Source organism: Coenobita brevimanus, chromosome 88 (assembly GCF_032717465.1).
Source record: "Coenobita brevimanus isolate Jiangsu-jjx chromosome 88, ASM3271746v2, whole genome shotgun sequence".
Lineage (NCBI taxonomy): Eukaryota > Metazoa > Arthropoda > Malacostraca > Decapoda > Coenobitidae > Coenobita > Coenobita brevimanus.
The window spans coordinates 4,079,408-4,151,496 of record NC_137041.1 but is presented as its reverse complement, the minus strand read 5'-3'; the positions used below and the strand labels follow the sequence as shown (position 1 = coordinate 4,151,496).

Below are 72,089 nucleotides of genomic sequence, written 5' to 3'. Positions count from 1 at the left end.
TTTTGTGTCTACATCATTTTTCTAAGTTCAGAGTGCAGTAGTAGTAGTAGTAGTAATAGTAGTAGTAGTAGTAGAAGTAGTAGTAGTAGTAGTAGTAGTAGTAGTAGTAGTGGCGGTGGAGGTGACTCACATTTATTTATTTAAGTTTGTGGTACCTCTTCCTTCATTAATAAGGCAAAGAAAACGAGAATAAATAAGATGAAAGCAATTCTGACACAAGTAAAAGAAATGATACTGTCCTCATTGGCAATTCCTTTAAGATACAATTCATTCTTTAATTTTAGTGTCTATAATATTTTTCCAATGTGTCTATGAAACTTTTAATACTTCTAATACAAAAATTAATTAAAACAGTGCTTTATAACTCTGACATAAGCTGATCCTTCATTACGATAAAAGTTTATATATATATTTGTTCTCTCAGTTTCTAGACGATTTTGTTCAGGTTTATCTACGTATCTATCTGTCTATCTATCTATTTGTCTATCTGTCATTATTCCTTCACAAAATACAAGGTCCACATAAAATCCACATGCCTCTTCCACTCCAGGATTTTCACAGGCAAAACAAGTATCTAAAATTCCTCGGCCATTTATCTACCTGTCCATCGATCTATCTCTCTATTTATCTATTAACCTTTAATTATCCCTTCACAAAATACGAGGTCCTTATAAAATCCACATGCGTCTTCCACCCTGTCTGGAATTTCGCTGGCAAAACGAATTTCCCGGGCAAATTCCTCCGCCATTAAAGCGTTGCATCCTCTAATTAGAACTCCCAGATATCCAACGCTTATAAAGATACGCAACTCGTCCCGTATTCACAGCCTTTCTTGAGCTTGAGTTGAGTATGAGAATTTAGTATGACTTGTGTGGCTCAAAAGATGTGGAGTGTGTGTGTGGTACGCGGGGGAATTTCTGGGCCATGGGGAACGGACTGTTAAACCTATGCATAAAACACACACACACACACACACACACACACACACACACACACACACACACACACACACACACACACACACACACACACACACACACACACACACACACACACACTTAAGTCATTCCACAATTATCATTAGTTTTTTGTAATCCGCTGACTTTTATCGTTTTAATCAGGCAACCACTAGATGCTTTGGTTCAGCTTAAGGGGCATGTCTTATTGAGAATTGGTTAATTACGACTACATCTACCCTCTCCAGCTTCCACTACGAGGTTACATAAACATCCTTCAACTCCCTCCCTACCCCTGATGAACCTGGGGCTAAAACTATCACAACTACAGTACAAAAGATCCCAAATTCAAAAAAAACTATCCTGAGCTGAGAGGGAATTTTATGGAAGTGAAAAAAAAATGATCAGGAAGGAAGTTACAAAAAAATAAAATTACAAAACAATCTGACTTCTGATGAAGAGAAGAGTGATTTTAATTCTTATGGACACTTCCTTGATGTAAATCGTATGGAAGTGGAAAAACAGAGTAAGAAAGTTAAAACGCGAAGAAAGAAAACCCAGAAAGAAAATACCAAACAGTATGACTTCTGATAATGATTTTAATTCTTATGGACACTTTCTCAACGTAAATATTGGCTGAGCGTCTTTGTAAACATGATCCTTGCCGTCTCTCCCAGAACGCACCACTCCGTCCTGTGGGAGAACTCGGCGCTGGCTTCCCTCTCGGTTTATTTTGGTAATGGCCCCCCCTGGAACAAAGGTGCTGCCTGCTTTCTTGAATATTACTTACCTCTTTAAGGATGAAGTGTGTTTAACCAACCCACTGCGATGACGTGTTTTCATATCCGCATTCGTGAAGTGAGAATGAGGGTTACATTTTCATCGGTGTGTGTGTCGCTTTCGGTGTGTCTGTGTGTGTGTGTTTTAATCCGATTTTAATCATATTTGGTGGAGGAGTTGATGGTTAGCTAAAAGGTTGACCTAGTGTTGGTGAGAACAATGAGTCAAAACCCAAGGACATAAAACTAAGTCAACACTTGTCCTGGCACGATCCCCTCAAGTAGTTTTTATCCAATTTAAACCTAAGTTGTGAAAAGGGCTGGGGGTTAGGCAAGAGGGGAGGAATTAGATTTTGAAAACCAATCAAAGGTAAAGGTGATAGGGAAAGATCAAAGTCGACTACTGTATCTGTATGTGAAAAAAAAAAAAATACTGAAAGTTTACATCTCATTTGAACCACACACACTCATTCACTTACCCACTTGGCCTAAAATTACCATCTCTCCATTTTTTATGCTAACTTGTGGCAATAATTAAATTCGATGCTAGTCACGAGGAAGTGCGATGGAAACAAATCTTAGCTAAGAGAAGAAGATTATCGTAAGTAATATAGTGACTCTTAAGGCGTGATCACCGTCCTATTGAGTGTCCTTAGGTCCCCCGTCACCCCCTAATCAGGCTCTATTCAGGATTACCAGTCTTCATGAGAGAGAGAGAGAGAGAGAGAGAGAGAGAGAGAGAGAGAGAGAACAGACAGACAGACGGACAGACTTCCTCACGTTGAGAAGGCTTTGGTATTATCATGTAAGACATACATACAGACATACATATGAAGACTCTTAATAAGAAAACTTTGGAATGAGAGAGAGAGAGAGAGAGAGAGAGAGAGAGAGAGAGAGAGAAAGAGAGGGAGAGAGAGAGATTCAGACTTACGAGACTCACATTAACCCATTTAGTCTTAAAACGTATTCTCTACATTTTCTCCACTATCGCTACACGATTATATTAATATTAAAAGAGATTTTTCAAGCTGGAGAACTTAGATAAATGATCTTCGTCAACCACTGCACTACGAAGAATGTAGGAAAAAAAATGAAAATAAAAAAAAGGTTAGTTTCAAATATAAAGTCAATTCTAACTTATTTTCAGTCGGTCTTATTTGTGGTTATGGATCTGAAATCAGTAGACGAAGCCGAATATTTTCCTGTATTTTTTTTTAATCATCTTCATCGCCAACCATCATCCCAGCCTCTTTTCCAGCCTAGGAATGGAGTAAGTTTTTTTACACTTTATATGTGTATCAGAGCTAGCACCATTATTTAATCTGATAGTTTACTCAATTCTACGTCTATAATACTTCAGGCAATTACGTGAGTTTGTGAAAAGTGGTGGTCCAGAACCGTAGAGTTGTTGCAATTCTAGAAACAAGAGAAAACGGCTTCGGAGGAGTAACTATTGGAAAACAATGGCTTACCAGGGACAGGTAGAGAAAAGAGAATGGTTGGTGGAGGTGGGGGAGGATGGAAGGGACGGCGGAAGAGGAGGATGGAGGAAGAGGAGACGGTGAGGGAAGTGGGGAAAAATGGAGAAAGTGAGATGAAAAAGCAGTAGGTGGAGGTGGGGTAGGAAGGAAAGGACAGTGGAAAATGATGGGGGAAAATGAGAGGAAGGGAAAGGGTAGAGGAAAGTGGAGAAAAGGTAGGACGATGGAGTGGAGGGGGGAGAGCAGCTGATGGAGAAGATGGTGGGATGAGGAGGAACCTGTGAGTACGAAGGAAGGCCGATTAGGGGGGAGAGGAAAGAAAGGAAACGAGGAAGGAAAGAAAGATGGATAGGAAGGAGGCCACTGGGGATGGAAGGACGCGGAAGGGGGCGGCGGGGGAAGAAGAGGGTGGGTTTAAACGGGGTGAGGGGTGTCGATGGGGAAGGTGGAGGGGGGGGTAAGGGGAAATGAGGTCGATGGGGGGGGGAGGAGTCACTCGAGAAGAGGGGAAGTTGGCAGCTGAAAAGACAAAAAAAAAAAAAAGAATTCGTAAAGATGGTGTATGCAGTGGGTCATCATCATCATCATCATCATCATCATCATCATCATCATCATCTTTTTCTCACCTGCAAGATGGACTGAGGTAGGAGACAGAACGCCAGGAAAAGTAAAAAGAATGTGATAGTAAAAGAATTAATCAACTCCTTGCTTAATGAAATGGGCCACACACCCATTCATCCACCATTCAAGCCTCCGGAATCCTGGCTCCACTTGACAGATACATTTTCCTACAGGTTTATAATAGATTGCTTTTCTTGAGTGGAGGGTAAGCTAGTCTTCATTAATCCCTTCACTACTGGTATCATTTCCTAAGCAGAGTGAGGTGCTTGCTATACCCTTTTTACTCTACCCTGGCCTAAAACTGCCATCTCACCATCTTTCACTACTGAGTAATAACAAGAGACTGACAGTGGAGTTTTATGCTAGTCAGTAAGAAGTGCTATGGAGAGTAAGTACAGCCACAGTATTATCTAATTCTGCCACTGAGCTACGTGAAATGAACTGCAAGATGAAAATAATCTGGGCCAAATTAGAGCAAAAGATTTATAGGAGCAAGAATGGTGTATAAAAAAGTAGTCGAATATTACAACACCTGTGCCATACAATTGATTTTAGGTTTGACATTTAACTTTGCCCTGTGACCCCGACCTTCGACAGATTGTTCTCAAAATCCATATACTTCATCCTTGCCTAACTCTCAACCCTTCCATTGGGTTTGGTCCGAATCCTATCGGAACTATTTGAGAGAGAGAGAGAGAGAGAGAGAGAGAGAGAGAGAGAGAGAGAGAGAGAGAGAGAGAGAGAGCTCTACCCCACTTAATCCTCTCGTCCCATTAACCCCGTTTCATGGTCTCCGCTGTTGTCTTTCACTATCACTTTTTTCGTTTTGTTTAGTTTATTTTTGCTCCCTCTATTTTTTGAGGGGAGGTGAAAGCTTATACTGGAGAGGTTATACAGGGTAAGTCAGAAGTCTGGAATCACACGGGAAATATATTATGAGGGTGACACTGAGAATTATCCTGTGATTTGCCCTTTCCCCTATATGTGTCCAGACTTCTGGCTTACCCTGTAGTTTGTTTTAGTGAAGGGTTAGACACAGACCTTATTGATTTTCGATTATTCTCGCTATCACAAGAATACCTCATTTAAATTAGAAAAAGACATCTCAGAGAAGGGCAGTATAACAGCCATAATTGTATCATCCGTGCCAATAAATCAAGTTCTTTTCTTCTTCCGTACGCCATTCATCCACAAAACTGCAATTACTGTGGATGGTTTTCTTTAATCTACCTTCCATTCTATATACTACTTGAATCCTCCACGAAATTTGGCTGTCTACTCTTACTTCTTTGCCAAGCCTGTAAAATATTCAAAATTCTCATCCTTATCTGCTACTACACTCTTCTCTTCCAGATGTCACAGAACAAGCTATCTGATTCACACACATCCTCCTCTCTCCCCGAAGCCACTATGCGTCGCGCCCTTACACCCTCAGGATGTGACCTATTCTAGTTGGTAGCACCTCTTCCTCAGCTATTTCTTTTGTATATTACGTCCTGATATTCACTTGTTTGCTTTCCATATCGTGTCAACATGTTTTTTTCGTCAGAAACATAAGTGTTCTAAAATGTACTGTATAAAATGAATCGGTGTGCACGATCTACCCATCTATCGCCTAACGCCTCATCCTGTAGGGGGTGAGGAAGAAAGGTTAATAAATCTAAGCCAACGAGAATTGGCCCCTCAGTCTCCACTTTGCCATAGACTTTTCCTTATACCGCAGCAGGCTGATACCTCTCTGATTCCTACTTTTTGTCATGCCTCCCCCTTTTTCCTTATACATGGGCATTATAATGGCGTCCTTCCAACCCTTCTGCATCCCTTCATATGTTCAAGCTATCCTACATAACCATCAGGTTTATTCTGTTACTACGTCCTTTCCTCTTAACTTCTCTCTGCAAGCATCATTCATCCCTGGTGCCTTTCCGATGTTGAGCTGCCGGAAATTCTTACTCAAAGGGAGGAGTGGGTCTGGTTAAAAGTCAGTAACCAGTCCCACCCTTCCCTTTGATCCCGTTATTTCCAAACCTGGTATCACATAATTCCTCTCAGTCATCACATTAAGTAGTTCACTGAAATTTCTATTCCTCAAAGACTTAATGGTTAAAGGAACATAACAACGTAAGGAAGAGGATGATTGCTATAGGTTGCTTGGCAAGCACAAGGTAGTCATTGTCAAAGGGTATGATGACACTGCGAGAATAAGAAAAGGGACAGCAAAGAAGAATGATCCCCCTAATCACAAATCCTTCACTCCACTACTCTTCCTAACCATTTTCATTTTATTCCAGAACAATTTCATTATATCCCTCCACTAGCTACATTGTTACTTCCTAAACTCCTCATCGAGTCTCTCGACTGTCCTTGACCCTACTTGACTTCCTCCTCGTTTCGCCTATTCCCCATCCTCTCCTTTTATGCCTCATTCATTTTGTTTCCACTCCTTTTCTCTCCTAATTCCGCCGAGCTGTTCCCTTAATTACTTCTCTTTCCGACACCGTACATACCTCTTCAGGTAATCAAAATTCACACATATCACTTCCATAATATTTTCACCACGCCCTTTTCTGTAACCCGTTCACTGAAAGACATATACCCCGAGCTGAATAAAATCGTCTGCAGGCACTAGGAATAATGCAAATAAGGCAGAAAAGCGAGAGGAAAGAAAAATGGCCATGGAGTAGAGCAAAAGAGATCAGTAGAATGGAAGTACAGGTAACAATTAGCACTGTAAAATTTATGTTGGAAGAAGCACCACGGTGGATTTATGGGATGCTGCTTTCGGGAGGACCCTGTCCATTTGCATGGAGAAGGCAGAAGGTGCCTGAGAAATGAAATGAAATACCGCGATGTAAATGTCACTTACATGAAATACGGTACGCAATGTTATGGTGTAGTGCTAAGTGAGAGTCAGATAGACAGACCTACGTGACTTTGAGAAGGGATGAGGATGTGTTGACCAAGTATTTGTTATTTTCTTTTACACAGGAGATTTGGAACAAGAAATTGTGGACCAAGTACGAGATGGAGAGACAAACTGGGCAAGGATGGTGTCGCTGGATTTACTGCGAGAGAACAGAAATTCTCTTGGAGCATTAGAGTGTTTAAATGGATAATACCATATTTATATAAAGATAAGAAGGTAAGTCTCACATTTCAGTAATTCATCTGTCAATAACACTTTCATATACAAATTAACTCGAAACAAAAGTAATTTCAACAATTTTAGTTTAGTTGATCCTTTAGAAAGACAGGTTTTCTACGATATGCAGCGCTTTAATCAACAGATGGCAGTACTCACTCCAGTATTTGTTGTGGTGTTGGTGTCATCGAGCTTGGAGAAAAATAGAAGACAGTCAGCCTGTAATACGTGTCCATAGGTTCTTTGAACATGAATGACACCCGCCGAGAGCCAACACACTACGAGAATGTGCACAGGAGAGCAGGACACGTCATGGTGGCTTTTGATGGCCGCCTCTATGTGTGGGGTGGATATATGGTGAGTGGATTTTTTTTTTTTTTTTTTACCAGGAATTAGCTGTCTGTTTTTTTTACATATAAGAATTATTAAGAATATTAATAAGATGATCAAATCTGAATACCTGTATTATACAGTTGTGTATGCAAGACCTAAGCATCTCATACGGAACTTTTTTTTTTCTTAATCCTTTTTTTTTTTTTTTTTACTGCCATTACCTATCTCTTTTAGTACAGGTACTTAATATTGTTTCAGTACATTTGAACTACACGGAAACATGCCAAATATTAAAGTTTCATTACAGTGTTACCATAACATTCTGTGCTTGAGATTCTGGCAGTTTGCTCCAGCTTCTTTTAGTTGCCTTATTATGATATTATTGTGTGGGAAATTTGAAGGCAGTATATAATGTACCAGATGTTCATTCATTGCTGTATGCTGAGTTTATGCAGTAAGGTATATAATTAATTTCTTTTCATTTGGAGAGGGGGTATAATGGGATATATAATTAATTTATTTATATTTGCATACAAAATTATTTTCCTTTTTGTACACACCCTTTCAGCCTAACTCAGTGTAGTACAGTACTGTATTGTGATGTCTTATACTCTCCTCTAATAGAAATATGGTACATTACCTCATAGACAGATTCATATTGTCCTTCTTTTTTAGTTTTAGTAAGAATGTAGGCTATACAAATATAATTTTACATTTCAGGAGCATCCCCATTCTGAACCATACACTCTGATGACTCCAGGCAAAACCGAATACCACAGTGCCATAGATGTGTGGGTGTACGACCCACTGCTTGACACATGGTATGTTCTTGCTACAGCTACAATATTAACTTTGCATTTTAATAAATTCCAAAATAATCTTATCTTAAATTCCAAAATAGTCCCATCGTTATTCATTGTATGTGGGGGGGGGGGTGAGGCAGAGAGGGATATAATTGGTATTTGTGTGAGTTGCAAATGTAGGACTACATACCTTAATTAGTTAGCTATAGGAATTAATTTACGGTATAAGAAAACAGTTACTACTTTAAAGTAGATATGAGCAAAATATACTGGCAGGAAAGAGCTAGTCTTATTTCTCCAACCATTTGGACTACACAGAAATAATGAACCTCAGCACTATCGGCTGATGCCTTCCCACCCATTGTATCCTCATGTCTGTATCTTTTTCATGATCATAAAATGTAAGATCAAACTTGTTATTACACAAGATTGTATTACAGTACTTCCATTAAGTATGTCTGTGGAGATTGCCTGTACATCACTTATAGCATTCACTGTTTCATCATCTTTATGGACAATATTTACATTTTGTGCCAGGCATTATCACCATTTTTTTTGTTTTTTTTTAAGCCATTATTGTGTTGTGCCATTTATGCTGTTTTTGTGCTTTTGCTGCAAATAGCTATACTGTATATAGGCTTGCTGTGTATCTAAGGTTGGTTTTTACAAGATGATGCCTTTCTTAAGTTCTGTAAAATTGTTTAGTATCAACAAGAGTAAACTTATATGGATGTCACATGGAGTGTAGGGGTGAAAGGAAATTGCATAATGTTAATAAGATTTGTCATAAAACCCCATAAGTACTGTCTCACAGAATACTGTACAGTACACCAAATTCTGTTGTTTATTCCACCAAGGACCCAAAAATTCAGCCGGGGTGACATCCCACAGAAGCTGTCTGGCTCATGTGCTGCTGTCCACGACCAACACATGTATCTCTTTGGAGGTCAGTTCTGAGAGATTTCTTTCACATTGTCTTACAATGAGTCCTCTCTTTGTCACTTTTTGAACACTTCCTTGCCATCAGGTTCACAACAAATTCTTGAAAATCATCCATTTAACCTTCATTCTTACATACAAAGCTGATTTGCCATTTTCTCCCGGTTTAAAGGACCAGTTGTGTTGCGATATTATGGAACACATCCTTGACATATAGCAAGGATACTGTATGATTCAGCATAGGGGAAACCTGTTATAGTGGATGGGTAAATGAAGGCTATATCTGTCCTCACCAGTTTGAAGTCTCTTCTAAGGTGAGTAAAACTGTGTGGTGGTGGTGTAGTTAAAATTTGAAAATGGTGTCTAATGGCTGAAGGATGTTGTAGGTAAGAAATTGCAGTACACAGTAAGGTATGTTTCCACCAGTTTTTACCAAACCACCTTACCTATAAGCTTTTTTTTTTTTTTTTTTTTTTTTTTTTTTCTAGACACAGGAAGATTCCGGTGTTGCTGTTTGCTGATGATACAGTATTGTTGAGTGAAGATGAATGGGAGTTGCAGGGTTTGGAGAATGATTTTGGGACAGTGTGTAGGAAGAGGAATCTGAAAGTTAATGTAAACAAGAGTAAAGTTATGGTGTTTGAGAGGAATGAAGTCACAGAATGTACAGTGAGGTTGGATGGTGAGGATATGGAGAATGTGAGTGCATTCAAGTACTTGGGTAGTGTGATGAGTAAGGATGGAATGTTAGGGGATGAAGTGGGTGAAAGGGCACAGCAGGGAAGGAAGGTTGTTGGTTCACTGAAAACAGTGTTGAGAAATAGGAAGGTGAGTATGGAAGTTAAGAAGTCACTGCATGATAGTATTGTGATCCCTACCCTGACGTATGGAAGCGAGGCGTGGACTTTGCAGTGGAAATGAGTTACTTTAGAGGAGCATGTGGAGTGACATGGAGGGACAGGTTGACGAATGAAGAAGTGAAGGTACGTTGTAGTGTGGATGTGGATGTGGTTGAGAAGATAAAGAGGAATACACTGAGGTGGTTTGGACATGTTGAGACAATGGAGAATGAAAGACTGACTGAGAGGGTGTATGTAGGTGAGGTGGATGGAGGAAGAGGGAGGGGTAGACCAAGGATGAGGTGGAGGGATGGAGTTGAGAGGTATATGAGGGAGGGGGGAGTGAGTTGGGGGGAGGGTAGTCAAATGGTGGGTGACAGAGCAACTTGGAGGCTTTTTGTCTGCAGCCACCCATTGTGGGATTAGGGCATCAGGCTATAGATAGATATATAGATAGATAGACACAGGTGGGAAAAAGAGATGTTCTTTTCAGGGTGGACAATCATCTCGTCGGATGACATGGAAAACAATTTGAATTATTTGTGGCGTCTGCATCTACCTACACTAACATGGGAGCTCCTCGCACCTGAAGGAATTCATCCATACCCTTGTGACAAAGCAGCATGTTGGGTTCACAAAAACAGGTGCGTATACTGTATTATAGGTGCTTCTGTATTGACCAGTTTCATCTTGTTCAGTTGTAAAATGGTTTATACATCCTTGTATGTGTAGTGGTTTCTACTTGCTTATATGTGTATAATATACGATACATACAATGTGAGGATTTAAGAAGTATAAGTTTTATTGCTTTAAGTGTTCTCGACTAAGGTAACTTACCCTCAGGTCCCCATGCTTCACAAGAGTTAGCTACCAGTGGGGCTGACTTTTTAAAGTAAAATTCTGGCTGAAAGTATTTTTCTTTGTTCTTATTTTCAGATTTTATGTCTTTGGAGGTTTTGGTCCCAGCAGAAGCTTGAGTCAGATGCAGGATGCTTTGTTCAACTTCGTACGAGACAATTACTACTTCAGCGGCTGGATAGATCAATTGGTATATTATGACATAGGTAAAGTATCTATGGTTTTTGGAACCCACCCACCTCTAGTGTATTGGTTTTTGGAACCCACCCACCTGTAGTGCAGTCAGTAAATATAAGTATTGATGCTCTTTCTGGCTTTTATCTTCTTTACATTCTGAAACATAAAGAATTCTGATGAACAATGCTATATATTAAATCCTGCCTTGGTCTGTTTGCTGCTGTGAGTTTTTAGTTACTCTCAGTTAACAGGCAGTGAAACGTATGGTGAAACATTTCTCATAACCAACTTTTCCAGTCCTGTGGATTACTTTTTAACTATACATTAGAATTTGGAATAGAATGTACAGTAGAATGCATTTCTAATTGCTAGAATAAAAATTCATATGCTGCTCTGGAAGGATTTAAGCCAGATTTTTTTTTTTTTTTACATGATGGACATTTTTTGTGTGTACAATATTTATGTAACTAATGCCAGACTGCCTCCCTTTGACACTCTTACAGAGGTTGGTTGCAGCAGTCTCTTAGTCTGCTTTGTTGGTGTGCATCGTCTCATTTCAGCCATTTAACTTACGCTTACTCTTTCACATATACATTACTCATTTCGTTTCCTTGTTGATACTTGTGACGTATCTGTTAAGTATTGTTGCACATTTGAATATGTAGTTTTATATTTTTTAAATGAGTTCTGACTTAGGTAGGATTATCAGTTTTCCAGTGCAGAAATGTGGAGATGTATATTTACTATGTTTCTTTGTGAATAAGTAGATAGACAATTCCATATACAGTGTATTATATAGTGTACAGTATAACCTTTTTTTTTTTTAATACCAAATTATGGCTCTGGTGGTTTAGTGGGTAATTAAGGTGTTCCAGTTGGATTGAGCCTGGGCCAGTTTATATTCAAGGGGTGGTTGGGGATTATTGCTCACATAGTGCTACTTAGGGATGAGTGAGGCTTTTCACTCTCATCTTAAATATCAGGACCTACTTGCCTAGTCCTGGGCTCCGATGCTTCTCATGGGGCAACAAAGGATTGAATGATTGAATGTTCCCCCCCCCCTCAGCTGTATACAGCAGAGCACTGCGTATTCATATGTTCCTTAAGTACTGTATATTCTTTATTTTCTTCTTATTTTATCATGCTTTTTTTTTTTTATATATACCAGTGTGAATAAATATTTTTCTTTTAAGAGAAAGGACAGGGGACAACTTTTGCTTTTGCACCCAGGTGCATCACATCATCAGGGTGGGGATGTGTTCACATGCCTGTATGTAGGTAAATTGTCTCCATTACCCTCTTTTCTCAACTCAGGTCCCATGTCTCTTTATGTACAGCACTGGATAGATAATTTGTAAGCCAGTAATAATGAGTGAATGTGTGGTACACATTACTGTTTTGATTTTATGTATACGGCGTGTCGGGGAGAGCAGGTGGAGATTGTCAGGCGTGAAAGGATTGAACTTGCTGGTGAATCTCTTGAGTGTGTGGAAGAGTTTTGTTATTTGGGAGACATGTTGTGTGCTGGAGGTGGGGCTGGAGCTAGCTCTGTGGCTAGGGTGAGAAGTGGTTGGAAGAAGTTCAGGGAGCTCTTACCTCTTCTGACATTGAGAGGGCTCTCCCTACGTGCTAAGGGATCTTTGTACGCAGCATGTGTTAGGAGTGTAATGCTGTATGGTAGTGAGACCTGGGCAGTAAAGGAGGAAGATATTCGCCGGCTCAGACATACAGAAATGACAGTGATTAGGTGGATGTATAGTGCGTCCCTGCGTGCAAGGTACGGGGGGGGGCTGGGTTTACGATGGAAGAGTTGAGAGGTAGGATGGGACTGGAGTGTATTGGTGTTGTGATGAGGAGAGGTAGTTTGAGATGGTTTGGACATGTGGAGAGGATGGGGGATGATAATTGGGTGAGGAAGGTGAGAAGTGTTAATATTGGTGGTGGGGTTATGAGGGGTAGACCGAGAAAGACATGGGACAAGGTCATTAAGTGTGACCTCAGGGTTAAGGGACTGAACTAGGAGGCTGCAATGGATCGTGCAGCGTGGAAAGCCGCCATTAGGTGACCAAGGCCGACACATGCAAGCATGTTGGAGCCTTTAAAAATGAAACGATAATAATCCATCTTTTGTTTTTCTTTCTGTGTTTTGGATCAGACTTACCCCATTTATTAGCAGGAAATGGAATTAGGATGATAAAAATGGTGATAAAGGTATTGCATTTTAGATCATTTTGACCTCACATTAGCTATATTTTCATCATCCTTCATTGTTACCAACTTCATCACCACTGTCATTACAGTGTATTATTTATTACTGTACCATCATCATATGCATCACCACCACTGTCATTATTGCCATCATCATCATCATTGTGACGACTTTTTTTCAGATACCAATAAATGGGTGTGGCCAGTTACATCAGGCCCCAAGCCATCTCCTCGAGCCGCCCATGCCGCTGATGTCACAGGAGATAGAGTGTATATATTTGGGGGACGCTTCAGGGATGTAAGAATGAATGAACTACACTGCTTAGACTTGAATAGTTGGACCTGGAGTGGCAAGTAAGTTATCAGCCTTAGTGAAGTGATCCATCTATACTTACAAGGCATCAGTAAAATATTTATTAGAAATTAGCTAAGCTGTGCTTCTTAGACCTGAACAGTTAGACCTTTTGTAACAAATGCTTATGACTTATAGTTTTAGTCAGCAGATCCTTGTCATTTTATTTCATGGCACTGATGTTAAGTTCTGCTTGAGTCACAGTAGTACAGGCAGTCCTCCACATACATTCCTGGATGTGTGCAGGCAGAATACGGCTTCGGGTAGTGGTAATAGTAGCAGCAGCAGCAGCAGCTGCAGCAGCTGTTCCAGGTTCATCAGAATGTAAACTCAGTGGAATAGGGAATAGGGAGGGAGTTGAAGGACATTTGTGTAACCAGGCAGCAGAGCTGTTTGGCTATATTGATGCAACTGCCTGATGATGTCCCTCACTAGCATCAGTGAAACAGCTGAAAGTTAGATATGCTTTTGAGAGGTTAAAAGTTCAATAAGGAGTCACTTCAGACTCAGTGCATCATTAAGTGGAAAATTGCCTTTATATGCTCTGTGAATATTTGCTATTGAAGTGAATTACATTACCTTTTCAGCAAAATCATTTATCTCTCTCGAGTTTTAGAAGCAATCCCATTACTTATTGTAGGCTAATGTTCACATTTATCTCTTGCAGCTTGACAGAAGCAGCACTGCAGGAAGTTCCAGAAGGACGATCATGGCACACATTTAATTTTGTTTCTCACAATAAAGCCGTTGTTTATGGAGGCTTCAACACAACTCAGCAAGTACTAAGTAAGTTCTGTTTATTATCATATGCTGTAGCAGTTGATGTTCATAGTTTTTAGGTACTGCTAGAGATGGCATTTGTTGTGTATTCATACTTAAAGATACATTTTTATTTCAGTATTTTTGCCTTAAGAAATATCTGTGAAATAATTCTGCTCTTTTTTGTGGCACTGTTTTCAACACAGTCTAATTTTATGTGTTCAACAAGTGATAATTTTAATTGTGTTGAACTAGTTATTTTCAGTTCTGTATATGTTACTGATGTTGGGTTTGAGTCTTCACTAACCCAATATTATGTTAACATCAGTATGCCTGTTACCATTCTTTCCCTGCTTTAGTGTTTTTGCTCATAGCATTTTCACACTGTGATTTCTCACTAAAATGAACTTCTGTGGGTATGTAGCTTAACCCCAGTCTGTTTGGCTGAGAAGACTTGTTAATGACACCTCCCTGGCTGCATCAAAACCACTCCCATAGCCCTCCCTGTCAGAGACTGCCACGATATGAGGGGCACACAGTTCCATGCTGCAGCCTGTGCCAGTACTCAGCATGCCTGTCACTACATGACAGACACTGACAGCACACATAGGCACATAAAACAGCCACCACATAAACATTATCAAACCCTATGCAACAATATCCTACATCCAGACATTCCAGAACTAACAGCGAAAAACATACCATTACCTTTGTAATCACTTCACGTGCAAGGCAGTGCAACACCTCATTCATAACACCATACTACGAGCCCGCCTCCTGACTTCCACGTGTCTGAGGCATACCTAAATAGAGATGATTGAGTTCACTTAGTTAGCCCTAGGGCAGAGCATTACCCAACCCTTTTCAGCTACCATATTAGATTTAAGTTGGGAGGAATCACCCATCACAGCATAACACACACAATGGAGCACTGCACAGTACATGCCACACCAATATGGAGGCACAACATCATCGGTGTAGGAAACCTGTGGGACAACCCTATAGGGGCAGTTGCATACCTGCAGTTGATGGGTCTGTTTTATCAGATGGACTGGGGTTGAGCAACAGCAACAATGCCATTCCTCTGCACAAGGCATACAAAACATTCACATCCATCAGTCCAACCAGTTGCAGTGTATCTGCATGTACAGATATTTTATGCAGCAGCACACATCATCATAATCGGTTGTAGCAAGGGTAGGACATGTTCACCTGATAGCATTCCTGCTGTTTGATCTGTTCTGTATCATCTTTTTAGTAGTACCTCTTTATTTATGGTCAGTGTATACCAACTTGTCCCACTTTTTCCTGGTCAACCTCTGTTCTTCATTGACTGCTTGGCACATCTGAACCCCACTTCACTCATACCAACTACTGATCTGTGTCTGTTGAATCATTTATCTCAAGGTCATACCATATCACACCTGTAGCTTATGGGAGGTACATAAACTTGGCAGTGGTGCAACATTCGCCAGGCAACAGATGCTTGGACACCACCATGGTATGTTGCTGATAGCATTTGACAGTCAGCTTGCAATCACCTCTTGTTAGTGGATTTCTTTCATCATTATTTTCACAGTGTTTGTTGGTGTTATGTAGCACAGGTATGCCAAATTTTTTCTGTGAATGCTTTATGTGGTAAATACTCATTTATTTTGGTGTGCATTTCTCAAACTGTGAATAATTCTCATAAATTTTAAGCATAACCATATTATGGAATTTTAAGTTTCCAGTTGGTGATTGTTTGTGAAGAGCATTTGCACTACCCAAGGCTTTGATAGTAATATATGTGTTAGAGTACTTTTTACATTTGTTTCATAGTAAAGTGAGAAAATGTTGTAGGGAATATTTAATGATCCTTTGAAAGTATTGTAAACTGTGAATTGTTACAGCATTGAAAACAAACACTAACTGTTGTTTATCTAGTGCAGTTTTGGTACACTCTCAGGTATGATGTTCATTTTGAGACTATAGCATTGGCCAGTGCAGTAGGACCCTTAGTATCTTTTGTATTTCATTCAGGCAAGTACCACTCCCTCTCTTAATATTTATCATAAATATCTTTAGCGTATTAATTAATATTAGCACTGAATTTTTGCCATTCATCACTGCTCACAAGTTTACAGCTTCATTAAGATCTTACAAGATAGTTTTCTTTCACATTAGCTGTTTTTTAAATTTGTCACATTTGTCAATGCCATGGAGAAACACGAGTTTGTGTTAATGACCATCCAGCCTCTTATTATCCCATTAACTGTAATCCAGTGAAGTATTCATAGACTTATTCCTGCTGCCTTCAGACAGACTTATTCAACCTATGGTGAGAAATCAGGTTTTTAAGAAGTTAACAATCTGCCTCCTCACTATACATGGTTTCTTCAAAGTTGATAGATTTATTTGGGGGTGGAGAGGAAAGCCATCATACAGTGGCACTGATATAACCCCTTCGGCTTCCTCTCAATCCCCTGATAGGCTGATTGACTGCAGGAAAATGTCAGCTTTAGCCTGCAGTTCACTGGGCTTACATCCAGATGAGCCTGGGACAACAACAGCAACAAAATATATATGTTGTCGGATTGCGGGAGTTAAAAGTCTACATGTCTTGGGTTAGGTTGTCAAATAAGGGACTACCTGTGTGTCATCCACTTCTATATTGTCCCTTCAGGAGAACAGGGAGCCAGACCTAGGCTACAGATTTATTCAGACATGGCCATCATGAATCCTAAATTGTGTGACAGAGGACATATGGGTGCTGGATGTGAATCGAGGGAAGTGGGAGAGATCACCCAATGACCAAGCGGGTCCTGTCCTCTGGCATACCTCCGCAGTTGTCAACCCAGGCGAGATCATCTTTTACGGTGGCATAAAAAACAACCTTCTAGATCAGACACAGCCAAAGGTATGCACCAGATATATTAGTAAACTTGAGATTGTAAAGGGAAAGGCAGACCCTTAGCATATTTTTATTATTAACCCACTCATGGTCAAAACATCTCCGGTTCATTATTATATTCCAGCAAGATAATGATTACTTATTTATATATTTATGTTTATTTATTTATTTATACCATATACTATGCTGGGTGGTAACCATATAATCAAATTTTGGCGCCTGGTGATTTAGTGCGTATTTACGACACTCCAGTTGGAATGAGCCGGTGAAGGTTCATATCCAAGGGGTGGTTGGGGTTTATTGTTCACGTAATGCCACTCAGGGATGAGTGAGGCTGGTCACTGTCATCTTAAATGTCAGGACCAACTTGCTTAGCCCTGGGCTCCTACATTCCTCATGGAGCAACATAGGATTGGATGATTGATGGATTCATTCATTCATTCATTCATTTTTAGCTGAGAGAGAGTCCTAGGAGCCTGAGAGTATTAATAATGATATGATTAACCCTGTCCTTGGTGGTGCATAGTGTTCACTTTCAAGTAACACTGTGTTATTTTAGTCAACCGAGAGTAAACACAAGACTGTGAGAGTGTTAATAAGATACCTGGTACATGATGGGAACAAGAAAAACTTGGGCCTTTCTTCATCATTGCTAAGTACATTACACAAATTTGAAAGCAGTGTGTTTTTTATCCTCACAAATGTTTTGAAACTGAGAGCCACACGTAAGGGTACTTGCTTATACCTTTGCAAACTCAGTTTTATTAATATGAACCTATGTTTATTGTCAGTGACTGAATAAAAGGTAAGTTATATACAAGACTGCAAGCAGTGTTATTTTTAAGAGCTGGGATACTAATTATGTGTTTGCTTTTTGCTTACCAGTGTGCTTTTATGTTGACTGACCTGAAAGTTGCAAAAAAGAGCAGAAATATGTAGTGTTTGGTGATACAGAACAAACTGTATTGTATAGAGGAAAAGATGCTTTCTTTCCTATGAGTATGGCAGCTTAGGTTCACAGCAAGTTCTTGCTGTAAATCCTCATTTTATGCTTTTTTAAGTCCAGAGAATGTTGCAGAAAAATTATTTGTTAAAGCTCTAGTGCTGCCTGTGTGACTTGATTTATCAGTTAAGGTAACAGGTGATTGACTTTACTGTTAAATCAGTATGAGTATTATTAAATCATTTACTATGATATTTTTATGTATGGAATTTTATTCTTGTTACTTCCAGATTATTTTATTCAGCTTGGAAAAGACTTTGAACTGGGGAAGACAAGTGTAGCCTTTATTTGTCTTATCAGTACAAAGGGTCTCCCTTAAGCTGAACACAGTGATTTGGAGACTGCAAGAATAAACCAGTAAAAGATGTCATTGGATTCAGGGGGTTAATAAAAGCATTGTGCCATTGGATCTTGCTTTCACAGTGCTGTGAATTGTTTTGATGGAAGTAAATATACCTACAAATTGAAATAATTGTTAACATATAGTAGTTTTAGCCCAGTTTGAACCTTGTTCCAAGTCAGGTTGAAATAAACTCAGGATCAATATGCAGATACAACCTCCTCCACTGTGATAATGCAGATGATTGCTGGATGCTGAGGCTAGATAGTGAAGGTGAAATGGGAGGGTTGAGCTGGTCAGAGGTATCTCTTGCATATGACCATGGGCTGCCCAGGTGTTGGCATGCTGCTGCTGTAATACCAATGGGACAGCTCCACATCCACTCCGGCCTCACTCAGCCATACTACATCACGATAGTCAAGCTGATTGTAAATATCTGATTTAATCCCAATGAAGGCAATGGGTGTTTGTGTGTGTGTGTGATAAATATAAGGTTTTGTTTTTATAAAATTGCAGTACAGTGACCCCTAAGTTCCCTAACTTCATGCATTCGTGGTTTACACATTGCGGGTTTATGTTGCTCTCATAATCATGACCCTATCCTCCCGTACACAGTCATTGAACACTATTAGCGCAGTTCATCATCCTCTCGTTTGCATTAATTTAAAGTGTTGTAACCCATACTTGTGTTTTCATCCAAAGTGAGGATCCAACATTGTCATAGATCATATTACACAACTCATATCTCTTTTTTCCCCAAAATTCCCTGTAACCATTGGCAAGTTGCTGCATTGGCACTAGGTTTACCTGTAACTTCCAGTCCATAAAAAACATCAGCTATTCCTTTGCTAAGAGGGATCATGGCATCAGTTAACTGATTAATGCATATTATTAGATATGAGCTACTGTAAGTGGTGTATAGAAATACCTAATACTTAGCTGTAGTAAAGTTAAATATTGTTCTTTCATCCTGTAATTTTCTGGTGCGTTGATGACTGATCTACCTCCCAAATTAGTGAAATTATCCTCCTGGTTGTATATTTATGTTTCTTAGTGTAAATGTGCAGTACTAAACTGTACTAATGATGCTGATTAGTTTGTAGCTAATAATTAATTAACAGTACTATGCTGGGTGATAACCATATACTGTATGCCACTCAGGGATGAGTGAGGTTGGTCACTCTCATCTTAAATGTCAGGACCAGTTTGCGTAGCCCTGGGCTGCTATGCTCCTCTGGGGCAATACTGGATTAGATGATGAATGAAGGAAAGAAACAGTGCTCTTCAAGTGTAATAGAATACAGTACTTGGTGTTGCTTACTTAGAAAATTACACAACTTGTGTTAGGTACAAGCCACTGTTTCTCATTGTACCCACACACAGCTGTAACAGAGGACACAAAGTTGAATGAATGTATGAGAGAGTGCCCATTTGAGTGTTTATGGAAAGGGAGATGAAGTTGAATGGGTCTGAAACTGTTAGGATTTAATTATGAGAGGTGGTTGAAATTTATCACACACAAAATGCTACTCAGGTGTTTGACCAATTACTTTTGCCATATATGTCTTGAAGGAGTAATATGATAGGCTCCTGATGGAGCAGTAAATGATTTGGTAATGGATGGATGGACGGGATCGGATAATGAAACTAGTAAACCAAATAAGAGTTGCTGAGAAGGTTTGGAAGGTGGTTGAAGGTGACTGAAAATTTATGAGATGCATTTTGATTTATGTCCAGTAGGTTTCAATTAGATACTGTTTAACAGTCAAGCAACTAAAAATAAAAAATAAAAACTCAGGGAAAAAGCGAGAACTTTGTTTTTGTATGGTTGTTGTTGTGGCGTCAGGTTCATTTGAATGTGAATCCAGTGAATTACAGGCTGAAGCTTACACATCTGTAATCTACCATCATCATCTTGGGGATAGGGATAGAGTTAATGGGCATTTGTATTGAGCAGTGAATCTGCCCAGTTGCTTTGATTTCACCACATGAAAGTGTCACTCTCCAGCATCTGTTTTGTGGAGTTGGAGGTGGCTCTATTGTTAAAAGATATTGTACACAAGATTGTATGTTAGAATGGATGGTTTAATCATTGAAGGTGTGCTTGTAGTGTATGAGATGTGCTACTTCAGTGTTGTGATTAGTGTTGAGGATTGTGCTGAAACTAGTGCAGTTTTAGGGTCAGCAGGTTTCTGAAGGAAACTAAAGAAGGTTGTTGCCATTGTTAACAGTAAAGGGGCTCTCTCCATCCTAATTTAGGACCACATGAATATGATAAGCATGCAGTTCACTACCATCACCATGGTACCAACAAGAATACAGTTCATATATTATCCTTTATCCCAGTGTTTCTTAACCTGGGGTGCTGAAATCAATTTTAGGGGGTGCTGAAGAATGCTGCATCATTGTTTTTTTTTCCATACTGGTGTTGTTTAGTACTGGCATCCTTGATTTTTTTTTCTTTTTGAGAATGTACAGTATAAAACGAACTGTTAGGCAGTACTTCATCTTACTTTAACCCTGCAGTAGTGTAGCAGCTGTACTCCCAGTAACTAGATGTAACTGGGTGCTGGCTGGACTGAGACCTTATTACAGGTGGTGCTGAGATCGGAAAAGGTTAAGAAACGCTGCTTTATCCCCTCGACATCCCCCCCACCCCCATGCTTTTTATTACTACTACTATTTCTACTAAAGCTACTGCTGCTGCCATTATTATTACAATTATTTATTTATTTTTTTTATGCTGCCACATTCACCACAGTTCACTTATTCACCATACTCGCTTCATTCATACAACACAAATACTCTTTCAGGGAAATCTCTGCAAAAGATCTCTAGGAACACCATGCTGAAGGGCAGGAAATCATTAGTACATCAGGTTCACAGCAACAGTAATTAAGGATGACAATATTGACAACAGAGTTTACCACATTTTATTTTGTAAAGAACTTTGTAAAGTACTATAGTATGTTATTTAATAATCAACTTTCCTTGGTATGCAGTAATATGCCGTACCTCTAAATTTGAATTTCCTCAAGTGTAATGCATATTGAGTATACAGTACATGTATGTGTTATAGTGGCAAGATAATGCAACAGAGTTCCAAATCATTATTAGTCCATTACTGTTTCTAAAAATCCTATCTAGACATATAATAATAATATAATAATAATAATAATACTGTATTATTATTATTATTATTATTACAGTATTATTATTATTATTATTATTATTATTACAGTATTATTATTATTATTATTATTATTATTATTGTTGTTGTTATTGTTATTATTATAATAATATTATTCCTTTATTGTTACAGGACCATGCCGAGGAAATGTTGACACTCATTTTCACTCCTCCCACCTTGCAGAGGTAAATTGTAGTTTTAGTGGCTGTTGGAAAATTAACAGTACTGAAAGGTGACCTGTATTTATTTTAGAACATAGGTTGTTTTTTAGCACGGTATTCCGTAAACCATCATTTCATTTGCTTGGGATAAATGGGACAGAAAGCTTGCCATGTATTCTTTGCATGTTTTAAATGACAGCTAACTTGAAATTCATCCCCCCCCCCCTCCCTTTCGTATACATTAGTGGCATTACATTGTAGCAGTGTTACCTTTCATTCTGCGGCAGAGTCATAGCTCAGGAAAGAAGGGAGGTAAATGAATGAACTTCTGTCTATCTATCTATCTATTGCCAGACGCCTCAATCCCGTTTGGGGTGGCCACAAACAAATTGCCTCCAAGTCGCCCTGTCCCCCGCCATTTCACTGCCCTGCTCCCAACTCACACACCCCTCTCTCATATACCTCTCCACCCCATCCCTCCATCTCATCCTCAGCCTCCCCCTCCCTCTTCCCCCCTCCAGCTCACTCACATACACTTTCTTCGTCAGTCTTTCACCCTCCGTCCTCTCCACATGGCCAAACCACCTCAGTGTGTTCCTCATAACGCTTCCTATCACATCCACATCAACACCACAACGCTCCTTTATATCCTCATTCGTCAGCCTGTCTCTCCACGTGACTCCACAGGCTCCTCTTAAATAATTCATTTCCACTGCTCTCACTCTTGACTTGTGTCCTTCCAACAATGTCCAAGCTTCACTTCCGTACGTTAGAGTTGGTATCACAATACTGTCATGAATGAACTTTCTTCACCAAATTTTGTTGCAAATTGCATCAGAAAGCTGTACCATAAATCTCTATGTTTTATGTAGAAATCTAAATTACTGTAGTGTCCTGATCAAGGTATTCATGAAAATATAGTAAATTTTGTATCACTGACCTCTCCCTTTACTCACAGGCAGTAATACTGTACTATACTACCTCAACACAGCACTCTAATTTTGTTTCAACAGTGTAGGTTATTTTAGGCACAAATTTAGAAGGGGTGTGGGAGGTATAACCCCCCTTATTTTCAGCAGACCAGTGATTACTTACCATAAAAGAATAATGTTATTTACCAAAATATATACCATAAATATCTCGTTGCACTTGCATTTGTCTACATCATTGTAGTGCCATGATTAGTAGAAGTAAAATAAAAATGCATTTTGGTTTTTTTGATTGCATGAATACATTAAGTGGTAATTCTGCTAAGAATTACAATCCCCCTTTTCCAGAGTGCTGGATTCAGTCCTGTAGTTGGCCTAACTTTGAATGAAAGGTGTCATTTATCTCTCCATCTGTCCTCTTTGTCAGTGAGTAATGTAATTGTTTGAAACTTGAAACCCCTGCAAATAAAAGTTTAATTACTTGGATGGAGTCTTAAGAAGGATGTTTTATTTATATATTCCAGACTGGCCGTAGAAATATGCTGCAAATACAGCTCATCTCTACGTCAACACTGGCATGTCCTACCACACACACTACAATGCATTCTGGAAGTACGGTCAACAAGCAGCAGCAGCAACAGTTAGCAGAGGGCAGCACCTTCCACCAGTCAGGCTACCGTCTGTCAGAATACCACTGTATTCAGCCAGGCTTCACTCTTCGATCGGAAACCTGGCCCTTCTTTACCCTGTCCGTGTTCTTTTAACAAATCATCACTTCACTCATTCAGTTTGCCAGTGCCTCATACTCCAGATATGTATTATATAATCCCGTTTCTTATCATCATTATAATCACACTCAACTTACTAATGATACTTTTATCACAACTAGGTTCACAGTAATCATCAGAGGTGTGGAATGTTTCTGAGATGTCATAGCTTCATAATGTACAGGTATGTTTGTTTATTTTTTTTATTTTATTTTTATTTTATTTTATTTTTTTTTTAAATGTCTGCAAGTGTTATTCTTAAGCAGTTTTCCTTATTTATTTATTAAAGAAATCATGTTCTACAGTGTTTTGGCTCTTGAATGAATGTTATTGTTAGTTCTTGCTGCTGCTGTGTGCATGTGGTGCTGACATTTCGTAGCTCTGAAAGAATTTTTCTGTACCATATCATGTTAGGAAGTTCATGGTAAATTCATCATGTTTCAGTGCAAACACATCTGTACAAAGTCAGTTTTACTGTATGCCTCATTCTGCAGTACAGATGTAGTAGTGGCATTTACTATTTCGATCAAAAGTTTGCTGACACTTCCCTACTGGCTTTGCCAATAGAAGGTGTTACTGTGCTTGATGTATCTATATGATAGTCTGAAGCACACAACAAAAAAGTACTGAGTTTTTTTTTTTTTTTTTTTTTTTTTTTTTTTTTTTTTGTAAAAATTTTATGAAGTGCACACCAAAAGAATATGAAATGAAGGATAATCTTTGACATTCAGGGAGGAACAAGAAATATGGAAGGCAGGACACAAAGCCGAAAGGGGAATGCTGGCAAAACTGTGCTCGTGATAGTACAGGAATGGGAACATTTCACCATGACATTTAGTTCAGGTTGTAGTTATATAAAGGTAGCTATATTCATGTAGTTATGTAAAGTATGTATCTTAGTAGTAGTTCTGAATCCTCCTCAGTACAATAATCCTGGACATTAGGTCAAAATTAAACCCATTTGCACATAAGTTCTTATATAGATCTTTGCTACTTTTAGCATTATTTCTTCAGTTCATGATTTACTTTTTGAATGCGAGGAGTCCCCATTGAGCTGAATAAGATCATTTGGGGCTGACCTGCTTTAAAACAAAATAGCAATATAGTTGCAGTGGTTAACCCTTTCACTGTAGTTGTCATTTGTATTTTGTTCTTACTGATTTCAGGCAATTTTGTTCAGCATATGAGAGAGTTTTTTAAACTGGCTGGGTTAGATACTGACTTTTGTAACTACCTTATGCAAGGTCTTTCTTACATTAAATAGAATTACCCAGAGGTAGCAAAAAGAAATTAAAAAGTATATAATGAGACTGAAGAGGTAAATATTGGGCTTGGACAGCTAATTTTTGGCACATAATTTTGCTTTTATGTTATCATACTGTAGGTTTAAATTAAACTGTAACTGCATGAATCCAATTAACATCCTTTTTAGTGTATTCTTGCTCTCTCCAGCCATATGATCCAGCTTAGGAGTGTAAGTAACCCCTCAGGTTAAAAAAATCTCTTATTATGAATAAAATTGTCAGGAAATGGCATGAAGGAAATGAAACAGATACACGTGGGTTCATTGAATTAACCCTTTCAGTATGGTAGTGTTTTATTTAAGTTTATTTGTGATGCTACCAGACTGCTTTATTCAGTTTTGCAGAACTTCCATGTAGAGATGATGTCATGAAGGTTATTCTTAAGCCCTCCTGTTTGAAAAGTGTATCCTAAGCTGAATCATATTATCTTAGGCTAACAAAAAAAATAAAAATTAAATTAAATACATCACCATAATCATCATATTGATAGAGTCTGTGCTGTTTTTTCATTAATTTGTAATGGAACAGGATAGAACTAACCCCCTCCACTACAATGACATAGTGTTTATTTTATTCTTACATTCTCCTGATGGTGCTGGAAAGCAGTACCTTCATGCATTGATAGCAGTTTAATACCAGCTGATTTAGGTGGCTCCTCTTCCTGGTTATAAACACACATCCTTTGACTCCCTTCCTGTCCTCTGAAAGAAGGATGGTTGATTACAGGATAAGAGCAACTTCAACTGGGTTCATTTTCCGGTGAACCTGGGGCTGCAACAATATTAAAATTCTCCAAACAGTATTATTTGATTTTTGAACTGAAGGTGGAAGATATAGCCTTGGTTAACCAATTCGCTATTGTTTGTGTAAGCCAAATAAAGTCATTTGGTAGCAGCAGCAATTGTGTAAAAAGATACTTGCCATAGGTTGAATGAGTTAAAGATAATTTTGATGACACATGGTGAATATAACAGCGGAAGGCTAATTGCAAAAGTAATCTCAAGAGAAAGAGGGAGATAAGGAAAGAGAAACAGAAGTAGCTGGCTTCACTTTCTCCTACTTAATTTGATTTTATGCCAAGTTATGGTGATTCTCATGTGCTCAAATGATTATTAAATATATTAACCCTTTCATGGCTTCAGTGTCTGGGAGGTGAACAGTGTATACTCTGTACAGTACAGGAATGTCTCGTTATACATGACCCTCGTCTTCATAACCATGCATACACACACAAACACATGGCTTTTTGCAACCCGTTTTGTTATCCACAATGGCTACCCTGCTTATGCACAAACACAGAAACAGTTGCAGATGGAAAATTTCACACAATGTGCCACAACTGCAGTGAACATTATAGCACTCCACTGCAACAGATTGTGTTCAAAAGCAGTGGGGTATTCTTCCAGCTCACAAACCTTGTCCCTCTTGCTCCATTTGTACTTGTTTTGTGTAATCTTGCGGCTGTTCATTTGTAGTATTTCCAGGTTTGTATCCAAGGGATGGTAGGGGTTAATTGCTCACATAATGCCACTCGGGCATGAATGAGGCTGGTCACTCTCATCTTAAATGTCAGGTCCAACTTTCCTAGCCCCGGGCTCCTACGCTCCTCATGGAGCAACACAGGATTGAATGATGATGATGAGTACTTCCCAAGCCCCCAGCGTTGAAATCCCCTGCAGCAGTTGTGAAGATATTTCACATTTCAAGCTCATTGAAGTTGAAATTGTGTTCATGAAAGCACTGTGAATGTGGAGAAGAAACAATTGAAATTGGACACGTGCATGGCCAGGCACCTCTGACAGTACACACCATTCTGAAAAGCAGAACCAAATCAGTTAGATGGCTGGCCCTGCCCAGTTATCATCAGCTTTGAAAGGTGACATGGTTCCAGGACACCACAATGGAGAGGTTGGAGCAGATGCTGCTTGCTTAGGTAAGGAGCCAGACTCAGCATAGCATGACTGTCTGAAGTCATCTCTGAGAAGACATTGAGGCAGGGTGGCTCAGTGGTAGAGCTTCAGACTCAGGACCTGGGGGTTGTAAGTTCAAGCCATGCCCGGCAGCTTCCATGCTGGGAGGGGTAGCACCCTCCTGTCACCTAGCAGGGCTATATGATCTAATAAGGTCAAGCTCAGGGGGACATTTCCCTTTCCCTTTCTGAGAAGACATATGCACCTCAGGCAAGATCTTCACAAACTTGAGGCTGGTAATCTGGGGTTTTCTGCCAGAGGAAAGTGTGTTGTAAAAACTGGCAGCCATGCCAATATCCCACCCTGTTCATACAAACATAGGAGGTGAAATTTGACCGCCCTGTCCAGATCACCCATATTTCTGTTATTTTGTGAGAATTATTGCCACATTATACACAGAACTGCTAATCGCAGCTTTTTGAGCCTTTATTCCTGCAAAACTGGGATACTGTTGTACTCTAAATTTGGGGTTGTGATATGCTCAGTTTAGGAAGCTCTCTTTGTGCTTCTCTCTTACTAGTGTTTTCTGCATATGAAAAATATGTTTTTGCAGTTTATGGCTGTTTTGATAAGATGGGCAGTAGAATGTTGAGGAGTTAAATGCCCAACTGAATCATAATATAAATATGGATATCTTTTGTGGGAGAGTAATGCAAGACCTAATGTCATAATGTATGATGGTTTAGGTACCCACTCCACTACATGAAGTCTTACCTAGGCTAGGTAAAGAAGTCTGGTGATAGCTAGACAGTAATAAAGATATCCTAATACTGCAAGGGTTAATGTGCACAGCTTCTAATGCATGCAATACAGTAAGATCTTGCTGTCACAATAGTAAAAAATTTTTGTGGTGATGAAGGTGGTGGTGGTGATGATGCTTCTGTGCTGAAGAGGAATAACTCTTTCACTCTGAAGATTTTTTTTTCTCTCTCTCTCTCCGCCCTCTATCTGCCAATTTTATTCTGGTCGGGAAAGAATTTTAACCCGCCCCATCCCAACATTTTCTGGGCAGTGGTACGCCCCAGTCCCGACATTTTTGGACTTTTTTTTTTTTTTTTTTTTTTTTTTTTTTCCTCAAACCTCCGCTTTTGGTGAGAAACATCGAAAATTCATAGAGAAATCGCTCATCTGAGGTTTAAAATACTCGATCCAGGTAGGAGTACCTTCTTACCTTACAGGGTTTTCTATCAGGCTGGCTGCAAAGAAAACGAGTTCTGTGGGTGGATAACTATTCTACACCACTCATAAACGGTATTTATTTAATTATTTGGTACGAATTTATATGTCGTACGAGAGTATATTGGTTTTCAAACGGTAATATAGGCATTATAAGCATTGTTTCACTCACTAACTCATCACCATTCCTGACCTTTTTTTGCCACATTACCTGATCATCATTTCTGACTGTTTCTTCCCCAAATGTTTGTCCTCCACATTGTCATCAATTGAGGAATCACTCTGGCCCTGAATTTCATACCGTGGCATGACATGGCTTTACTGGCCAGGTCACTGATAACAGGTGAATTGCTGAAAAAAGGTCATGCAGGGGGGGGAGGAGGAGGTCATGCTGGGTAAGGCATTGCCCCTGCCTGGCATCTTGTAGAGGAAGGTGTCCCGTGTATATGTGCCAAAAATCACTCTTGAAAATTGAAAATTGTGCAAATTAGGGACCTTGCAATGTTGCCGCGTTAATTTACGTCTCCGGGATATGAGTGCACATCATGTGAGGACGTGAATTCACGTCTCCGGGACATGGCGGGTTAAAGATGAAAGGGTTAGATGTAACCTTCATTATCCATCTTTTTAGTACAAAAAAGCTTCCCAAGTGTAATAGAAATATGGAGGTGCAGTATCAAGACTAAACTAAACAAATACATCAGTGTTGTAAAGAGATTAAGGGAGTCAGCATTGTCACTGAATCCATTCATGGTAATGGTGGGTGGTGGTGATAGTCATAAATCAAATACGGTACCAGCAAGTCTTTGTTTGTCACCCATTTTATATTCATTGTTGTATAGGTCCACAGTCAGTTACTGAAATGTTCCCAATTAAAGTTCCATTGCTACCTATGTAGCTGATTTACCAGTTCCTTCAGTTTACATCCCCAGCATATACTGAGAACTTTCTGTATCTCAAGTTTGCAACAGAAATTTGAAAACTGCATTGTGGAATAGTGTGTGTAATATTTCACAACATCATATGGGGTTGAGCAGTGCAAGAATTGAGTGCTATGTGAGGCATGATGCATAAACTGAAACTTGCGAGAAACAGACACATCAGTGATCAGTAGTTCAGTTAGCGGAATGTTAAGGCATATCATTTCAAAGCACAGAACAGTAATTAATTTAGCCAAGTGCTGTATCTGTTTATCTATAATCAGACACCTTGATCTCGGAGGGGATGACCATGAACATATCGCCTCTGTATCGCCCTGTCCTGTGCCGTCAAGCTGCCTTCATTACAACTTGCACCACCCACATTCAAATACCTCTCCACTCCATCCCTCCATGTCATTCTTGGTTTCCCCCTCCCCCTCCGCATCGGTTACATGCCTTCTCCATGTCAACGAAAGTATTTTTTAGTGAGTAATTAAGGCGCTTCAAGCGGATGGAGCTGGTGCAGACTTATATCCAAGGGATGGTTGGGGTTTATTGCTCACGTAACGCCACTCAGGGATGAGTGAGGTAGGTCACTCTCATCTTAAATGTCAGGACCAACTTGCCTATCCCCGGGTTCCTACGCTCCTCATGGGGCAGCATAGGATTAGATGATGGATGGATGGATGGAGTGCATTTCTTGTGTTTTAGCATCTACTGTATTATTATTACTACAGCATGCAACATAGTAGTCAAGAAGATAATACTGTATTGTATAAATAATGAATTCCAGACTGTACCTCACTTTCAATCCCTTCATTGCAGTGACATACCCGTAGTAGTTTTTTTTTTTTTCCCCAATATATTTAACTTAGGAAAGACTTCATCTATTGGGAGGGGTTAATGAAGGCTATATGCAGTTATTTAAGTTTTTAAAATTACCCCTAATAAAAAACCATGTGGAGACAATAAGACTACAATGTACAAGATATCTTCAGGCTGCAGGGGTTAAGGACATTATTTTTTTTCTAATTACTGGACAGTACAGTACAGTACCCTGTGTTACTGTATAGTTGATAATATTTGAATACTTGTAAACAGCCTCACGATTCTTTTCTTTTCCAGTGATGCTTTCAGAGTACTTTTTTTTTTTTTTTTTTTTTTTCAGTGTTTTTAGATTGTTTTTTAGTGGTGGTGGCACTCACCATCTGCTCACTCAATGTAGTGCTGTTCTCAGGTGGCCTGCCCTTTCCTCTCTTCCTTCCTTCCTTATTTCCATCCTTCTTCTTCCATCTTTCCTTCCTTCATTCTTTTCTTTTCCTTCTGTTTACGGGTGACTCTACACTGAGTGATGAGCCAAATCGTTTCCCGTACACCAGGAAACCATACTACCCTGGGTGGTAACCATATAACCAGATTATGGTGCCTGGTGGTTTAGTGGGTAATTAAGGCACTCCAGTTGAATGGAGCCTGTGTAGGTTTATATCCAAGGGGTGGTTGGGGTTTATTGCTCACATAATGCCACTCAGGGATGAGTGAGGCTGGTCACTCTCACCTTAAATATCAGGATCAACTTGTCTAACCCCAGGCTCCTATGCACCTTATGGGGTGACAGTGGATTAGATTTATTGTTTGATTTAGAATCGTTTCACAATTACTTAAATTTCAGCTGGCATAATCTAACTCCATGGCTGAATCACAAGGAACAAGTCTTAAATGAGGAAGTTTCAGTTATGTGCAGTACAGTTAATTCCCTACATTCATGCAGATACTGTTTGGTTGTGGACATCATATGTGAAAGTGGTTAATCATAAATGTTCTGTGATTAATGTATGTGTAAATAAGGGTATTTGGTTTTGCGCTTTAGGTCAAGTGGGCATTTTTACCACAGTTTCCCTCATTTACCCTTTCCTCCTCGAACTTGACGGACATACCACGTGAACATAAACATAAAACTTTCTCACATTGCTTCTTACAAGCACTTTACAAGTACTATGCGATTTAGAAAACACTGCATACACTCTTATGCTCACAATACTGTCTAGGCAGTCAGGCCCACAAAAACAGCAGGCAGTGTGTTCAAAGAAGTGAAATGCTTTCAGTAGTTTGCATTTCATATGAGTACTGTGTATGCTGTAGTATTTTTAAGGAAAATAAAGAAATTATAATTTCTTATGGATTTTATTCCTATATATCCATATCTGCATTTAGATAACTAGTAACAACCAGCCAGAATAAGCATTTGGAGGCAGGGTAAGAAGTGAGTTGATTCTTCTTGGCTTAGGAGTTTCAAAACTTCTGTCCATTAGTGATAATACTATATTTGCAAATTGCACCTTAACTTCTTGCATGTTACTATTGTAAATTATGTTGATGTTAAGCATAAACAGTATGCAAGAGAGTATTAAAGAGAGTGGTAATGTGCACTATAAAGTTTCCTATGGCAACTAGAATTTGGCTTTGAAATAAGATATTTTATGTAAGCTTTGTGTTTGAAATTTTACTTAATTTGCTTCATAAATCCATGCAAAATTCAAATATTATATCTGTTAACACACAGATAGAGGGCAACTGATAGGGAAAAGCAAAAGGAGAAGAGGGACCTGTATGCTTAACGTAATTTTCTTCTTATAACCAATCTGTGTCTCCTCTAGTATTTTGAAGGAAATGAGTATCCGTGCATTTGTACTACTAATCATTGTGGTAGGTGGGGGCATTCACCATTCACTCACTCGATGTAGTACTGCTTTGGGTGTCTACCCTTTCCTTTCTTCCATCCTTTTTCTGTCTTTCCTTCACTCTTTCCTCTTTCTTCTGCCTACGGGTGACGTTACACTCCTTCTTCTATCTTTCTTTCCTTCATTCCTTCCTCTTCCTTCTGCCTATGGGTAACTCTACACTGAGTGACAAGCCAAATGGTTTCCTGTACACTAAGAAACCATTGGCTATGGTGGGTGGTAACCATACTGTATAACCAAATTATGTCACCTGGTGGTTTAGTGGGTAAGTAAGCTGCTCCAATCAGGATGAGCCTGTGTAAGCTTATATCTAAGGGGTGGCTCACGTAATGCCACTCAGGGATGAGTGAGGCCGGTCACTCTCATCTTAAATATCAGGACCAACTTGCCTAGCCCTGGGCTCTTACGCCCCTCATGGGGCAACATAGGATTGGATGATGGATGGATGGATGAATACTTTGTTAACAGTCCACAGCAAGAGTAATTATTTAACCCCTTAACTCTAGGTAATATCCCATTTTAGTTCATTCTTGCCACTACTAAACTGTTTTTTCAACCTAGGAAAGAGCTTCTTGTGCTGAAAATGTTTTTTATGCTTTATGTAAATTCTCCACTTAAAAATTACCGTACAGTATATCCGAAACTGAACAAAATTATCAGGAGATTGTAAGAATAAAGTGAAAAAGACATGCCAGGCTCTGAGTTTTTAGGTGGAGTAAGTGTTGATCTGAAATTGGCTTTTGTCAGCATTGGAACTTTGTGAATTTTTATTTCATTTACAGTACTTTATACAGCAATCTCCCACAGAGTTCAATACACATGTCTGTAAATACATAAACAGAAAAATAATTGAGAGAACCGTTACAGTACACTAGTAATGCTTAAACATTAAGCCTTCATTTTACATTGAAATGGTTTGCAATGGATTATGTATGTAGTATATGGATAGTTGGCATTATGGATTGTGGTAGGTGATGACCATCATCCACTCACCTGATGCAGTGCCGCCTACTTCCTTCACCTTTATCATTCTTTTTTTGTGTCTGCCTTCCTCTCCCTCTATTCCTACCATCTTTCATGTCACATTTTATTACTTTTCTTTCCTTTTCAGGTGGCTTTACATTGAATGACAAGCCTAATGGATTCCAGTAAGCCAGGTAATCATTTACATCACTAGGTGGTAACCATATAACCAATGTACACGTGTTCCCTACATGTCATCAAGTGGGTTGGCGGAGGGTTAGTGCCCCTCCCTGTAAAACAACTAACTCGAAGACAAGTAGTCACCCTTCTTGGGATTATGGCATATGCTTATAGACAGAGTTCAGCATGATGTCAAAGTAAATGCTTTGGAAATGGGAGTGAGGTTGGTGATGAATGGTGCAAGGTGTAATATTTCAAGTACAGACATCCTTGTTTTAAGTACAGTTTGGAATGAGTTCTGAAATACCATAACTTTTTCCATACAACTGGTACTATAAACGGGGGGAAGCTGGCAAATCCATGTTATAGATACTGATGGAACTTCAGTAATCAGTTCTCTAATTAACTGTGAGCCTTATAACAAAAAACTGTAAAATATCTTGTTTTACATAAATTCTGTTTATGCACATCACATCCTTATGCAGCTGCCTGATTTCTGCCTTTTTCTTCTTTACTTGAACAGGATCCAGCCTTATGTGAGAAAACTGGGAAAATGATGAGATGTAGCTTCAAAAACTCTTTTATTTTGGTTTGTAATTCAGTGGTTTAATGCATTGCTTTGTTAGTCATTTACTTTATACAACACAGTATTAATATTAGTAGTAATAGGAGTGGGAGTACTTGTTCTTGTATTATTATTATTAGTAGTAGTAGTTGTTGTTGTTATTGCTGTAGTAGTTGTGTGATACTAGTAGTTGTAGTAGTAGTAGTAGTAGTAGTAGTACTGTTGTAGCAGCACTAGTAGTTGTAGTATGGTACTAGTAGTTTTTGTTGTTGTAGTATGGTGCTAGTTGTTATCACTAGTTGTTGTAGTAGTAGTAGTATGGTTCTAGTTGTTGTTATTGTAGTTGTTGTAGTAGTAGTAAAGTAGGAGTGGTAGTAATCCCGGGCGTATCTGGACATGAACTCAATAGACTGGAGGAAACTGGCTACTTAAGCCTGGTATTCCCAGATCTCTTTTGTTGAGGTTATGTTAAAGAGTTGCCCATGTTGCAATAGTAGGTGCATATGATAAATGAGCACACTTTTATGTGGGGAGCTGCACTTAAGTCAGTACATTGTGGCTTGTTTGGAAGTTATGTTTTAGTTTGAACTGAAACAGCAAAGGCATCTTAGTCTGGCTAAGATGTACAGTACAGTACAGGGTATACAGGTACAGTAGTAATCATAACTGTCATATGTAAGTGTACTGTTTGTGTACTAGCCCTAATATTTCCTAATAGGATCAGTGTGGTGCTGGGGAGGAATGCATTCATACAGTAATGCCATTATGACCATGTCAGTCAGCAGTCCATTGGGTTCACAGTGAGTTGAGTCTTAGGCCACAGTAACTGCAACAACAAAATAACACTTTTTTTTTGTGTGGGCTGCTGTTTCTATTTCCATTTGCTTGATATTATTTCTAGCTAGTTTAAAACATAGTTAATATATGCTAAGCCCATTCATATACCGTAAAACTGTCATGTCTAAATATACAGTATTGCATGTGTGTTAATCCTAATTGTTCCTTTCAGGGACAGCATTATTTGTTTATATTTACATCATTCTTAGTTCCTGTTGTCTTTTCCTTATGCATGATATTGTTTTTAGTATGCTATAATCAATTAAATGTGCTTATTCCATTTGTGTAAAATTTATCATGTGTAAATGAATGTGTCCTAAGCCAAAGAATTTCATAGGTACCAACATCCTGTAGTTTTTGTTACATTTTTATGCAATATTTTTTTGCTGGTATTTCTTTTCCTTTGTGTTTTATATTATTTCTAGCCAGCTTACATTATATTAAAGTGGGCTAATCCACTGGCATAAATTTGTGATGTTTAATTTTGTCGTGTTTAATGCTTGTTTCCTTACAGGGCCGATCTTATTTGTTAATTTTTATCATCCATTGTTGCTATTACCTTTCTTAATATTGTTTCTGTCATGCATAAAGTACAGTTTAAAGTGTGCTAAATCTTTGATACAATATAAAAGTTGGTTGAGGAGTAAGTTCAGATGGGGTATAAATGTCAAGCTCTATAGTAGGACTCGCGCACGTTTGCGGCTGTGGTGTGGCCCGCACCTGTGTACAATGGTGCCACGTTTCCCCAACTTGCGATGTGAAACGGAAGCTATTTATGTACAAGGCATCACAAATTCGATAAATTCAGATGAATAAAACCTACACTTGTGTATTTTGATGGATGAATCAACAGTAATCTTATTATGCATAAAATATTTATACAGTAACACAGAAACATGGCATACATATTGTACAGTGTTGCTAAAAGAAATTGTAGTCACTTTTAATGGTTTTTAGCGTAGTTTTAGGGTGGGTAATAATATCACAGTTATAGATATAAGATAATGAGCCTGAAGAAAGAAGAAATATGCCAATATCCAAAGTAAAAGAAATAATTCATGTAATTCTTGTGAGTGGCAACACTTACACACCCACTCTGGCCTAAGGTAAAGTACGTACCTCCGTGGACCCAAGCATAGCTTGTACAGGTGTTGCTAGGGAAAAATGCTCACATTTACCAGCTTTTACCATAATTTTAAGGACGAGGAATAATCACATTTATAATCATAAGCTAATATGTAGGACAAAATAGTAGGCATATGCCAATACTGAAGTAAAAAAAAAAAAAAAAAAACATTATTCACTCGCGAGCGGCAACACTTCCACACCCAGTCGGTGCGAGAGAGAGAGAGAGAGAGGGGCATGCATTGAATGCATTGTCGGCATCACTAAATATAACAAAACCAAATTAACAAATGAAAGCACAATTATAAATAACTTATAAAAGAATCAAAAGTACTCAGGGTGGCTCACATTTCCCGCCAGGAGAGAGAGAGAGAGAGAGAGAGAGATAACGGTATAGAAAACGTGGCAACACTGTACACAGGTGCGGGCCACACCACAGCCGCAAACATAGGCGAGTCCTACTATAGTGGCAACTCTTGTCTGAAAAGTTGATTGGAGGGTGGGTTTGGATGGGGTATAGTTGTCAAAGTTTTGGACGGATAGGTTCCATAACAAATTTTTCCATGTGAAGTTCAGTTTGTCTTACATGAAATGTATCGATGTGTGTCTTTTTCTGTGGTTCCAAGAGGAAGTACTGTATGGTTGCAGTGTGTATGCAGATATTGATGATCTGCTTACTGATAGTGAACAGGATCTTTACTGAATGTTTCAGAGTTATGTGAATGTTTGAGTGACAAGGTCTGAGAGTAAATATTGTTTAGACTCATTTCGTGTCGCTCGTTTCGGTCATAAAAACTTCAACATACTTGCATGTGTCAGCCTTGGTCACCTAATGGCAACTCTCACCACTGCTCAGTCTCAAGCAGCTTCTCTATTCAGTCTCTTATTCCTGAGGTCACATTCTATGACATTTTACCATGTCTTTTTTTTATCTGTCTATAGCAACTCAACCTTCAGTGTTCACACCTCCCACTGTCCACACCCATTTGTCATCCTCTATTCTCTCCACATGTTCAAACCATCTCAGTCTACCCCTTCTCATCACAAATTAGATTCAAATAATGTAATGGTTACTGAATGAGAATGAGGTTTCCAGTGTCTTATACAAGGGGTTGGGACCCAAAGATAGGTATCAGTAATCCAAAATGTTTAAGGGTACAGGCATCAGTAATCCAGAATGTTTAAGGGTAGGTGCTGTTCTGTGACTGTGGTGGCATTAGATGTAGACACTATGACTGTGGTGGCATTAGATGTTTTAAACACCTCCAGCCACATCTTTGAGATGTGAAGTTGTGCACAACTCTTGTCTGTCACTTCAGCTGCTGCTGTAGACCTACAGAAGTCATTAATAAAACTGTATACTTTATATCAAGGGCAGGACTTCTTGATTTCTTTGAGATACGAATCTAAATGAGAATGAGGGTTCAACAAGGAATCTCTCTCACCCTTCCATGCAGTGTAGGAGTTTGCATACACTTACTGTGGAAATGAGGGAATTAATTCACATTCAGCCAAAGTCTGCATGCAAGATGCCACAATTTAGCTGTACTTGTGAAATTTATTGTGAATGTCTCCCAGTATTTTGGAAACCCCATTGAAAATTGTTTTGTTAGTGTGCAAATAACAAGATCTTTACACCATGCTTGGTAACTGACCTTTCCTGAACCTCATTCTAGTATATTGAGTGTGCCAACATCACCACACTAGGGTGAACCCAGTGGAGGAAGATCATCTCATTTCCATTCAGATTCCTAAGAAGAAAAGTGTGGGCTGCTTGCTGTTTGGAGTTATCTTACAAACCTTAAAAAGAAAGAAAGAAAAAAAAAGCGGATGAATACTGTTCCATTCGTGGATTGCTTCCCAGTGGGTTTTATATATTTGTACAGTAAGACCTAGATGTAACGGACTTCAGTAGACTGGAATTCGTTTTTATCAGAACCGAGGAGCTACCAGACTAAATTCTTATATGTCGGAAAAAGTGCGACAAAGCCAGAAGCGGTCTGGACTTCCTTACCACTTCAGCTATGTTCACCACAGTCAGTAAGGTAAATAAAAGACATGTTTATCAGTGTACAGTACAAGATTATTATATATATTATACCATTTGATTATTGTAGTGATTGCATAATACAGTACAGTACTGCAGTGGTAGTGAAAACAGTTGAAAAACCGTTGATGCGATCCGGACTAATGTCTGATATATCGGAAAAAATTCGGGTTAGCAAGGGGAAGTCCGGATGTCACTTTTATTGGAATTTCGATTTTTCGGAATGGCTTGGACCCCAATTAGTCTGTCATAGTGAGGTTTTACTGTATATATATATATATATATACATTGTGTATGGCTTAGTGGGTTAGATTGCTGCATTCTGACCGAAGGGTCAGTGGTTCGAGTCCACCCAAGGTCATTGGCAGACATCAGGAAGGTCATCCAGTTATAAGGTGCTACACACTCCAAACCAAAAAGTCCTCTACCCAGGAGCAATGCCTTAGCTGTTATTGAAAAAGGGGACATGGCGTAAAACTCCAAAAAATATGTATACTATATATAAAAACTGGGTGCCCTACATACTTTCTGTTGACTTGTATAGCTGGAAGAAGGGGTCCAGTGGAAAAAAAACATGCCGAAAGAAACTTTTCCTTGAACTTTAGCTTACCTCATTGTCTGCCTTTCTATGAAGCCCTTCTCATCCGTTTCTCTCATGACAAAAGCATTCTCTTCATAATGTTTTACTGAGGGAAGTGAAAACTTGGACTTTCTGATAAACTAGCTGGTACCTGTAACAAGGTGAAATTTTGGAGGAGGTGAGGTTAGGGAATGGACATTGATTAGACTTTATTTAGGAGAACTTGATACAAGGTTCATCAAGTATTGTGGATCATGTAATCACAGATTGATAAGTTTGTACAGCAGTTGCATGGAAAGATATGATGTTCCTGGCAGTTTTGTGAGACATTATGTCTTATGGCAGTACACTGGATAGACCACCACTGACCTTTTTATTGTTGAACATGTATAGAGTTATAAGTGAATGGTTTGGGCAGACAGAAGGGGTCTACCCCTGTGAATCCCATCTCATTACTTTGTGTTGCCTGTATTTCCAGCACAGGATGATGCTTATGAATACTTCATCTACAGCAAATTTTAGGATATGGGGAGAATGGTGGCTTGTGGCAAATTCCCCACTGTTTAGGCCTGTAGCTACTGAGGATGAGCACCTTCTCAAGGACACTGGTGACCTCTGAGGGTGGTTTTTAATTTTTACCATAAGAAACATTGCCATCAGTTGTAGTGATCTTTCCTGTGTTCCCTTGCAAGGCGAGTCTAAAATTGTGTTCATGCACAGTGTGGCTGGCTGCTGACATTTTAACTTTTTGTACATATCTCAAAGAAAATTCACTACTAATTCTGCACTGATGGTCATGATCTATACAATATCTCCCTTGAAATCTTTGAATGTGTGCCTACACTATCAAATAGAGTCCATAAGTTTGGGGTCTGAATCCAGAAACTGACTGCAGTTTCTTCTGACCCTATGCTCTCTACAATAACCCAGATTAAAAATTCGAAACAGTAAGGCAAAGGACTATATGCTCTTCATTTGAAGTGGTAGGTCACAAACTACTGCCATTCTCACAAAATGTAATCGCATTATCATTTGCAGTCTACATTCATCTGTTTTGACTTATCATTTGCAGTCTACATTCATCTGTTTTGACTTATCATTTGCAGTCTACATTCATCTGTTTTGACTTATCATTTGCAGTCTACATTCATCTGTTTTGACTTCTCTTGAATGCGTTTTCTGCACAGAGTTGATCACTTTTTTCCTAACGACTCTTGACATGTTTGCATCTTGTCTCAAATGCTTCCTGTTTGCTTTCATTAGTCTGTTTTATATATAACTCCCAAAACACTGACCAAAATGGCTTACGAACTTTACTTCATCAATACGGGTAACTGTCCACTTTATTTGGCCGATTTTTCTCTGCCTTCTCATCATGAATGCTCAGAATTATTATTCTGTTCTCCTAACAAAACACCCGAACACTACTTTTCAGAGACTTAAAGACTTATTCTTTGAGAGGGCACTTTTACCTCTGCATGTCTCTTCGTGAGTGCATCTTTTTCTTTAATATAACTACTGTACTGTGTTCTTATAAAAATCCAGATGACACATCCTCACAAACATAACATTTTTATCTTTGACTGAGTGCTTACCTCCTCTTTCATTTCATCAGTGCACCCTTTGCACTAATATAGCATATATGTTCAAGTAACAAAATTTGAAAGGCTGTGCATTATTTCTTCATGACCTTTCCATTTCTGTCTCTGACAGGCTGTGTTTGTCTCAACTTCTTTTCATGTATGCATCCTTTTTGCATTACAATAATGAAATTTAAGGTGTGTGTTCTAATGCAACTCAGAGACACGCTTTTGTCTATTTTTAATGACTACTTCCTTTCTGTTCTATTACAAGGAGTGTATTGTAATAGCATTTGGCCCACTTTCATCTTGTTTTCAATAATGCTTTCTTGTTGCACTGATGTTAGAATTGTGTTCTGGTAAAACAAGGACACATTCTTTTGTCAGCTCTTCAGCAATGTTTTCTTTTAACACAATCATAACCAATGTTTTCTAATAATGCTTAGAGAAGCTGTGTTTTCTACTATGCTTAGATATTTTATCTTTGGCTGATTTCTTTCCTCTCATATACCCTTTCCAAACAAACTTTTCACAGAGTAGACACGAAACAGCACAGGTCATTGCAAACCCCAGGAGAAGGATGGGGGTCGTGACAACACTAAACTCGATAGGAGAGAACTCTAGGTCATTGCAGGTTGCCGGTTCAGGTGACCATTCATCATGCCACTTCTCCATCAGGCCCGTTGCCTTCATCCGCAAGATTCTGAATAATAAGAGATGAAATATGAAAAAAGCCTTCCCACCATGCTATAAAAACTAAGAGGTGAAGGTATATGCATAGCCCCATATTCTGACAATACAGTAAACCCTCGCTTTACTGTGCCCTGCTAGACCTGATATCAGGTATCAGATTTAATGAACACTTTTAGGGTCCCTGGACAAATTGTCATGCATATCAGATACATTCATTCATTCATTCATTGCCAGACGCCATGTATCCCAGACGGGGTGGCCAAGGGCTTAGAGTTAATTGTTTTACAGGGAGGGGCACTAATCCTCCACCAACCCCACTTGACATGTAGGGATGCCAACAGCATCTGGTGTTCCCAGGCGGTCACCCATCCAAGTACTAACCAGACCCAACGTTGCTTACCATCCAGTAAAAAGGAAAAACCACTTGAACCTACCAGACAACTCTGTGCCAGCCGGACACTTTTTTGCATTTAACGTATACAGTATTATCCGTTACATGGGGAATATTTATGCAGGCCTACCAGACTGCATCCCACACATGGTGAGTCAAAACACAGTTACCAACACTGGTGGTGGTGGTGGTTTTTCCCACTTGCTTGGGCTAGTCATGAAGCAGTGCGATTACAATGGTGGTAAATTTTGGGCAAAGTTATTGTAAAATAGGTATACTGTAGTATTTGTTTTAGTACTAGAATACAAGTATGTTTTTTTGATAATTTAATTTCCATTATGTGCTTGAAATCCCACTTCAGTGGGGAACCATGGGACTTACCAGATTATCGGCTTTATTAGATTGGGTTTCCCCCCAATTGATGTGGTATGGAGAGGGTCTACTGAAATTTTTGAAACCTGCAATTTGATTTTTTTTTTTTTTTTTCCCTCAGTAGATTAGCAAGTCTTCCATGAGGCCTAACAGCACCTCTTAGGTTCAACTAGACTTCACATCACCATTGATGCTAATACCTACCACACCTAGGCTGTTGCATACATGTGTACACTAACTCATTCAAGACAGTAATGGTAGTAACAGTGTTTTTTTTTATTATTATTTTTTATGACATGTCAGCAGGTCTTGTGGAAAATCAGTAAAGTTTGTCTTTAACAAAATTCCGTTCATCAAACTGTTCTCTGGCTCAGCATGAAACCGAACTTGCATCCTTTTGGACAATCTGTTGTTTTGCTAACCGCTTGACCGCCACCTCCTCAGCCTTGCTGCTGAATGCAGTCTGAAACATGTCATGTTAACTATGCATGTTTGATTTTTACATTGCCCATGTATGATCATTGGAAAATGGAGTTGTGCGTAAAACCTTGTCATCTTAGTTTGAAGACTACAGCTGTTATCCCCTTCAGTAAAACATCTTCATTTTTTGTGGCTTTGCCCTGATGGTTTTCCTTGGCTCAGGAGAGACCATTCCTAGCAAAACGGTTAGAAGGTATCTCCAATAATCCTCTCAGTACTGTTTTTCCTGTCTACTTTTCACACTTCACTTACATTCTACAATGGGGGGCGCGGTAGCACAGTGGTAGTGCGCTGGACTTGTGATCGGGGGATTGCAAGTTCGAACCACGCCCGGGCTGCCGTGCCGGGAGGGGTAGCTCCCTCCTGTAACCCTAGCGGGGCTATATAGTCCAATACAGGGCTTAGCTCGGGGGAACTCCATTTCTCCCATTTTTACGTTCTACAACAGTTTTCTTGCCATACCAAAGTTTCATACCCATACATTAATGCGAGCATTAACACACTCTCATGCAGTCCGTTTGCAGCCTTCATACTCAGACCTCTGTGTCATATTGTCCCACTTTTAAAAGAACATTAACTACATATGTATATATTTAACACTGGGTAAACAAAGATCCCTTCCTGATGCCAATGGGACTCCTAGATGGAAAATTATGCATAAGACAGCTAGAAGTGTGACATTTGTGAAACTGAAAGCAATAATTTTTATACGTGTTCTCTTTCTGTTAGACTTACATTTTATTTAACACAGGGATATATGGAGATCCTTTCTTGATGGCAAAGGCACTCATAGATTGAAAGTTAGGTGTAGGGAGGATAAAGTAGCGACAGTCCCTCCCATAGTTCTTGTTCAGGTAGTGCCCAGCTGCCAGGAAGACATAGGGTTGTTGTAGGACCCTCATCATGCCCTCCTCCCGGCTTCCCACCAGGTTGTCTTTCTTCATGGTCCGCCAAATCTCTTGATGGTCTCTGTTCTGAGATGTCTGAGGGTAGGGGAGTAGGAGAGCTAGTGGCAATGAGAGTAGGAGAGTTAGTGGCATTGGGAAATAGTGAGAGTTCATATGAGAGTGAGGCTTGGGATAAGTCTGAGTGATGAAAGAATGGCAAATACAGTTTGAATGGTATGTATGAGGGTTAGTGGGAGTGAGTGATGTAAGTGGAAGCGATAATTGTAACAGAGAGAGACAAAAGACTAATGTACAACCCTTGTCATACCTTCCTTGCTGCTTGTCAATAGTCCACCAGATTTCTTGGTGGCCTGCATTCCAGGATTCTGTGAATGGTGGAGTGGGAGGTTTAGTGTTAGAGGAAGTGGAGGTTGGAGTGGATGTCTACTGATGAGTCACATTTAACAGTCTCTGTGCTTAGAATGAATGGTTATGTGAGATGGGAATGGGAGTAGAAGAGCAGGTGGAGGTGGTAGTAGTGAGATGTATTGGTATGTTTGTAAGGTATTAAGGTTTGGAGAAGAGTGAATGATAAGTGATATTGGTGAGTATGCAAGTGGCATTTGCGAAGATTAGTGTGAATGGGAGAGTTAGTGGTGAGTGGGAGAATAAGTGAGGATGAATGGAAGGAAAGAAGTCAGGGTAAAGGGTTAAAATAAGCATGAGTGGTGAGTGTAACAGGTACTGTATGTACGAGTGTAAGGGTATATACTGTACAAGGGATAGTGTGGGTAGTGGATAGAATGGGAAGTTAGTGGATGTGGACAAGTTAATGTCTGGACAAGTGAGATTGGTAGTGAGAGAGAGAGAGAGAGAGAGAGAGAGAGAGAGAGAGACCCCAGATAGGAGAAGAGTGAGCTTATGTAAGAACCCTGAATTATTCACTACCTTGAAGTATTGATTGAGAGAGGAATTTTTGTTGTCCCATGTTACCAGTGATAGAGGAGTCCTAAATTATTCCAGTAGCTTAGTCAGCAACACAGTGGCTCTCAGTTATTCCTCCTTTAAGTATTCAGTGACATACAAACCTCCCAGTTATGCCTCATCAGTGTACCCAGTGATCTAGGGGGTCTCTCATCTTTGAGTCTGTAAAGTACATGGTGACTGCCCTTGATTATATCTTACCTCAAATTACCCAGTGACAGGGGGAGCACTTAGCTATTCTCTCATGAAGTATTCAGTGACATAGGTGCTTTTTTAAGTATTACTCCCCCCTGCAGGAACTCCACGTGTTCCTGTTCACCCACCAGTACACGTGAATACCTGACTATAGCATGGACCATTAAGGGTCATACTCAACAGAACATCGGGATGTAGTAGAAACTGCCTTTATGACCTGACTGTAGCCCACCAATCTGTCAGTAAAGTCAGTGAATGTACAGTGAGGTTGGATGAGGAGGAAATGGAAAATGTGAGTGTGTTGAAGTACTTGGGTAATGTGATGGGTAAGGATGGAAGTTTAGAGGGTGAAGTGCTTGAACAGGTACAACAAGGAAGAAAGGTTGCTGATTCCTCAAAAGCAGTGATAAGAAACGGGGAAGTGAGCATGGAAGTGAAAAAGTTCCTACATAATAGAATTATGATACCAACTCCTAATGTATGGAAGTGAAGTTTGCATCTTGTTGGAGGGACAGAAGTCAAGAGTGAAAGCAATTGAAATGAGTTATTTGAGAGGAGCCTGTGGAGTCACATGGAGAGACAGACTGACAAATGTGGAAATGAAAGAGCATTGTGGTGTGGATGTGGATGTGATAGGAAGCGTTAGGAGAAACACACTGAGTTGGTTTGGCCATGTGGAGAGGATGGAGAGTGAGAGACTGATGAGAAGAGTGTATGTGAGTGAAGTGGAGGGGGGGGAGAGGGAGGGGGAGGCCAAGGATGAGATGGAGGGATGGAGTGGAGAGGTATATTGGCGGTGGCTCAATCGGTAGAGAGGTGGCCTGCAATCCTGCCGGACCCAGGTTCAAATCCCTGCTGGGGCAGGGAACAGTTTAAGGATTTGAATTTCATTAAATCAGGCTCTACTGATCTACCAGAAGACCTGCCGACATGTCGTAAAAATACCCTCACTAATACCAATACACCAGTCCTGTATGAGACAGCCCTAGCATGTATTCAATATGGACGGTGGGTGTTAGGGCCGAAGTGGTGGCATGTAGAGGTGTATGGAATGTAGGAGGACTACTGGGCCTTGGGAGCAGGCCATAAAGCCTATGCCCAGAGTCAGACACATACAAAAAATATATCTATGAGAGAGGGGGATTTGAGCTGGGAGCAGGGCAATGAAATGGCGAGGGAAATGGCGATTTGTTTATGGCCACCCCTTACAGGATTAAGGTGTCTGGCAATGGATAGAGATTGATACAAGTTTCTGTTATCTGAGCAGTCCTCCATTGACATATCCCACTCATAATGGGACCCACCTGAATTTTAGTTAGAGGGGTGCTTATGTTATTATTAGTCTTCCTGTCGAGTTACACCTTCAAGGAGTCAGTGGTACCAAGTACCTCAATACTTTCTGCAGTGTAGGCCCCGTATACTCATTCCCAAACTAAAGAATCATTTATGCCTTCGCTTTTCTTGTCAAAGTAGGCTATTTTTACTTCCAACCTTGAGGTGCACATTTCTCGGTCCTGTGGTTCAGTTGCTCATCAGGACCCTTAATGGACAGCAACAACTTGAATGGTAGAGTGCCATGCTCATGTCAGGGGCAAATTACAATACATACGTTGAGATACCTATTGGCACTGGGTTCATAAAGTACTCAGTGAAGGGGAGGTCTTTTGATTACTGTACCGTACTCCCTACCTTAAAGTACTCAGTGACAGAAGAGCCTTTAATGAAGCCCATCTTGAGTGTGGGGTGCCTCTTGACGTCACTGATGGTGGAGATTTGAGGCAGTGGTGGCCCCACAGCCATGGCAGACACAAGCTGGCTGGTGTAGTGCGCCAGCACTAGCACCTGCAGCACCATCACTGTCAGGAACACCAAACGGCTTCCCATTGCTTGGAACTCATAGGTGCAGCCTGCCAGGGAAGACCAGTGCAGGAATGACAATGCAGATACACATGCAGGATTTTGTCCTCATCTAAATATAAATATACAGTCAGTCCTGTATTATTCCTTCAGGGACCCCAGAGGGCCCATGTTATAGGAGTGTCTGAGCCTGGGTTACCATAGTCCAGATCATTTGAGCTGCATAAGACCACCCAATGTCTCTGGCAGCATTTGAATGACAGAAAATGCAGAGGCCACCTTTTGGATTCAATCCCTGATGTGTTAACACACACTTTCCTCTAACTTGAGATCTATGTCAACTTTACCACCAAGGCATCTTCATCTTCTTATATATAATTTTACTCGTATAATTTGTAAGCAGTGTTTTAGTCATCTCCAAGGTTCTGGCCAACACCTATTGACTTGCATCCAAGTTCCACAGTTTTACAGCATAATGGACAGGGATTAGGAGGAAACAAACTTTGGCTAATGGTCTGACAAGCCTGGGAATCAACCCCAAATTCTTATTGCTACCTGTTTGTGTTAACCGTTGCAGCCACAACCCCCCCCCCCCCACGGTCGACCATTTCTGTCTAGCTTCTGAGCTGCATGCCTTACAGCACTAGGGTTTGAAATCTTGTTTAAGTAGCTGGTGCCACTTGATTCAGCCGTCCTTCCACCCTTTGTAGGTTGACACATAAAATGAATACCTAGGATAACACCAAGGGCAGGTGGCTGCGGTAACCTGGATGATCCAGTGGCATTGTATCACAGGGTATTTGGTGAATAATTGTTCACAGGCTCAAAAACCTGGGTTACGGAGATAATCACTGCACCACTTCTATGAGCAGCTACCACTTTTATCTTATTTTTACGTAAATGACAAATTATCTCTGGATAGGTGTAGTTCGTTTACCTTAACTAGGCAGAGATAATTGCCCTTCAGCGTACGGGGTTTTTCTAACAGCTCAGTGATAGAACAAGATAATAATGGCTCTACACCCTTTATATAGAAATTCCTCGTGACAAGCATCATATTTTAGCATTAATCCATTGTTATAGCCCAACATTAAAGAAACATATATTAGTTTTATACCAAGTTTGAGCCAAAAGAGTATAGTCACCTTGACCACAAAGTCCTCCCAACACAATGGTGACCGATTCGCTGAGTGTCAGGGTGTCCTCGTGGGGGGAGAGTGTGGCCAGGCAGAGGGAAGCTATTAAAACCAACACCGTCAGAGCCAGAACCTCCCACACACCCCGATCGAACTCGGAAGTGAAGGTGCGCCACTTACGGTCATCGTTTGTTGGACGCTTCATAACTAGTCTGTAACTGTGGGAGCAGGAATGGAATGAGAAGTTATTCCTATTGTCATCATTGGTATCATAATTATTGTTACTGTCGGCATCATTGTTGTCATTTTAATCTTTGTTATTGTCATCATCATCATCGTTAATGTTGGCGTTGTCACATTCATTATCATCATCATCATCATCATCAGAGTCATGCACTCACACACCGCAGAGTCAGGGGTGAAGATTTGCCACTTAGGATCGTCAATAGAGGCACTTCATGATATGCCTTTAGCCATAAATGTGTGTGTCTTGTAACAATTTTTTTTTTTTGGGGGGGGGAGGGGGGACAAGAGACCATGGAAAGATTTTGCACTTTTTTTCCTTTTTCTGCACAATACATCCTAAGAACAGCAGGGGACTTCAGTATACTATGTAGCATAAGTTTGTTTGCAAATTAATATCATACATCTCGTATTGCATTATATAAGACAAAAGAAAAAATAAAGTAGGTGAAGTACATAGAGAGACAGACAAATGAGGAAGTAAAGGAGTATTGTGATGATGATGTAGATAGATGTGATTGAAAGTGTTACGAGAAATAATCTGAGATGGTTTGACCATGTGGAGAGGATGGAGAATGAGACTGACCAGAAGAATGCACGTGAGGTGGAGGGGAAAAGGAAGAAGGGGAGACCAAGAATAAGATAAAGGGAGGAGTGGAGAGATATATGAGAGAAGGGTGTCTGAGGGGGAAGGCAGACAAATGGCAGAGGACAGCGACGTGGAGGCAGTTTGTGGCCACCCCTTGTGGGATTAAGGCGTCTTACAATAGCTAGATAGAAATGAACTCACTCAGTTCTGACAATGACCATGAGGAAGTCAACGACCGAGCTGCGCTGTTCGGTGATATCAAGCGAGGCGAGGGCGATGTCAGCCTCCCCCCTCACGATGTCACCAATCATGCCCGTCCACTGCCCCTCCACCTCTGCTCCCCATTGCCCGTCTTTTGTAGCCTTGCACGTGGATCTGATGGTATGCTGCTGGTCAGGCACGTGTTTTTAAGATACTCCGAACTTAAGGCTTCCCTGCCTTTAAGTCTCATATCAGCATGAGCTAGGATAATATTGTGCTTGGTTTTAGGACGAAAGGAAGGAAGAAGGAAGTGCCATTTCTATCTAGATATCTTTCCTCCCCATTTATCAATGGAGCTATGAAGTTCCTTACAGCTAGATATTGGTATAGCCATGTTTCAACACCAAGAATTGTTGACACGAAATTTACGTTTGTTCTTAACTCAGGCCTCAGTAAAAGAAAACGAAAACACAAAACTTTATCATGACAAAGCAAAACAGCAGTACCATTTTTTTTTTTTTTTTATTCTGTCCATTCCACCACCAGGTGATTTTACTCAGCTTGGGAGACGTTTAAGCGGAGAGCTAATACGAGTGTATAGCCGCCTTCATTATCCCCATCATTACAAGATGACCTTTCATCTGGATGTAGCAAAACAAAAAGGTTCACAAACGCGCGGCCACACAACAGTAGAATTTAATCTTACGTAAAGTTAGCCATCTCCATCAAATGCTTGAAGGCACTGCCCAGGATGCCTTTCACTTCCACGTTGCCTCGTTCCGTAGGCGTCAGTATCGTGCGTGGGGGTGACTGTTGGGAGGGAGGATTGGGGAGACATTAGCCTGACGTCAATAGCGCTGGTATACAAAAATTCTGGGGCTTTGTTTGCGGTATTGGTCCACATTCCAAAAGGCACAATGCCAAAACAACGTAATTTATCAGAAGAGAGTAATGGAATGCCTGATCTGTCTTTTCAGGTTTGGTTTCTTGCTATACCCTCGGACGAGCCTGTGTTTTTAAGGGAGTGTTTGTGCAGCGCCCTGGCCTTATTCAGATTTCAGACCTTCTGGCCAATCACCAACCATGCCATACACCTGGGACTTACTTAAAGGCAAGTATTCCGTTCTGAGTGTTGTACAAGCTTATGCGTATTTTGCAGTCAGGTATACAGTATCACAATCTGACTCTCTAGGGGATCATACACACACACACACACACACACACACACACACACACACACACACGTCTATCTTTCTGTGTATACGTCAGATAGATAATTTTAGCCTTATGTGCTAAAACTAAGTGCAAGAGACTAGCACCAACAGAGCTACCCTTCAGTTTTATAGAAGTTAGTCATAGAAATAATGGATCAGGGAAGCTGTGGAATAGGCCAGTAGGGAACCATTGGACAAATGTTGGAGCCTTTGCTACAAGGCTTCTATTTGTCACCACCATTTTTTTTTTTTTTTTTTTTTTTTTTTTTTTTGGTGGTGGTGGCCAACGCATACACGCCACGGTATATGAGCACAGCCAGAAAAATGATCTATGTTCCGAAAGCCAAAAATAATCATATGGGGGATATAGTACTACGAACAAAATAATAATAATAATAATAAGTACCCTGTTTGATCCCATCTAACACGGCAGTATCCTTTTATCGTGGCCCCAGAATGTACCATATCTCGAAAGGCAAAAATAATCATCTGAGTTGGAAGGGCGAGGAGAAAGGCACATAAAGAGCGCCTTGTTTGACTTCAGCCAACGCAACAATATTATCCCGACTTTTGAGCTGTTCGATTAAGTATGAGCGTGGGAAAGTGTGAGAAAGGTGTATCGAGGTGTAGTTTTATTGCCTTTGAGTTTATTGATGTGGCGTGACAGGCTAAGTGTATTGGGAAGATGGGGGAGGGTGGGATTGTATTTTGAATGTGTTAGAATGTTTTTTTTTAGAATGGTACTGTATTCTCTCTCTCTCTCTCTCTCTCTCTCTCTCTCTCTCTCTCTCTCTCTCTCTCTCTCTCTCTCTCTCTCTCCATAAAGTGTGTGTGTGTGTGTGTGTGTGTGTGTGTGTGTGTGTGTGTGTGTGTGTGTGTGTGTGTGTGTGTGTGTGTGTACCCGTTTTAGCACCCGCAAACAGGAGAAAGCAAACCCATTCACTCAACTTTCCACGTATATCGTCTCGCACCAAAACCCGCTTGAAATCACACTAATTCCTCGCTGATTGATCTATAGTTTACCCCGATCGCTTCATCCCTCACACCCAGACAGAACCAGACAGAACCTAACAGCACGGAGCGAGACATACCCTAACTGCCGAAAGAAACAGTCATAACCTAACTGCACGGAGCGAGACATAACCTAACTGTAGAAGGAAGCAGACATAACCTTGCCACGTAACTAACCTGAATTGTGGTACAGCGAAGATTGACCCCGGACAGGTCTTCCCGTCTGAGGATTGGGTCGCCCTCCAGCAACTCCATGTGCCCGTATTTTAAGTCTCTTTGCAGAACGTTCTGAGATGAATCCAACCTAGTCTTGAAGTCGTCCCAGTTGAGCTCCTTCGGCTGTTCATTTATGTCGTCAGCTTCCCACCGTCGTATGTGCGAGGATGAGGTGAGCTGCCAGGCACCGGAGAGCTGGAGGATGAGTTTGTGCCGTGGAGTTACTTGGTAGGGCTGGACTAGAGGTATACTGTGGCTGTCCTCAGAGTACGCGGCGACCGTCAGCTGTAAATATAGTATAAGCAAAGACAGACTAATTAGCTGGGACGCTAATGTGAGGGGATATCCAATGAAGAGAGCGCTGGATGCGAGAGGGATGTCTGTTGAACAAGGAAGAGTGGCTGTGCGTGACAGAAATAAATGGAGAGAAATTGTGAGTGAATAAGTGATGACGCAGCCCTGAGGGGATATTCTCCCGCATTTGGTCTGATCAGCTAGTCAGGTCAAGTGCAGTTAAGGGGATGGGTGTGTTATGATGTGGCAAGGGTAAACCAGCTCAGCTGTCGGGCCCTGCTGCGGATGTCACTGATTGCATTGCGCAGTTGACCCTTGTGTGGTGTGGTGCGGTGAGGATCTGTCCCTTCTCCCCTTTGGGGCTAAGATGCGAATGAATGTGTTTGAATGGATGAGTAAATGGGGAGTGTGTCGTCCTGTCTCGGCTACCTCCCTTTCCTTGGGGGAAGCAGATAAGGTATGTAGATAGATAGATAAAAAAGTGAAACTAATTAAAATCGTCTGGCGGTAACTGGAAATAGCTTATTAAGGAAGACATCATGGATGATGGCCGTTAGCTGTAGTTGTTGTTCTTGTTATTACTTAACTTCGGTCAGTGGCCGAGTAAACCTGTCGACCACATGTAAGCAACTGATACTGCGGGTTCGTCCTACAGGTACAGTACAGTACGAGTACATACACCGCGCAGGGATCCGGGACCCCCTTGTGTTAGATAGTGCAGGTGATGGCTGTCATAACACGTAATGGCCTGGGATCTTATACAATGACCACTTCTTACTATAGGCAAGGCTTCGCAATAGTTAACAATGATCTTATCGGCTTTCGTATTTTCCTTACTTCAATAATCCCTCTTATTTGATTGCTAAGTGTTTGCTAGCCGTATTAGCGAAGACAGATATGAATACAAACAAACTATTCACATCTTCATCCTTGGAGACTATAGGTCATGCGGCCCCAGGATTTTAACAGATAGTTACTCTTCCATACATGGAAGATAGGGTGTACATTACGCTGGCATCCTGTTCTGAATAAAACACGAACGAGGAGTGACGCCATACATAATTACTTACATACTGGTATGAACAATTTATCATCATCATCATCATCCCAACCTGTTTTCCCACCTAAGAATGGGGACAAAAGTTCACTTCACCTCTTTTTTTTTTTTTTTCTCCCTTTTTTCCGCTGGCTAATATTCCTAAGGTGAGAGAGGCTTGGTGTGTATATTGAAACCACGCAGATACCTTACCCTATTTTGAAGCGGTAGGTAGATGGATGAGAGACGGGTGGAGAGGAGTGAGGCTGGTGTCACTAGGAGCCACCGGACGTCAGGGGCTGCTGCGGGGAATACCTGGGTCAGTAGAAAGACAGCGATCAGGGGCTGTATTCTATTTGGCTGAAAGGAATTTTCGTAACACCTCTTCATCAATGGTTTATTTTGTACATGTGGTAGGCGAGGGCGCTCATCTTCCACTCACTCATGCGTCGTATGGTAGTGCTTCTTTAAGTGACTGTCCACTGAGTGATTTGCCAGATTGCTTCCTATGACTCAAGATACCTTATGTTACGTCGAGTGGTTACCATGGATTCCTAGTGGTGCAGTGAGTTTAGGTGCTTCAGCTGAACTTTCCCCCTAAGGGTTGATATCCAAGAAGAGGTTGGGGTTTATTAGCCTACTCGCACAGTGCTAGCCGAGGGAAAATAGCTGGTCACTAACGCCTTATATGTCTGGACTGAGCAGCATAGCCCATAGCCTCTTTGCTCCTGATGAGGCAATGAAGGGTCAAGCACTAGACAGAAGGAGTACAAGCCAGTCTCCTCACCTTGGCGAAAATATGAGCATCGTCTTGCGTCCTAAGGTGAAACACAAAGATTCCCTCTCCACACGGTACGCTGTCACTGCTGCTATTGTTACTGTTACTTCCACTGTCTCCTGCGCCTAAACCATGACCCGTGCCGCCGTCGAGGTTCAAGTGGAAGATGTGGTTGAGTTGCGGCGGAGTGAGCACCTGTAGGTAGGCGTGACGGAACAGGGAAGTCCTTACCACCGTTTGTTCCGTCCAGGCATCACGCGGGTCTAGTGAGAGAAATGACGATGTGAGATTAACGATGATGATGTTAGTGATGATGACGATGATGATGATGGATACAGATGGTGATGAGTAAGATGATAATGATCGTGATAATGGTGGTTATGGTGGTGGGGGTGATAATGGTGATAAATAGATAGATAAATAGATAGACAACGTTGGGGATGAACAGAATCCAAGAAAAGGAAATGTATGGCATAAAAATACAAGAATTACCATCAAATAACCCAGTGAATTGAGCCATACATCCATTCATCCATACATTCATCATACGCTTACGTCAGTTCAGTTGTATTGATTCATTCTGGCCTGTCGCTAATCTAATTTGCTATTCAAGTGGAGGGAATGGAGAATGGGACCGATTAGAGAGAGAGAAAAAAAAATAACTGATTGTGTGTGTGTGTGTGTGTGTGTGTGTGTGTGTGTGTGTGTGTGTGTGTGTGTGTGTGTGTGTGTGTGACGCCACCTCACCTTTCTCCCTTCCCCTCCACTCATCTTTCCTCCTCTCATTTCACTTCCTCACCCTCTCCCTGCTTCCTGCCTCCCTCTCCCTTCAGCCCCTCCCTTACCCATTTCACCTCTCCATTCTCCTCCCCCCCCTCATTTCTTCCATCCTTCGCTGTCTTTCCCTCCATACTTTCTAATTTTCTCTTCTTCCACTTCTAACCTTCCTCCCCACTCACCTGCACACTCTCTCCCCTCTTTCCCTCCTCCTTCTCCTCTATCCTTTCTCTCAGCAGTCCACTCTCCCTCCCACCTTCCTCTTCCCTCTTTCCCTCCGTCCTTCCCACCTTCTTCTCTTTTTCCCCCATCCCTTCCACCTTCCTCTTCCCTCTTTCCCTTCATCCTTCTCACCTTCCCCTTCCCTCCTTCCCACCTTCCTCCTCACCTCTTTCCCTCCATCCCTCCCACCCTCCTCTTCCCTATTTCCCCCAGTCCTTCCCACCCTCCTCTCACCTTCCTCTCCCCTCTTCCCTCCATCCTTCCCACCTTCCTGTCCCCTCTTCCCTCCATCCTTCCCACCTTCCTCTCCCCTCATTCCCTTATCCTTCCCACCTTCCTCTCCCCTCCATCCTTCCCACCTTCCTCTCCCCTCCATCCTTCCCACCTTCCTCTCCCCTCCATCCTTCCCACCTTCCTCTCCCCTCTTCTATCATACACAAATACTTCCCATATCCACAATTGCTATAATCAGGATGCCCATAGCCTGAATTATAGATCGTATCCCTGAGGTTTAGAGGACGAATTTAGGGGAACTGTGTTGTTTTGGGCAAGCTGTATTGATGTATTATGCACTGTACGATGAGGGGAATGTGTGTGTGTGTGTGTGTGTGTGTGTGTGTGTGTGTGTGTGTGTGTGTGTGTGTGTGTGTGAAGCTAATGCGTAAGTTCTTTGGAATGTTTATGTGGCACTAATTTAGGAAGGTTCCGGTGTGTGTGTGTGTGTGTGTGTGTGTGTGTGTGTGTTCTTGGAAGTGTTAATAGTAATTCAAAAAGGTGCTTTATCAACTATTAAAGCATCTTCCATTCTTGCCTCTCTCTCTCTCTCTCTCTCTCTCTCTCTCTCTCTCTCTCTCTCTCTCTCTCTCTTTACTGTCTTCGTCTGTTCTTCTGTCCTACCTCTCTTCTTGATATTTGCTTATTTCTTCAGGTCTTTATTTCTCTCTACTCCTACCGCGCCGTGTTATGGCTTGGTGCTAATCCTTCGTTATTCCATCCATCCATCCATCCATCCACTCATCTGTCTATTTATGTCCATCTGTCCATCCATCCATCCATCCATCCATCCATCCATGTTCATCTGTCCATCTATCCATCCATCCATCCATCTTTCCATCCATCCATCCATCCATCCATCCATCCATGTTCATCTATCCATCCATCCATCCATCCATCCATCCATCCATCCGTCAGTCCATCCATCCACCCATCTATCTATCTATGTTCATCTGTCCATCCATTCACTGATCCATCCATCTGTCTATCTTTCTATGTTTATCTGTCCATCCATCCACTGATCCATCCATCCATCCATCCATCCATCTATCTATCTATCTTTCTGTCTGTCTATCTATCTGTCTATCTATCCATCCATCCACCCCCCCCCCAGTACTCACCCGGCCTGAGGAAACACACAGTACGATCCCCATAAAATAGCAAGTAGTCAGCCAACATGAAGGAAGCGCGATAGAGGCCGAGGGAGTCTCCTAGGTCCACGTCCCCATCGGCGCATTCAACCACTACCCCACCCCCCACGCAGAGTAGGTACAGGAAGGCCGTTGCGGACGTGAGGATAGCCATTTTGTCGATTTGTTGGTTCACTCCTTCAGTACGAGGATTTGCCTGGATTAATGTGGTCTTGTTGGCAGAAGGAAATAGGAAAAGTTGGATTAAGCGGTTATTATTATCGTTACTGTCGTCTTCATTATTATTATCATCATCATCATCATCATCATCATCATCACTGCTTATCCCCCTCCTCCTCATCCTCCTCCTCCTCATCATCATCATCATCATCATCATCATCATCATCATCATCATCATCATGGTAAGAATAAATAAAAGAAGGAATCGCGTTGAGGGCTAAATCGTCTGGCAATATTAACACTGAAATTTAAAAGTAAAAAGCAAATTACCTGATATTTAGGTAATTAACATACGTTTCTGACTCATGTAATGCGAGAGGTCTTTTTGTAATGCTAAGAGAGAGAGAGAGAGAAAGAGAATATTAGAGATGGCAATATGTAGTGTATGACGTCATCTTGTTAAACCCTCAGATAGGCGAATACGTAACTCTCTCTCTCTCTCTCTCTCTCTCTCTCTCTCTCTCTCTCTCTCTCTCTCTCCAAAGAACCCACTCACCCCTTTTTTTCTCCCATTGATTTACCACTAATTGTGCCGTTATCTATGCAGTTCTTGAGATAACTCTTTGTTGTGGAGGGGGTGATGATGATAATGATGATAATGATGATGATGGAAGAGCAGGGGGAAGAGGAGGAGGAGGAGGGGGGGAGGGGAAGCAGGAGCGTATGATGATGATGATAATGGAAGAGCAAGGGGGAGAGGAAGAGGAGAGGAGATGGAGGAACACACGATGATGATGGTGCTGATGGTGATGATGATGATGGTGCTGATGATGATGAGGAAGAAGAGGTGAATGACGATGATGATGATGAGGAGGAGGAAAAATAAAAAAAGGAAGAGCAGTGATGATGATGATGATGGTGATGATTTTGATGGTGATGATAATGACACAGAGGAGGAGGAGCATTCAGTGAAGAGAAAAAATAGTGATCCATTTCTCAGGCATCCACTGTGTAACTGTTTCACAACCTGACACAGAGCAGAAACAAGCCTCATAACTCTCTCTCTCTCTCTCTCTCTCTCTCTCTCTCTCTCTCTCTCTCTCTCTCTCTCTCTCTCTCTCTCCTATTCACTGGATCCATACTTATCACTTTCACAGCAGCCCTCACTAGCAGACAGTTTTATCTTTAGTTTTTATTTATTGGTTTATTTTATTTTTTTTAACCCATCCTTCGAAGGGAGAGATTCAAGGCTTGACACCTCTACAGTAGGCAGGGTTATCGTTACTCCATCCTTTTCGTTACCTGGAATTGAATTAGTGACCTGGATTTCTAAGTTGACGGTTGCGTGTCTGATTCTGGGGGGTGTTTGTGTGCTATCCTTGTCATTCACTTGCACTCGATACCTTTGGGGAGGATCTTTATTTTTCTTTTGTCTCTTCGTTGCCTAGCACTGAAATAGGGACTTGGACGTGTAAAATGATGGTTGCGTGTCGTATTCTGGGGATTATGTAGGTGTTTTCCTTGTCAGCTACACACGCAAAATTTCGTGCACTCAGTCTTCAGTATGTGTTCCATTAAATCTCACCTTTTTCCATACGCCTATTCTTCGTTCATTTTAGCTTTCCACAGATTTTCGTCCCTTTGCAGCTTATTTCCTGTAGCAGTGGCAGAAAAAGACACTACTACTCAACACCCATTCCATTGCACTTCTTCGTGACTAGCATTTTATTCTGGTGTTAATCTTTCGTCTCAGAGTAGCGTTTAAGAGATGGCAATTTTACACCTGAAAGTGAAGAGAGTATAGTGCTTCAGATTTACTCCTGCTGCTATCAGATTGTTTTATTTATCTATTTATCTCTGTCTATCCATCTATTTATCTTTCTGCCTATGTCATCCTCATCATCTTCAAACTCAGCCCACACTACGATGGGATGAGGTAGGGTCCACAGGGAGAGAGAGAGAGAGAGAGAGAGAGAGAGAGAGAGAGAGAGAGAGAGATTGTCCGAAGAAACAAAAAATTACACAAAAATACCCCCTCGTGGTGAACAGCTCAAATTCAGAAAAGGACTTTCGTAGTAAATGAGTTAATAAATGACATTGATTTCGTTTCGTGTGTGTTAGTACGTGGCGATATATCAAGCGGTACATTAAAAGGAGGGCTGGGTTGAGAGAGAGAGAGAGAGAGAGAGGATATATATCAAGCTGAGGAGGGATGGGTTGGCGGGGTGTGATTTGTGGATTGTCTCGCTGTCATTAAGTGCTATATGTCACTGCTAGGAGCATTTCTCTCTCTCTCTCTCTCTCTCTCTCTCTCTCTCTCTCTCTCTCTCTCTCTGGCGTATGAATGCATGGGCACATTTAGAAGCAATCTGTATTTATGCCTTCAAGTTCAATGGCGTCCTTGTGTGTGTGTGTGTGTGTGTGTGTGTGTGTGTTTGTGTTCTCAATCCTGCTAATATTAAGCAATTTTTTCTGCCTGCCTTGCTAGTGTAGTAACTGCTAATTTTCACTGCTAAGAATAACGTCTCATTTAACTACCTTCCCTCACTTTTGCCGATATATATGACCTTCTTCGCCTGACACATGACATATTTTTCTCTTTCCTCGTCAGTTAAGGCAACAGAGTGAATCCAAAGGCGACTGTGAATCCAACTATTGAATTCAGTGCTAATGCCTTCACGAGAGGTACCCTTACCCCTGCAGTCAATGAAGGTGAGCCTGGATGATAAGTTTTTGAATTCAGGGTGTAAAAGAAGCCAGAGCGTTATTATCTACGCGTTCGATGAAAATGATAAGAGTTTAAATGTGATGTAGTGGACAAAGTGAATTTTATGACAGCAGATAAACGATATTATTCATTGTGACATAGTGGACAAAGATATAATTATCACCCACAAATGAATGATATTGTTGAATGTGACATAGTGGACAAATGTGTAATTATCACCCACATATGCATGATATTATTGAATGTGACGTAGTGGACACAGATGTATCACTCACCGATGAAACTATGCACCTCAGTCCACTACGTCACATTAAACGTCCATGAATCCAGCAGTCCCTTTTCTATCGTTACTTCAATAGTCACCGCTCTTCTGAACTTTCTGCTTGCATCAGTCCCTCATTACTGCGGGCGCGTAGCACCCGTGTAGCAGCAAACTCTAATCCCTTTTCTGTCCAACTCTTAACTCTCTAAGCCAAGATTTAACCGATGCTCCCAGTTCTTCATATATGGAACCCGTCAACTGTGGTACTGTCTTTCGCTGCCTATATTTCCCTCTGTTTATGACCACCAGTCTTTTAAACGCAGTGTGTCCAGGAATCTCGAAATGAACGGATCTTGAATTTGCCCCCCCCCCCACCTTTTTTTTCTCTGGAGGAAGCAGTCATGCGGGCTTCCAGCTTTTGGTTCCTTCTTCTTTGCATAAAAAAAAAGGAGAGGGGAGCGGACTTTTGTATATGACTACAATACCCTTAATTCAGAGCGTACAAACAATAACCCCTTCATGGTCGCGTCTACTCTTGTATTTTATTCGGGTTTCAGCTTATGCTATGCGGTATTATTCAGCTGAGAGTGAGTCACGGGAGCTTGGGACTCTTAGACATGAGAATGACATTACATTTTAGGTTGTCTTTTTTCCTCCCTTTCATTTGTCTTTTTTTTCCCTATTTATTTTACATTTTTTTATTCTCCATTTTCATTGTTTTTTCCCTTTTCCTTTTCTGTTCCTTTTTCTTTTCTTTTCCCATTTCTATTCGTTTCTTTTTTCTTTCATCTCCTTTTTTTTTTTCGCTTTAAATAGAGGGAATAAGCCACCTCCTCTTCCTGGTTATCATTCCTTCCGCTATTATTCATTTTCCCGGAAGTATGAAAATTGCTTCTCTTTATTTTTGTTTTTTTGTAAAGGGTTCATAAATTTTCTCCCCACCACACCCCAAAAAAATGCCATGAATCAGAGTTTAGATGCACTTACGTAATTGCAGTCTCTCTCTCTCTCTCTCTCTCTCTCTCTCTCTCTCTCTCTCTCTCTCTCATACGTCGTCTACTTTCTCTGCTGCATCAAATTATCTGTTACACTGACGGGCTTACGGTGGACCAGAACCGACGACATGACTTTTGTGGGCGACTGTACGCGTCTTGGTTCTGAAGGGATTAAATATACAACAGAGACGTATGCGTACCGAGGTGAAATTAGTTCTGCAAGAGTATGGACCTTCTTTTTTTTTACTTTTTTTTGTACTTTTCTGTCCTAACTCGGCGAATTTAATTCAGTAGAAAAATAAGCCTCCAATCAGAAAATGAGGTTAACAGGTAATCTCACATTCAATCACGCTGACTTTTTCTGTTTATATTATTTTTTTAGCATCGAAGTCGCCATCACATTTGCTAACATCATATATATATTTCATTTACCATAGAAGTCCCCTATTGCCATCACATTCTATATCACTAACTTTACATATATTTAATTCATCAGAGACGTCACGTATTGCTGTCACATTCTATCGCTAACTTTATATATATTTCATTTGCCGTAGAAGTCCCCTACTGCCATCACATTCTATATCGCTAACTTTATATTTAATTTACCGTAGAAGTCCCCTGTTACTATCACATTTTATGACTCTCGCTCTCTTTATTATTTAGCAAAGAGATCCCTTACCAGTACCACATTCTGTCACGCTCTGTTACGCAATTAGTACACTGATGTCAATGGTGGCGTGGTAACCAATACACGGGAAATGTACTGTATACTGTTTACTTGGATTATACTCGGTTTACTTTCATCAGAAGGAACTGGGCTACTCCCATAGCTTTGATAATAAACTTTTGTTAATATTAAATTCATTGAACCTTAGCTGTGTGGCAGAAAAGAGTCTCCTTGGTTACGAATCATATCCAGCCTTCAATCTGACTACACTTGGCCATCAATTGAGCTGAAAAAGGCAAGGGATCTTTGTCAAATAAATAAATAAACTGACTATAGGATTAAAACTGCCATCTCTATACCGTGAACAGTGAACTATAACAAGAGATTGACGCTAGAATATGGTGATAGTCACGAAGAAGTTCTGCAATAGGGAGAGGATGTTGAGCCACAGTATTAACTTATTTTGCAATTGAAGTAGAGGAAATTAGCTGTAAAAGGACGACAGTTTCCGCTTACTTAAAATTAATGTACAGTATTGTAGAACTAAGGTGATTTTGGATTTATTGTTTATCTCTTATTTTTATTTACTGTTTGATTGTATCGTGTTCTAGAGGAGGGTTTGGACTCAGCATAAATTGTCTGCTTAATGCTCGTGCGATTGATAGGTGTAAATCTACTCTCTCTCTCTCTCTCTCTCTCTCTCTCTCTCTCTGCCTAAATGACCCTTGTGGTTCTGAAGGGTGGCACCTTCACATGGTGGCACTGATAGAACTGACCCTGCTGGAGGTTAGGGGACGTTTGCCTAACCAGTAGTTGTAGTAGAAGTAGTAGTAGTAGCTGTTGTTGTAGTAGTAGTAATAATAATAATAATAATAATAATAATAGCCAAGAAAAATAATGATGTATTAACCCAGTAAGCCCGAGGACTTTTTTTTTTTTTTTTTTTTTTGCTGATCCCAGACCATTTTTATTGGATTTTTTTTTTTTTTTTTTCGAATTGCAGGTGATAGGTATAGTCTTCATTAATTCTTTCAGCACCAAATAAGTCCCCAAAAAAATAGTATGAAGTTAGCGAAAAAAAAAAAATGGAATTGACGTCATGAGCGAAGGATTGAGGGAATGCATATACCGTTAAACAGAGAGAGAGCGGTAATGAAAAAATAATTGCCTACCTGAAGTGGGAATAATTAAAGGTGACGAAATTTCTCTGTCTTAAAAATCCATCAGAATCTTACACTACCAGGTAATACGTCCACTTTTACTCCCACAAATACCATACTCCTTTTACCGTAACTTGGTCCAGATTTTCGTCCTTTTGCAGCTTATTTTACGGAGGTTAGTGGCGGAAATGAGACAGTGCTATGACTCTACATCCTTTCCACCGCACTTCTTCGTGACAAGCATCCTAGTGTTAATCTCTTGTCACTGCTCAGCATTCAGGATGGACGGAGGTCAATTTTAGACCAAGTTAGAGTGAAAAGAGTATAGCTTCCTCTTCTTAACATTGTCTTAATTTTAACCGTGCATTACTAATTTAGGAATGTATTGATGATTTTGCCGTTTTTTCTAGTAGTTAATATTTCGGCTAATTAAACTGTTCTGATCTACTCACCATGTCTTTAAAATCGTGTCAATAGTCAGTCCTAGTAAGGGATTGATGATTTACACTCTTGATGGATTTCTGTGAGTTTAATTGAATCGTTCTCTTCTAAGCACGCTGTAATCACCTGACTTTTGCCGAAATAAAATGTTAAGTACGTAATTCACCGCCAAATACTCATATTCTTGTCGGTTAAGGAGGTCCCTAGCACCTCTTCCTTGGCGATTTATTTTTGGATACTCTTGCTTAATGTCCTTTTGCTCGTTATCTTTGCTGAGTACGACGATATTCGAATGACTTATGTAACATGGAGATGGACAGTAATAACAGGCAGTATAAGTTGCTTAGGAAAAGGTGTAAGGGAACTTCCTTTGCGGATAAGACTACGGGTCAAAGTGTTAAACATGTGTCACAGCCCAAGGTCGTTCTGCTCACGGAAAAGACGAAAAATGTCACCTTGAAGTGCACAGTATCCTCGCGCCGGAGCAAGTGACCTTCATTTCTCACCCTGCCCTACTGATGAGCGTTGTTTGTGCATGCGTGGTGGTGTGGTGGTGGGGGTGTGGTGGTGGTGGTAGTAGTAGTGGTGAAGGCAGTGGTGGTGGTGTGGTAGTGGTAATGACAGTGCAGTAGTAATGGTAGTGGGAGGTAGTGGTATCGATGGTGTATAGTGATGATGGTGTCGTAGAGGTGATATTATAATGGTGGTGTGGCAGTTGTGGTAAAGGCAGTGGTAGTGGTAGTAGTAGTTATTGTGAGAGTAATGAGTATGAATATGGAATTACTTTTATAGATAACAAAACAAACCAATCTCCATCCCATCTTTATCTCATTAGCCGATTATATTCACTCATAGAGCCTTTGTTTACCCCTGTGGCGGATGTGATCGAAGGGGAGAGGAAGGTGGCAGAATTTTCCCTCCTTAAATCTTATCTTCCTCAATATTGTGTGTGTGTGTGTGTGTGTGTGTGTGTGTGTGTGTGTGTGTGTGTGTGTGTGTGTGTGTGTGTTTAGTAGGCTTTTTTTTTTTTAAGTAACTGAAGGATGTCTCTGGATTAAGGATGATTGATTTGGGGTCTCGTAATTTACTCTCTCTCTCTCTCTCTCTCTCTCTCTCTCTCTCTCTCTCTCTGTTGAATATAATATCACAAGCGGCGATGATGATAGCCATTTTTCCGCCTTTGTGTGTGTGTGTGTGTGTGTGTGTGTGTGTGTGTGTGTGTGTTGCGTAATATGACTAATTTCACATCGTCATTTTCTTATGTCCGTATCCTGGTTGACTTAGGAGACTGCCAAACACCTTTTCACTAGCGATTTATTCTACCTTTTATTCTGCCTATTACACGTGAACCTTTTCAATATGATGGCGTAATTTTTCTATAGATTTTTGCTTCCCTCAGACGATTTTATTCAGGTTAGGTGTCTCGTACTGAAGGGGTTGATATAGGCTGTGTCTAACCCTCCAGTTCAATCTCTCTCTCTCTCTCTCTCTCTCTCTCTCTCTCTCTCTCTCTCAAGCTGAGTAAAATCGTCCGGAGATAGCAGGAATGAAAAGGACGTCATCGGAGTGAAGCAGCCAATATTTTGTTGTATATTTGAACCCAAGAAACTGTCACGCTGGTTGGTAACCATATAACCAAATGATGCCTGGTGATCTAGTGGGTTACGGCGTTCCAGTCAGATGAAGCCCACAAGGGTTTACAGTACATCTAAGCATTTTTTTTTTTCGTACATAATGCCACTCAGGGATGATTGAGGCTGGTCACCCTCGCCTTAAATATCAGAACTGATTTAGCATGTCTTAATGGTGTCGTGCCCTTGGTTTATTTTTTTTCCAATTTCTTATTTTCTTGTTATTTTCTGCCATTTCTTCTTCATCGTCTGTAAATTAGATTCTTCTTAAAGTCATATTGTCTTTAATGGCTGGCGTGAAGAACCCTTTTTTCAATTGATTTTCACCGGATTTATTCTACAGAGCCTAATGTCACTTCCCATGGTGGTTGACAGAGCTATATGTAGTGTTGATGTGTGGACAGACTTCTATGTACTACTCATGTATGGACAAAGCTCTGTGTAGTATTGATGTATTATTGACTGACCCGTAATTCTAATCATTAGTCTTGCCATACAACAGACGAGACACCCTATGTTTAGTGATTTTGTTGCTAGATATACTATAGAGTTATATGTGTTACAGGGAATTTGTGTAACCGGTGAGTTCATGAAATCCCTTAGGAATTTGTGAAATGAGTTTAAATCAGGGTGGGTTAATTAAGGTTAGGTTAATTTGGGTTGCGGTTAGGTTAGGCTGGGATAATCTAGGATAAGTTTAGGGTAGATTAGGTTAGGTTAGGTTACTTTATATGAACGCTAAGTTATGTTAAGCGTTCATGTGAATTAACCTAACCAACATAGCTTAACCTAACCTAAACTTAACCTTGTTTATCCCAGCTTAACCTAACCTCAACCTGAATTAACCTAACCTTGATAAACCCATCGTAAACTTATTTCTCGAATTCCCTAGGGATTTCATGAAATCACTGGTTACACAAATTCCCTGTAACATACGTGACAAAGAACAATGTCAGCGAACTCTTGCGCATACCCTTACCCTAAGATTGAAAGCCGCCTCCGTAAATCAAAGAGAATAATGCCCATCAGCGGTAAAGCAAAAGAATCCATTTATGTTCTCCCTTCCCAAATCATTTTTCGGAACGTCACTGCATAGCACAGGGCACAGAGTCGTATCCTTGAAGTTATGTCCCCTCACTATTCTGCCAAGCCCGCCAAAACAAGCACGAAAAACAAAAAAAGTAAAAATAATAATGGCCACACAGTTATCGTATCCAGAAAAATATGTCCAGTACCATACCAGTCCCACCAAAACGCGAGAAAAAAAAAAAAAAAAAAGAATAAGAATAAGAATGGCGTTACACATCACAGTTATCATATCCAGAAAAATATATTCAGTAACATACCAATCCCACAAAACCACGAAGGGAGAAAAAAAGAAAAATAACAGTAGCATTACATCACAGCACACACAAAAAAATCCTGGAAAATATGTCCCCTCATTATCCTATCAAGCTGTTCCAAAATCAAACAGAATTATTCACCAGATAAAAACTAATACCACAGATCCTGTCCATTCTCCTACCACAACTCCTGTCCATCCTTCTACCACAAATATTGTCCATTCTTCTACCACAAATTCTGTCCATTCTTTTGCCACAAATGCTATCCATTCTCCTACTACAAATTCTGTCCATTCTCCTACCACAAATTCTGTCCATTCTCCTACCACAAATTCTGTCCATTCTCTTATCGACCCCGTTCCTGGAAGCCATCTGTAATTCGGCTCCAGAAAAGAAAAAGAAAAAAAATCAAGTCTTCGTTCCCGCGGACTTCAGGGCTGGCCGTGGGAAGTGACTTTGTGGAATCGAGACAAAGACGGAATGTCAATGGTGCCGAAATACTGGCGCGTAATGTTGTTGGTTTATTTTGGTGCTTTCGTAACACCATATCAGTAACGATTTATTCCTCGGATGTGTTACTAAAACCACATATCACTCCTTAGCTTAATCAAATCGTCTTGCGTCATTCAAAAGATTATATAATGTATTTATTCGGCCTGAAGGGGTTAAAAGATATAAATAACGTGCAAGACCATATTAATATGTAACAAAATAAATCGCTTAGTTAGAGGTGTTACGAAGACAAATGAAAATACACCTTAATCTCTTCACCACGATGACTTCTTTAATCTTATCTAATGACGATTTTTTTTTTTTCATTTTTGGAGACTTTTCGAACTGGATGGGTAAGAGAGAGCCTACATTAAGCCCTAAACACACACACACACACACACACACACACACACACACACACACACACACACACACACAGTTGGTAGTTCAATTAACCAATGAATCTTCCAGTTCTTCAAGTCACTATCTGTGTAATTGCATTAGCTGTTACTTGTACACGATATAAGGCGTGTGTGTGTGGGGGGGGGTTCTTTTCCAATTAATATTAGTTACTTTTTTTTTAAGTATTGTACAGTATACATTGATTGTCTATTCAATACTATATTATCAATTGGAAGACAACGTTTGCAGCCAATATCGTATTTAGCCTACGCCTTGGAGGTGAAGGGCATGACCAGAAGACCAACCCATCTTCATCTTCTTCGTCTTCGTCTCCTCCTCCTCCTCCTCCTCCTCCTCCTCCTCCTCCTCCTCCTCCACCTCCTCCTTTTGTTACCCTACGTCTCTGAATACTGTATGATGTCGTTTTCATGTATTTTTCAGCCATAGTCGCCAGCCATACTGAGATATATCGAGACACATCACTTACTATGGGTGTCAGAATTTTCTTTTACTCAGAATGAACATAAGTATTGGTTACTCAGAATTAAGAGTATTTTTAGTTACTCAGAAGTAGGAGAAAATTTGGTAACTTAGATTCAGCAGAATTTTTTGGTTATTTAGAATTAGCACATTTTAGTTACTCTGAACTGAAGGGATTTTAGTTATTCAGAATTGGCTTTTTTTTTTTTTTTTTTTTTTTGATTACTCTGAACTAACAGAATTTCAGTTACTCAGCATTAATAGAATTTTCAGTTACCCTGAACTAACAGAATTTTAATTTATCTGGATTTTTATTTACTCAAAATTAATAGAATTTTCTGTTATTGTGAGATAACAGAATTTTAGTTACCCAGAATTAACAGATTTTTTATTTACTTTTAGCTAATACAATTATAGCCACTTACGAATAATATTTTTTTCGTTACTCTGAATTTTAGTCACTCAGAATTTATAGAATCTTCGTTACTCCGAGCAAAAATTTAGTTACGCAGAATTAACAGGATTTTTATTTACTCTGAACGAACAAAATTTTAGTGAGCCATATGGAAGATCAATACAAATTAATGTTATAATGAAATTCAAATCCGCAAACTGTTCTTCAAATCCTTAAGCTGCCTATTTCCAACCCTTTCCCCTCATCCACCAATCAACCCCCACAAAGATGTCTAAATTTCTTGTACCCTTTCTGCTAGTCTTTGTTCCCTTCTTCCTGACCTTAGATTTGTCTTTGTCTGGCCAGGCAGGACAAAGAAATGTAAACAGAGAGAGAGAGAGAGAGAGAGAGAGAGAGAAAGAGAGAGGAAAATGGAAGGTTGTACGAGTATTATCGGTAGAAACGATACTGGCTTGTAAGTGCATCTGGTGATTGAACGTATAGCCAACTACAAAAATTAGTTCTCCTCCACCGCCCCTCATCATCGTCATCATCATCCTGACTGGAGTTATGTATGCTTAAGTGAGACGTAGCGGATAAAAGTGCATAATTATCACCCACAGATGGGTGATATGTTATTCACCCCAGTCCATTACGTTACAGTCAAGACTCGATGAATCCAGCAGTGAAATAGTGGTAAGGGAGACACATAAATTTTTGCATTTGACTGTACGTGAAGTAAGAGGGAGGAGGAGGAGGAGGAGGAGGAGGAACAAGAACAAGAAGAGGAAGAGGAGGAGGAGTAGGGGGAGCAGACTGGGAGCAAGGTGAATGGGCTAGGTGGTGGAGTACATTAGGAAACTGAATTGGACAAGTGATGAATTGACTATACTCTTTTCACTTTAACCTGGCCTAAAATTGCCATCTCTTTACCTCGAATACTGACTTGTAACAATAGATTTAATGCTAGGTTATGAAGCTAATCACGTTGACGTGCTGTGGGAAAGGATGCAGTACCACAGCATGCTTATTCTGCCACTGAGTTACGTGAAATAAGTTGCAAAAGGACAAAAAACTGAGCCAAGTTAAGGTAAAAGGACATGAGGTGGAGTGCATTGGAAATTTTAATGAGAAAATGACAGATTGACTAGGAAGGTGGATGAATGTTTAATATTTGGAAAAAGATGAGAAGCAGACTCGGATCTAGGCAGACAGAGATAATGGTGGAATGTATGACGGATTTGGAGAGTGAGAGACCAATGGAGTAGCTGTGACAAGACGAGGAGATAGGCCAAGAATCGTGTGCATTTACAAGGCAGTGAAATGTATGAGTGGCTTGCAAAGTGAGAGACTGAGTATATGGGCGTGAGACGAAAATTACCATTGGGGTATGTGAACGATCAGGCGAGCTGGAAAGAATGACAATAGAACGGCTAATTACAGCGAGGAAAGATGTAGTGAGTGTCCATTTACCAGTATTAAATTACCAGGTTCTGCGCTGCTTCGGTTTCACAGTGCTGTAATGGTTGGTGGAATGGAGGAGAAAAAGAGGGATTGATTTGAACTCTTTATTTACCATCGCACATTGCAGGCATTAGCAAACTGTAGCACGACCGGGTTCGAATGCGATTAAGGACTGTAGGTGCTTTACTGGAGACAGACAGACAGACTGAGAGGGGGGGGGGACTTTATCCCTAAGACTTCGAAATGTTTTTCGTTAATGAGTAAAACTGTCTAGCTTTAGCTAAATCTATATAGATAAGGTGTTAGACGAGTTTCAAAACTGAATCGAGGTTTCTTTTGCATTCCTATATATATATATATATATATATATATATATATATATATATATATATATATATATGTGTGTGTGTGTGTGTGTGTGTGTGTGTGTGTGTGGTGTGTGTGTGTGTGTGTGTGTGTGTGTGTGTGTGTGTGTATGTGTGTGTGTGTGTGTGTGTGTGTGTGTGTGTGTGTGTGTGTGTGTGTGTGTGTGTGTGTGTGTGTGTGTGTGTGTGTGTGTATAATATGACTGGAATTAAATGTCTTTTGTTGAGAACTATGAGAAGTATTAAGTCAGTGAATTATTAGGAGGACTTTATCATCATCATCATTATCATCGTTATTCCAGGCCTCCTATTTGTTATAAACAGGTTAGGTAGGATTCAGAAACAGGGATGAAAAACGCACTAAAGTAGAAGAAACTGTGGTCAGAGTGGCCAGTCAGATGAGCCACACTTCCATTCACGCAGCATTCAAGACTTCGAAATTCGATTACCCTCTCAGCCTGGATGGGTTATTTATTTATTTATTTATTTATTTATCTTTAGCGTACGGGATATCTCTCTTGTGAAGTGGTTAATGAGAACTCTATCAAACCTCTCAAGTTCGAAATATCTCAACCTGATTATGATGACCACGAAGAAAACAAGAATACATAATGTGACGTCGTTGGGCTGAATGGGGTAATCAAAATAAAAGTAATGTAGGGAGATAATCAGTTAAAAACTATTATATATTTGTTTGGCACTTACCACTAATGCGAGAAAAAGACAAGTTAACGAAATATATTAATAAGACGTGCATAATATTTTGATAAAGCACATAGACCTATTTTTATATATTACTCTTGTTTTACTCTGGGTAGTGTGTCGTGGGAGGAAGGGTCGTTGCTGAGTAGGGACAGAAATGCCGTGTGATCTTATAAAGCAGTCAGATCCATTTTTCTCTCTCTCTATATCTATTGCCAGACACCTTAATCTTGTCAGGGGTGGCCGCAAGCAAATCACCTCCATGTCGCCCTGTCACCTGCCATTTCGCTGTCCTTCCTCTAACTTACACCCCCCTCTCTCATATACCTCTTTACTCCATCCCTCCATCTCATCGTCAGTCTCCCCCCTCCCTGTCCTACCATCCACCTCACTCACGTACTGTACACTCTCCTAGTTAGTCAATCCCTCTCCAATTCTATACATTGTTATGTTCTGAGTATTGTGTCGTGGGAGGAAGGACAAAATATACTTGTATATGCCCAAAGAGAACCTTTTTCTCTAGGCCACACCCTCACAAGATGGGGCGTCCGGCAATATATGAAGCTCTATTAAACTGTACATATATGATTACTCTGAACCACTGCATCCGGCAAATATTTTCTATCACTTATTTACACATATGAAGAAGGGCGGCTGGGATTGGCAGAGGGGACGAAGATGGATGGTGGCTGAGGAGCTAGGATGCATTTCTGTCTTGACCTTGCTGGATCAACTCTGGGATTAGCACTCTGCCGTATCACAAGAGTCCTCCTCGGTGCTAAAGATGCCGTGGATGCTCATATCGTGGCTCCGAGCGGCCTCCTGAAGCACCTGTGGAGACGTGAAGGTGATGAGAGGTGTAGAGTGAGGTAAAGAGAGGCGTGAGAGGTGTAGAGAGAGGTAAAGAGAGGCGGGAGGGGTGTAGAGAGAGGTAAAGAGAGGCGTGAGAGATGTAGAGAGAGGTAAGCAGAGGCGGGAGAGATGTAGAGAGAGGTAAAGAGAGGCGTGAGAGGTGTAGAGAAAGGTAAAGAGAGGCGGGAAGGGTGTAGAGAGAGGTAAAGAGAGGCGTGAGAGGTGTAGAGAGAGGTAAAGAGAGACGTGAAGGTTATGAGAGGTGAAGAGAGAGGTAAAGAGCGGCGTGAGAGGTGTCGAGAGAGGCGTGAGAGGTGTAAAGAGAGGTAAAGAGAGGCGTGAGAGGTGTCGAGAGAGGTAAAGAGAGGCGTGAGAGGTGTCGAGAGAGGTAAAGAGAGGCGTGAGAGGTGTCGAGAGAGGTAGAGAGAGGCGTAAGGGTAATGGGGGGTGCAGAGAGAGGCAAAGAAAGACTAGGGGAAAGACAGATTCATTTTATACATAGATTAATTCATTTATATTGACGTACAATGAGGTGTCGGTCCATATCAGAGAGCGCCTCATTGATAAGCGTGACGGTGGAGTTGGAGGTGGAGTATCGAGTGTGCCATGCCAGGAGTGTGAGAGTGAGCACCAGGGCAGAACATCGGGCCTCCAGCAAGCGAGGGTCCAGGGGCGGGTACATAGCTCTGGCCACGGCGTCAATGCGGGGGGACAATCGACGGGTTACCTGCGGAGGAGCATGATATTTTGAAACGTATTTGTGTGTGTGTGTGGGTGCGGGTGCGGGTGTGTGTGGGTGGGGGTGGGGGTGTGGGTGAGGGTGTGGATGGGTGGGTGGGTGTGTTTCCTTCCACTTCTCTTGTTAAACTTAAAACTCGTATTAACTCTCCAGCACCTCCTCCCAACCATTTTATCTTCTTATGTCACACGTTATTTTTTTCTCTGGACCGTATTTTTTTATTCACATTTTTTTTTCATTCCTCTGTTCATCTTCTGTTCAAAAAAAAAAAAAAAATGTAGGACCTCCCCAGTACCTATTTCGAACCAGTTTATTTCTGCTCGTCACACGCTGATATGTTTTTATGTATTTTATTCGTACAATTTATGTCGATGTTAAAATGACCAGAAATTCTCCTAAACTAACGAGATGAGATTTTTACTATCATAACCTTGACTGAACCACCGACCTTGACCCTCTTATACTGACCTCTGACGACCTGGAACCCTCAAATCATACCTTGAGACCTAACAAGACCTAAACTGAACACTTTTATTTAGAGCAGGTGATCTTGGCCTTTTAACCCCGAACGACGGACCACAACAGACCCACTAGACCTGACAGCTCCTAATATTAACCTCTGAACCCTCAACTGTGACCCTGAACCCCCAAACTCTGACCTTTGACCCTTCCTGACCTCAATGATGTGGTGGAGTCTGTCCCTGTGTATGGGGGTCATGGTGGTGGCCACGAGGCGCTCCGTCATCTGGTGGCAAAGCTTCAGGATGGCCAGGCAGTGGGGGATCAGACCTAAGGGTGATAGATGGATGAACAGATAGATAGACTTAATAGATAGATGAACAGACATATACTAATTTGTTGATAGAGATAGATAAATAGACAGGAGGACTGACAGAGTTACTTAGGATTTTTCATTTCCTTGTTTCTTTGGACCTATACCTTACCCTATACTTAAAGGAGAATCTGTACACCTATATATCTATCGCTGTCCATCTATCTATCAGTCCATCTATCCATCTCACCAGTAGCATCGTCGACCCACTGCGTATCGTTGAGTATCTTGTCTATCTGAGGTGCTACTTTCACGTTGTCTAGCTCCAGTTCGCTCCACACCTCTCCGCTATTCATCAAAACCTCGGGCCTAAAAAAATAAAAAAATGAATTGGCAGTGGAATTAGGAAGAGAGGCAGTGTCGGAATGTATTGTATTATCTTTTTATCATTGTTACGATTATCATTTTCATTGTTGTCGTTGTCGTATCTCAGTAATCGTTATCATTATCGTTACTGTCTTTTCGTCATGGCGTTACTTAGCTCAAACCAGCGTCTTCATATTCAGAGTGTTCTGTTGACTAAGTTACGTTATGTTGTAAGGTTTATTGAGGTAAGGTTAGGTTAAGTTAGATCAGGTTCGCTTAGGTTTTGGTTTAGGTTAAGAAAGTATAAAGAAACTTGTAAGAGTACCTGATGTCGTGGTTGTAGAAGAGGTGATGCTTTGCGTGCCTGGCCCTCCTGAAGCACACTAGGGCCAGTGCCGCAAGGGACCCCAGGAACACCGCCGCAAGCACACCCAGGGCCACAGCTACCAGGCTCTCCACCACCTCCATACTGACGACGCCGGAGTTAGAGATAGAGACAGAATTAGAGACAGAGTTAGAGATAGAGTTATAAATAGAATTAGAATCAGGAACGTTGTTGTCATCATCGGTATTATCGTTCTTCCTTCTACCATTATCGTTATCATCCTCGTCATTGCTATCGTCTTTATCATTACCACACCCACGATTATTGCCATTAGGTTCTTCGCTACTTCCAAGGGCATATCCAGTATTGTTTATTTATTTATTTATTTATTTTTATTTGCTCGTTTTAATGTATGTATTTCTTGTTAAAAGGAAACCCCCTCTTCCAACCTCCTCAGTGAAAAATATGAGACTAGTTTTGATAGATCGTTCCTAAGACTGACAAATTTTTCGAGAGATCTTGAAGAATCACAAAACACTGCGATGTGTGTGTGTGTGTGTGTGTGTGTGTGTGTGTGTGTGTGTGTGTGTGTGTGTGTGTGCAGAATATGTTTACCTAATAATCTTCTACAGTCCTAGTTATGCTTTTGAATATCGTTATCATCATCATCATCGTCATCGCCGTCGTCTTCCTCCTCCTTATCATCATCATCAACATCATCATCATCATCATCATCATCATCCCTTATCCCTTCACCTCTGACTGTTGTATCATCATTAGTAAGAGTAGTCAGGCTCTGGTTTGTTTAGTCGCTTGTAATCTCCCCTAA

At 40.6% G+C, this 72,089-nt stretch overlaps 3 protein-coding genes across 3 annotated transcripts in view; 1 reads left to right on the top strand and 2 right to left on the bottom strand.

Annotated features, from left to right (window-relative positions):
- Nucleotides 1-1,610: 1,610 nt before the first annotated feature.
- Nucleotides 1,611-23,411, top strand: LOC145411163 (kelch domain-containing protein 2-like). Its single transcript, XM_080281218.1, has 12 exons — nt 1,611-1,716; nt 6,829-6,942; nt 7,221-7,339; nt 8,036-8,136; nt 8,976-9,064; nt 10,390-10,540; nt 10,833-10,960; nt 13,322-13,493; nt 14,159-14,277; nt 16,989-17,149; nt 21,809-21,861; nt 23,291-23,411. Exons 1-12 carry the CDS (start codon nt 1,611-1,613, stop codon nt 23,409-23,411), a joined length of 1,434 nt encoding a protein of 477 aa, XP_080137344.1.
- Nucleotides 23,412-36,475: 13,064 nt separating this feature from the next.
- On the bottom strand, nt 36,476-54,672 carry LOC145411162 (putative glutamate receptor). Its single transcript, XM_080281217.1, has 11 exons — nt 54,489-54,672; nt 52,105-52,358; nt 51,531-51,632; nt 49,949-50,272; nt 48,253-48,356; nt 47,547-47,720; nt 46,523-46,731; nt 45,210-45,427; nt 42,190-42,437; nt 40,087-40,221; nt 36,476-36,644 (listed from the first exon to the last, which is right to left on the bottom strand). Exons 1-11 carry the CDS (start codon nt 54,670-54,672, stop codon nt 36,476-36,478), a joined length of 2,121 nt encoding a protein of 706 aa, XP_080137343.1.
- Nucleotides 54,673-68,897: 14,225 nt separating this feature from the next.
- LOC145411141 (transmembrane protein 98-like) overlaps nt 68,898-72,089 on the bottom strand; it is a 4,475-nt gene continuing 1,283 nt past the window's right edge. The window contains exons 2-6 of the mRNA XM_080281193.1: nt 71,261-71,404; nt 70,820-70,938; nt 70,474-70,586; nt 69,585-69,785; nt 68,898-69,037 (exon numbers count right to left, since the gene is read on the bottom strand). Coding sequence (XP_080137319.1) covers nt 68,948-69,037; nt 69,585-69,785; nt 70,474-70,586; nt 70,820-70,938; nt 71,261-71,403 — 666 coding nt within the window. The 5' untranslated portion in view covers nt 71,404 and the 3' untranslated portion in view covers nt 68,898-68,947. The remainder of the gene's footprint in view (nt 69,038-69,584; nt 69,786-70,473; nt 70,587-70,819; nt 70,939-71,260; nt 71,405-72,089) is intronic.

Bases quoted from the DNA above. Each gene is read 5' to 3' on its own strand.
- LOC145411162 (XM_080281217.1), bottom strand. From the start codon at position 54,672: ATGGCTATCCTCACGTCCGCAACGGCCTTCCTGTACCTACTCTGCGTG. The intron at 52,359-54,488 runs GTGAGTACTGGG...TTCTCTCACTAG, and splicing joins TGTGTGTTTCCTCAGGCCGG to ACCCGCGTGATGCCTGGACG. The intron at 40,222-42,189 runs GTAAGTCTAACA...CTTATTATTCAG, and splicing joins ATCCCTGTGTTAAATAAAAT to AATCTTGCGGATGAAGGCAA.
- LOC145411163 (XM_080281218.1), top strand. From the start codon at position 1,611: ATGATCCTTGCCGTCTCTCCCAGAACGCACCACTCCGTCCTGTGGGAG. The intron at 6,943-7,220 runs GTTTAAATGGAT...ACGTGTCCATAG, and splicing joins TTCTCTTGGAGCATTAGAGT to GTTCTTTGAACATGAATGAC. The intron at 8,137-8,975 runs GTATGTTCTTGC...TATTCCACCAAG, and splicing joins GACCCACTGCTTGACACATG to GACCCAAAAATTCAGCCGGG.